The 72,089-nt window shown below is 41.1% G+C and overlaps 4 protein-coding genes and 3 long non-coding RNA genes across 7 annotated transcripts; 1 reads left to right on the plus strand and 6 right to left on the minus strand.

Annotated features, from left to right (window-relative positions):
• Positions 1-2,844: 2,844 nt before the first annotated feature.
• Positions 2,845-3,828, minus strand: LOC306838607 (trace amine-associated receptor 1-like; the record flags this gene model as incomplete). Its single annotated transcript, XM_079366903.1, has 1 exon — positions 2,845-3,828. One exon carries the CDS (start codon positions 3,826-3,828, stop codon positions 2,845-2,847), a length of 984 nt encoding a protein of 327 aa, XP_079223029.1.
• A 6,792-nt stretch (positions 3,829-10,620) lies between these two features.
• On the plus strand, positions 10,621-11,622 carry LOC306831628 (trace amine-associated receptor 1-like; the record flags this gene model as incomplete). The annotated part of the gene is made up of 1 exon (XM_079355820.1): positions 10,621-11,622. One exon carries the CDS (start codon positions 10,621-10,623, stop codon positions 11,620-11,622), a length of 1,002 nt encoding a protein of 333 aa, XP_079211946.1.
• A 3,938-nt stretch (positions 11,623-15,560) lies between these two features.
• On the minus strand, positions 15,561-22,335 carry LOC306821176 (adhesion G-protein coupled receptor F1-like). The gene is made up of 8 exons (XM_079339435.1): positions 22,282-22,335; positions 21,673-21,851; positions 20,639-20,803; positions 19,142-20,536; positions 18,984-19,025; positions 18,656-18,712; positions 15,802-15,862; positions 15,561-15,726 (listed from the first exon to the last, which is right to left on the minus strand). The coding sequence occupies exons 1-8, from the start codon at positions 22,298-22,300 to the stop codon at positions 15,656-15,658; spliced, it is 1,989 nt and encodes a 662-aa protein (XP_079195561.1). The 5' UTR covers positions 22,301-22,335; the 3' UTR covers positions 15,561-15,655.
• Positions 22,336-22,340: 5 nt separating this feature from the next.
• LOC306821428 lies at positions 22,341-23,421 on the minus strand. Its single transcript, XR_013778797.1, has 3 exons — positions 23,218-23,421; positions 22,511-22,720; positions 22,341-22,428 (listed from the first exon to the last, which is right to left on the minus strand). It is a non-coding gene; the product is annotated as an uncharacterized lncRNA (long non-coding RNA).
• A 120-nt stretch (positions 23,422-23,541) lies between these two features.
• Positions 23,542-24,064, minus strand: LOC306821427. Its single transcript, XR_013778796.1, has 3 exons — positions 23,896-24,064; positions 23,733-23,791; positions 23,542-23,651 (listed from the first exon to the last, which is right to left on the minus strand). It is a non-coding gene; the product is annotated as an uncharacterized lncRNA (long non-coding RNA).
• A 13,933-nt stretch (positions 24,065-37,997) lies between these two features.
• On the minus strand, positions 37,998-44,608 carry LOC306838612 (uncharacterized protein; the record flags this gene model as incomplete). Its single annotated transcript, XM_079366913.1, has 8 exons — positions 37,998-38,011; positions 38,457-38,522; positions 38,686-38,730; positions 38,831-39,001; positions 42,396-42,548; positions 42,923-42,955; positions 43,173-43,241; positions 44,287-44,608. The coding sequence occupies 8 exons, from the start codon at positions 44,606-44,608 to the stop codon at positions 37,998-38,000; spliced, it is 873 nt and encodes a 290-aa protein (XP_079223039.1).
• Positions 44,609-67,682: 23,074 nt separating this feature from the next.
• Positions 67,683-69,351, minus strand: LOC306821421. The gene is made up of 4 exons (XR_013778795.1): positions 69,253-69,351; positions 68,046-68,216; positions 67,901-67,945; positions 67,683-67,737 (listed from the first exon to the last, which is right to left on the minus strand). It is a non-coding gene; the product is annotated as an uncharacterized lncRNA (long non-coding RNA).
• Positions 69,352-72,089: the final 2,738 nt, after the last annotated feature.

A 72,089-nucleotide genomic window follows, 5' to 3' on the forward strand; every position in this document is an offset into this window, starting at 1 on the left:
TGCCATTTTCTATTTTCCACTCTAATATTCCTGTTGACGAATTTGTTGTAATGATTCTAAGGAATGTATTTATGTTCATATTTGTATAAGAGCCTTAATTTATTTACCTTTTTGTTATAGACTAAATGAATACAACACTGGATTTTCAGTTAATAAATACTGCTGGATCACAGGCAGTTTAAGACTAATCAGGTCTCCTCATCATTTTCCTCTGTATCCTGACCGATACACCATCCTGTTTCAAGTCAAACCTTTGAAGAATTAGCTGTGCCTTACTACCTCTCCAACAATTTGCCATTATATTTTAAGTACTCCCCTATGTATCACTGGGCTTGATTGGAAAACACTTTCCTCAACCCAGTTTTGGAGCAATGTCCTCTAAAGTTGGCAGAATGCTTTCACGCTTTTCTGCCAGCGTGGTTGAGGCATTTGAGATCGACACACGCCCGCACTTGGTCTCTGCTTCTCACCAATTGATGGGCTCAAGTGACCTCCTCTATTATGCCCAGGGAAAGCACATGCTTATAGGATCTGCCATGACTTTGGGCAGAAAAGGAAATGGAACTCTGCATGGCTTTGTCTGGTTCTGCAGGTCGAGGGTTCGATCCTGCGAGCAACATGTCCGATACTTAAACCCCAAATTGCTCCCCCTGCTGCGTCTGGGGCGTATGGATGTGCGTGAATGGAATTAATTACTGGATGGTCCACATAACCAGCCATCAGTGTGAATGGGTGTGAATGGGTAGGTGTGATCTGCGGTGTAAAAGCACTTTGAGTAGTCGGAAGACTAGAAAAGCGCTATACAAGCTCAAGTCCATTTACCATTCTGCATCAGCTTTCAGTTCAATATTCACTGGATTGCAGTTAAGCAGAACTACACACCTAAACACAGTCTCTAACATGACTGTGTTGATGCCATTCACTTTCTAACCAAACCCATCCTTTTGTCAATAGGCCTACTACCTCCAAGCAGGTTTTGAGCATTTTGACTTGTTGTGATAGTTATCCAAAACCTTTATGTATTTTCTGTGTACTGTGCCCAGTAACTGTGGCCTAAAGAGTGCATTTGCCACCAGGACTGGTAATGCATATTTTCATTATTGAGACCAGTTGAGGGCACTGTGGCAGTTTATTGAATGAAGTAATGTTCATCTGTTATTTTCTAGTATCACCAATCATCCTTTCACATAGGCTGTTAATTATGACTTTTGTATCTTCTGTTACTGCTCAGTTATGCAAACTGAATGCTTCTGGCATTTCTTTCAGTGTTTTTTTTGTGACAAACAGGAGGTGATAAGCCTTCAGCATACCTACAGTACAACGCCTTTAGGTCAAAATCTGGATGATGAAAAGTGTTTACCACGAATGGCATTTGAAATGAGAAAATGTATATGGAAAGTACAAGCCAAACATTTGTGGTTGAAATGAAATTATGGATAAAATAGGTTCTTACTTGTACAAAAATAAAGGCAATTTCCTGACAAATTGGTTGATGTGCTCCGACACCCTTGAATAAAAGTCTCTGGTCAGGATCATGATTGGCTGATGCCAATTTATAATAATTTACAAATGACAGCCAGTAACAGACATGCTTTTTGAATTTCGTCTCATTCATTGCCAATAATCTATTTGTCCTTAAGTAGAATTAAGTGAAAGAAATAGACATCGGTAGTAATGAAACTTGTCTTTAATTAAAAGAACTTTTATTGAACATCCACTTTAAATTTGGTGGCATTCTAACCTTTATTTCTAGACATACATAGGCAGAGTCTGTATAACTCTAACTAACTATACTGTAAGCTTACAGTAAAATATTACAACCACCAATTTAATAAATAATACAGGTTCAACACACGAGACAACATTTTTTCTTCTAGCTCTGGTAGAGGTATATTAAAACTCAAACTCTTCCATACATATGTGTAGTAACTAAAAATGATATCAGGGACATCAGGAAATACCTTGGTGAATGTCGATCCCACGTTTCAGGCCTTCTTGGCTGTAAAAGCTGGTTGTGGTGCGTTTGAGGGCACAGGATTATTTGGTTGAGTGTCTTGACATGCAGTAACATTTGCTATAAACTGGTTCTACACAAGACTGATAGGTTGCTTTACTGATGAATAAACTCACTTAAATGTATATTCCCTGAATTAAAACACCAAGGAGATTTTCTTTTTAAATGGGAGAGGGAAGGCTTTCCTTCCGAGCTTTTCATTTCCACCTATGTGCTTGACATTAACTAGAATTCATTCGGAAAAATTAAACCCAGGACACTGACACCTAACCAACCTTCATACTTAACAACTTATAGTACTATATTACAAAACAGCATTTGACGTTAGGCTGAAATTACTTCAGTTTTGTTAGCATCAATATCTTCAGCACAATACAGCCCTGGTTGTGAGCCTCAAGTGTCCTTGCAGTACAGGGCAGTTATGCTTTCAAGCTGTTCCTAAAAAAGATTGACTTTTTTAAAAATTAAGAAAGAAAAAATCTACATTTGACTTTGATATCAAAATGTATAAATGTTATTGTGTCAAGTATCAAAGTTTTGCATTTTTGTGTGGCTGAAAAACACAAATGACCTGGTAATGTAGCAACATTTCATGTTAGAAAAGGGTCATGTGACACATTTATCAGGTATACTCATGACTTAAATGTTGCTGTATGTAATATACTAAACTAAAGGTTTTTAGTGCAGGCCAGTTCCTAGTTAAGTGAGGATTGGTATTTATTAAAATAATTGTATTTAAACATTTAAATTGCAAACATTTCTTTTTTTATTTCTCAAACCATTGTTCACATTTAATCCTTATCAAACTTTAGGCCAACATGAAATAATTATTACAATTTTGAGTCAGCACAATCTCCTTGAAATATTTTTCCAGAAATTATTATTTTGAAAGCTGATCTGAACCAACTGTAAAAGAAAGCATATATAAACGGATTCAGCATTGAATTTGACAATGTCAGCCAATTAAGTGTTTCAATCACAAGGACTGGAGGAGGATTATGAGACAAAGGCTGAAATATGACACAGAGAAAGTAAGGAGTTAAACATAGGAGAAAAACTCCCATAACAATAGCCAGAGTTATAGTTGCCTTTCTCTCCATCTTACTGTCAGACCTTTTGCGTTGACAAGTCACGCTCTGGATGCTATTCACTTGTTTCTGAGCAACGATAAATATCTTCAGGTAGATACAGAGCATTATGAAGGCTGGAAGGTAAAATGATAAAACAGGCCCCATAGTGTTTGCTACTACAATTTTAATGGAGCACAATTCTGCACATGTTCCTTGGCTGAATCCTGCAATTATGATACCAATTCCAATCAGGACAGAAATACACCAGCTCATCGCAATCATGAGCAGAGTAACATGAGCACTTATTTTAGTTCTATATGTCAAAGGCTCACACACTGCATAATATCTGTCTATGGAAATACAACATAAATTCAGTATAGAAGATGTGCAAAGAGTTACATCTAAGCTGTCTCTAATTTTACAAAATAAATGTTCATGATGAAGACATGAGGTAACAGTAAATTTCATGCTCAAAGGAAAGACTAATACTCCCACAAGCAAATCAGCTACTGCCAGAGAAAAGATGAGATAGTTAGTAGGGCTGTGCAGCTGTCTGAAATACGTTACAGAGATTGTCACAAGAAGGTTTCCAGATATGGTGGTTATGGATAATAGACAGAGGAAAATGTATGCAAATATACATGTTATGCCAGGGTTACTTGTAAATATATAAGTCATGTTTTCCAAATCATTGCAGAGATTTATGTTATCAATGACAAATGTCTCATTCAACTTCAGTTCCATGCTTGTTGATTAAAAAAAAAAGTTATTTCATTGAAAGCACTTAAAAGAATATCATATTGTGTAGCAAGTAACATAAACTACAGCCTCTTTATCCCAGAAAGAAGACATTCATTCAGTGTTCTCTTACCCTGGATTACTCCACTGCTGTCAGTTTATGGTCAGTGTTACTTTGTCACTGTGCCACGACACGAAAACCTTTTCACTTTGCACAGTTTTGATCAGACCTCATCTCATTAACTGAATGAACAAACACATTAGAAATCCAATTGGATGTCTCCTAGTGACGTGTACCAGATTTTCTCTCAGGGATTAATAAAGTTTAGAACATTACAATATAGCAATATCAAGCCAAGAACAGAGATACAATATGCACTTTGTACACATAATGAACACTTTTTTTTTTTTTTTTTTTAAAGATTTGTTTTTGGCCTTTTTGCCTTTATTGATAGAGGACAGTGGATAGAGTCGGAAGGGGGGAGAGAGTGGGGAGAGACATGCGGGAAGGTGGCCACAGGCCGGACGCGAACCCGGGCCGCCCGCGCGAGGAGCGAGGCCTCGCAACATGGTACGCGCGCTGTCGCTGCCGCTGAGCTATCGGCGCCCCCCATAATGAACACTTTTAATGTGAACTAGACACTGATGGTTTTACTAATCCTTTATTGAATCCAATTTAACCTTTTGTTTTCGCCCATGGTATGCTAACTTTACAGTGTCATTAATACAGCTACTCTGCAGCTTTCTTTGACAAATTGTGAGGAAAACAAAGTTGATTTTGTCCGGCTCTGACCATCCTGTCTTGGAGGAATTTGTTCTGCTTCCCTTTGGTTGGAGGTTCAGGCTGCCCAGGGCTAAGGATAATATACACATTTTTACATTTTACAGGTTTCCTTAATTCTTGACCGCACTTTCAAGCAGAGCTATTGCACTTTATACTTATTTATACCATTTGAGTGGAACTTTTTTTTTTTTTAACAAACAGTAACATTTTAATTACATATTTTTTTTTTTTTACATTTCTTGGTTGTAGCCTATACATGAGGTTGTGTTTTACTGTCCTATGGTCTGTTTATCTGTTTTCTGTATCAACTGCTGTAAATCCAATTTTTTCAAAGAAAGGTCTGAATTTACCAAGGAAGTTCACTGTAGATGAGGAAGGGACTCTGTTTTCAACAGTTTCATTTATTGATGGACTGCTAATTGTATGGTGTTGAGTTGCGTTTTGATAATTAAAAAGAATATGCAACATTTTACACATACGTAGAGCAGAAACCAAGTATATCCTCTGGAAATGACTCCTTGAGTCATGACTGTCTACAATGAGTGAGATGAGCAAGTCCTGCCAGCTGTACTTGTTGTTGGCACTGGGTTTACATCATGTTTGCATAGACCTTACCTTACCTTGCGTATAAGCTATCTAAGTCAAGGACTAGAAAAACCGAAGCATAACGTAGCCTACACTACTTATTTGGATGTCAAGTAAATGTGTTTAGATCACGGTCATTCCATGTCAATGTATGTGCTCAGATTAGCATGCTAACACAAGCACCTAAGTAAAGGATAATTATGTCCCCACCAATCTCTGTGTTTCTATAATATTGATGTTATTCGACAACTTTCCAATCTTAAAAAATGTTCTGTACCTGTTCCTACTGCTCTTTACTGTAAATGAATAGCTCTACAGAGCTTCCTCTACAGGACTGGGGCAAATCTGTTGTTAAGGCTGAACTTGCAGCGTTGCTAACGGCCAACATATTTTTCAAAACGTTTGAGGATATGTAGAACCAAACATCAACACCTACCATAGCCTACCTAAACTTCAACATTATGTTTTTCTATCAACATTGCACACAAAGTCAGGACCTTTTTGTTTGGTAAAATTTTTTTTGAACGTGACAATATAGGAACAGCTTTTTCCCAGCAGCCAATTATAGAGCAGAACAAGTCATAAAGTGTGTGTACCATGTATTTCCCCTTTGCTGCTTGATGTAGTCATTGTAATTTCATGAAGGCCTTGCATGGAGAGACGGATATAGCAGCCTGAGAAGCTGTTGTCATGCTTCTTAGTGGTTCTTTATTCAGGTATTATTTATTGTGGTGTTCTTGGCTCTGTAGCTTTTACAGATCAACTTGTTTTATTAATTGTGATTGTTGGAACTTGCGCACTTTTACCTGTGTACTTTTGCACTTTGTGTGTTTATGTATTGTCTATGTCATATTAAGTGTCTCTCCCTGCAACCAAATCTAGCTGTGGGTACAAATAAAGTAACCTGAACCTTTTGGCAATTTTTTTGCAATAACTCTCATACCGTTGGAAAGCCAATTGAGCCACAGTTGTAAGAAACATGCATTTGTGGGATAAGCCGGAGAGCTGATTATATGGGTTGCGCCCTTGAAAAACATGCCAACTTTTCTCTGCCAATGCCAAACAGCTTATTCTGCTGCTGACTCTTATTTAGTGTCATTAAGTGTTGGATTGGTTTAAGTCCTTATAGTCATAGCTGCCCCTCTCCCTTTCCTGCTTGAGACTTACAAACAGTGTTTTTCTTGAGAGGCCTCCAGCATCATAAAGGACCCCACCATCCAGCTCACAAACTGATTTCCCTCCTACTGTCAGGCAAATTGATGCATTCCTGCTGAATCAAGCAGAATGCTAAAATACATTTTTTTCACAGGCTATTAAGATCATTACCAAATTCTGCAGTCCCCCCCCCCCCCCAATCAGGTCATCTTATTTGTATAAGTTGGTTTAGAAAAGAACAAAACAAGAACAGGTTTTTACATTATTTAACATCTGAGTGTGTGTGTGTGTGTGTGTGTGTGTGTGTGTGTGTGTGGGTGTGTGTGTGTGGGTTGCTTCCAGATAGTTTTTTTACTTGGTCATAAACAAAAACTTTCATAATGTTTGTCCCCTGCAAGATTGTTGAAGGTCTGATGCAATATGATGGAAAATGCTGCATCATCCTATTAAAGGTGTAAATGACTTGTGTCTCTGGTGGTGCACACGCAACACTCTGCTTGGTCCCATAGGTGCTTTCTATTTGGAAAATATGGAATTGTCAACAGGCAATTATGTAGTGATTAATTGTGAAAAAAACTTCCTAACAATTTACAAGCTGGAATAACAACAGCTGAGGAACAACAACACTTACAGAAAGAAATAATTCATATTCTTTTAATATATAACTATAGATTCAGGGTTAAGGCTAATTGTAAATGGTTTGGTTTGCCCAAAATTACTTTTCCATTCACATGCTATGGAAGCAGCAGGAGCATTTTGTGTTGCCTTACAGTGCTTCACTGTGGCTGAACTCCACACCCTTTTGTTTTTGAGATGAACTAACCGTCCATTGATCCACAGCCAAAAGGTCATGAATGCAGTAAGAGATCAAACAAATTGTCAGGTATAAATACCTGACAACCACACTAAACTGCATAGATCAGACTTTTGAATCATGACAAATGGACCATGAACCATAAAACCTAAAAGCTGGACATATCAATAATTCGATCAGGCCTTTTACCCAAGTCGCCTGCTACAAAACCATCTGTCTCAACCTTTTCACTACTCACAAATATTTGGTATCAAGAGAGGATTTCTTTTTTAAACTCTATTACTGTGTATAAGACAAAAGCACCTGAAGTGAATGAAAAAAAGGTCACACAAACGTGTACCCATCTTTAGATCCAGCTGTGTGCATTACGTAAAGACAGTACAGCAGTCTTCTCCTTGCTATGGAAATCCAAGAATTATAGAACAGTTATTTCTGAATGGGTAATAATTTCAGTTTGGAAAGGGAATGTGTTTGAATGCACTGGTCTTAAGGGGTCTGGTCTCATTTTATGTGCATGTGTCTGCATATGAAATGGTTTCTCTTTTTGATTTTTTGTTACTAACTTTAGAAGTGAAGGCCAAACTTAGTTTAACTGTTGAAGTGTATTGACTATTAATGAGGACTATGTGGGAGGGATTCAAATATGGGCAGTTTCAGAAAGTTATGTCAGCTTCAGGTATGAGCACTCCAACTTTGTATTTGTAAATATTTATTTCCAAAGAATCTAGTTGTATATGTAAAATACCACAGGTTGTGTCCAAAATCACTCCCTATTAACTTTATGGTGAACATGCCATTTTGTAGTGTCCAATTTCTGAGTGAGTCCCTACTTAGTCCATCGGTGTTGTAGTCAAGACCACACTAATCCAGACCAAGACATTTAGGGATCGAGACCAAGACAAGTCCACGACCAAAAATATCAATGACAAATCATCATGTTGTGAGCAGCAGACATGTACCAGCTCGCTGCCGTAACCAGGGGCTACAAATCAACGAATTTAAGTTATTTAGAAAAAGGCATTTCTTTCTCATAATCACAGTAATGACCTTGAAAAAAGATGATCCGTGGTGGTCTTGACTTAAAATCCGGAGCAAAAATGCCATCGATTCCAAAACAAGAGAAGACTGAAACCTTCAAAAAGACTGATTTCAAGTACTTCAACACTATAGAATTTTATAAGCAGCGAGTTTAAGAGTGGCGTTTGACTTGACTGCTCTCAGACTGATGAGAGGAACGACCAGCGTGAACATAGAAACACAGTAAAGTTCATATTTGGAGTGTTTTTACTGAAATCTACGATCTGCTAAAAAGTAAAAGATTGTGATGACAGATACAAGACTAGAGTCTGTGAACAAGAACAAATGGCTTTCGGCCGCTGAGGGAGCGAGTAGTATTCAAAATGTTTTTTGATTTTGCTGAGTGAGTGCACTCTATTGTCCACTACTTACAACTATATACAGTGCCTTGCGAAAGTATTCGGCCCCCTTGAACTTTTCGACATTTTGCCACATTTCAGGCTTCAAACATAAAGATTTAAAACTGTAATTTAAATCAACAACAAGTGGGACACAATCATGAAGTGAAACGAAACTTATTGGATATTTCAAACATTTTTAACAAATAAAAAACTGAAAAATTTGGCGTGCAAAATTATTCAGCCCCCTTAAGTTAATACTTTGTAGCGCCACCTTTTGCTGCGATTACTGCTGTAAGTCGCTTGGGGTATGTCTCTATCAGTTTTGCACATTGAGAGACTGGAATATTTGCCCATTCCTCCTTGCAAAACAGCTCGAGCTCAGTGATGTTGGATGGACAGCGTTTGTGAACAGCAGTTTTCAGTTGTTTCCACAGATTCTCGATAGGATTCAGGTCTGGACTTTGACTTGGCCATTCTAACACCTGGATATGTTTATTTGTGAACCACTCCATTGTAGATTTTGCTTTATGTTTTGGATCATTGTCTTGTTGGAAGACAAATCTCCGTCCCAGTCTCAGGTCTTTTGCAGACTCCATCAGGTTGTCTTCCAGAATGGTCCTGTATTTGGCTCCATCCATCTTCCCATCAATTTTAACCAGCTTCCCTGACCCTGCTGAAGAAAAGCAGGCCCAAACCATGATGCTGCCACCACCATGTTTGACAGTGGGGATGGTGTGTTCATGGTGATGAGCTGTGTTGTGTTTACGCCAAACATAACATTTTGCATTGTTGCCAAAAAGTTCATTTTTGGTTTCGTCTGACCAGAGTACCTTCTTCCACATGTTTGGTGTGTGTCCCAGGTGGCTTGTGGCAAACTTTAAACAACACTTTTTATGGATATCTTTAAGAAATGGTTTTCTTCTTGCCACTCTTCCGTAAAGGCCAGAGTTGTGCAGTATACGACTGATTGGTGTCCTGTGGACAGAGTCTCCCACCGCAGCTGTACATTTCTGCAGTTCATCCAGAGTGATCATGGGCCTCTTGGCAGCATCTCTGATCAGTTTTCTCCTTGTATGAGCTGAAAGTTTAGAGGGACGGCCGGGTCTTTGTAGATTTGCAGTGGTGTGATGCTCCTTCCATTTCAATATTATCACTTGCACAGTGCTCCTTGGGATGTTTAAAGCTTGGGAAATCTTTTTGTATCCAAATCCAGCTTTAAACTTCTCCACAACAGTATCTCAGACCTGCCTGGTGTGTTCCTTGTTCTTCATGATGCTCTCTGCGCTTTAAACTGACCTATGAGACTATCACAGAGCAGGTGCATTTATACGGAGACTTGATTACACACAGGTGGATTCTATTTATCATTATTAGTCATTTAGGTCAACATTGGATCATTCATTTCAGTTTGAAATATCCAATACATTTCGTTCCACTTCATGATTGTGTCCCACTTGTTGTTGATTCTTCACAAAAAATTACAGTTTTATATCTTTATGTTTGATGCCTGAAATGTGGCAAAAGGTCGAAAAGTTCAAGGGGGCCGAATACTTTCGCAAGGCACTGTAGTGAGTAGGGAGTTGGGTAAAAGTAGTGATTTGGGACACAGCCACAATGTAAAAGAATTAACATATTTTTCAGGAGAAATCTAGTATAAGTAAGTTTGGAGAGTGTAGTGCATCTTTTTACAGTACACAAGTTCTTGTTAAGTAACTATGGAAACATGGTACCACACTCAAAAGAACACACACACACACCCAGGTAACTATGGCCACAAGTTGGGAGTTGATTATTTAACTGTCAAGTCCCAAGGTTGTGATCAGTGGCTGGTTGAACACAGAAACAAATCGACACTGATCGGCTAACTTGAGTGGCTACAATGAAATGTTAAGTCTTTAGTTTTTCAGTGCTATGTCTTTGATTCTTTACAACTGCATGTCATCGTCTTAAAAAAAATGCTGCAGTAAATAATCCGGCTCTTAAGTTGTTGTATTTGTCAACTGATAACATTGGAAAGATTTTTTTTAGGTGAATCTAGAAGCATGGAGCCAGAAGAAGCTGTCAAAAGGACTTTCCCGGTTAATGACATACATCCCTGCTATGTATCCTATAATACAACTTATGCATTTTCAAACCACCCTTCAGTAGTATGCATTTTATTATATGTTTTCCTTGGTTCATTGTCTGTTGTCACAATATGTGGAAACCTTCTTGTAGTTATCTCCATTATTTACTTTAAACAGTTACACTCTCCAACAAACTATCTGATCCTCTCTCTGTCTGTGGCTGACCTGCTTGTTGGTGTTTTAGTCTTTCCTTTCAGCATGGCGTTTACAGTGACTTCCTGTTGGTATTATGAAAGTTTACTTTGTAAAATAAGAGGAAGTTTTGATGTAACACTGAGTACAGCTTCTATTTTGAACTTGTGCTGTATTTCTATTGACAGATATTACGCAGTGTGTCAGCCGCTGATTTATAAAAGTAAAATTAATAATCATGTTGTTGGGTTTATGATTCTGGTGAGCTGGGGAGTTGCTGGTCTAATTGGAATTGGCATAACAATAGCAGGTTTTAATCAGGGGAAATGTGAGGATAGCTGTTTAATTGATGCTCTAATATCAACCACCCTAGCATGTATTTTTTCCTTTTATATCCCAGTTATTATAATGCTCTGTATCTACCTTAAAATTTTCTTTGTTGCAAAAAGACAGGCAAACAACATTCAGAACAAAACCTGTCTTAACTCAAAGGTTGGAGCAACTGTCAGTAAGATGGAGAGAAAGGCCACCAAAACGCTGGCTATTGTTATGGGAGTTTTTCTCTTATGTTGGACTCCATACTTTCTTTGTATGATTTTTCAGCCTTTAATGTACAATGTCACACCAGTTGCTCTAATTGAAACACTTAACTGGCTTACATTGTCAAATTCAATGCTGAATCCATTTATTTATGCTTTGTTTTACAGTTGGTTTAGATCAGCTTTTAAGATGATAATTTCTGGGAAAATAGCCCAAAGAGATTTTACTAACTCAAAACTATTTTGATTTTGTTGTTTTGGATATAAAAAATTCAATTTAAGGAAAAAGAAAAAAAACAACATTATATACAGGATGATATGAGATGTCCTGTCTGTCAAAGGAATCTAACTTATTTCATTATATTTAAACTAAATTTGCAAATGTTTTTTTAAATCTATTTTCTAAATGCATTTTTTTTGCTGGATTTCTATAAATTAAATGATTTCATGTTGTTGTAAATGTACCATTAACTCGCTCGCCCTTGTACCAGGAAATGAGTTGCATTACAAACCCCGATTGTCCAGCATTTATTCTAAGACAAAAGTTACTCAGTAGCTAGAAGATTTGAAGAAAATTACAGAGGGGTGTTTGTAATTATTTATTTTATTACTTTGTTTAGTTAATGAGATTGTGAATGTTGTTATTTGTGATATCATACTGTCAATAGTTCTGTGATCTACATATCAACATGTGATACAAGTTATTATTTATAATATATATCATATACTGTATGTATAATCAATACCTAGTAAATTAAGTTCATTAGATAAGTAACTTCTTCCTACTCCTTTTTGGGCATGGAATATCAAATAACAGAGGTTGAAATGTCTTTTTATGTTGTGTATTTATTTTCAAATACAGCTTTTCTTTGTTTAATTTCTTGTGTCAAAATTAAATCACTCCGGTTTCTCAATAATACCAAAACCAGACATGTGAAGAAAATGTTTTTTGCTGTTGAATGTGACTCTGTTATGCTGAAGATGATACATGAATAAATTGGACTTCAATTTCAATGTGTTTCATAAATATTGACTTTATTTCTCTACTTCCACTAAATTTGGACACGTTCATCAAGAAATTAATGTTTTGCAGACACAATCTCCGACATTAAAGTCTCCTTACATCAATCAACCAAAAAGGCATAGGACATGAACCAATATTGATAATCAGAAGTGTTGTGACCCAGCATTGAGATGCAATCAGTAAACTATATTTATCCAATTGATAAACTGATGTATTGATAACAAATGTATTCAGACATACCACATGGAAACTGAACACTGTTTTTCAACCATTTGAACGACAAATGCTCACTCCCAGTTTTAATGCCATTCATATTATGAATCACAACTTTCCTTTCCTACTCTCTGCAGCCTTTAGCCCAGTCATTCACATTTAACACATGAACCAATATCGATTCACACTAAACACACTGCCTGTCATGCTCTTTACTTACAAATGCTATGGTTAGAATGTATCTCAAACATTGTCTGCAAAAAGATAAAAAGATAGCAACTTCCATTACAGTGAACTAAACATACTAATAAGTAGCTTTGACAGAAGAAGCTATTCAAAGTCACACTGTAACATAAAACTTCTGCATTTTAAAAATAAGATGTGTAGATAAAGTAATGTGTAGATATGTCAGATAAAAATCATACTTTATTGCTTCGCAGAGGGAAAATTGGTCTTTGCAGCACAAAGTAGTACCAAAAAAAATCGAAACAGAATCAATTAAATAAACCTTTGTTTGTCCCATGCAGCATTGGGATATTCACAGTGTTACAGCAGCAAAGAGCAAGGATAGCAAAAAAGAGCACAAAACACAATTGCATATTTGAGGAGCCAAAACAGAGCTGCCCGAAGGAGCTCTGAAAACAGTGTCAGCTGGACTTCTAACAGAGAAGAAACTTTAACAGTTGTAATAGAAGTGAAGGTTCTACTGAGGTCATCAGCAAACAAGTTGTTTTATTCAGTAGTGTTAGTAATGGTTACACGAGAACACACATCAAAATTCATGGGATGCAATGATTAATGTATGTGAAATGAAGGGCCATGTGTATTTTATTTATTTAAAAGGCCACTCTGATTTCTATGATCATATAATTAATATTTTATTTTCCATACAACTAGTTTTTTTTATGTAACCCTGTAACATTATACAACTGTCGATTTAAAAAAACAACTTTTTTTTTTTTTTACAGGTTAAACACAAAAAGAAACATTCAGTTAAAAAAAAGATGCATAAATAAGCAAAAACAAAACAACAAAAAACTAAAATACAACTGACAAGTGCTCCCCTCAGTGGTTGTCAGTGGTTTTACATCCCATTTTGAAACGCTTTATCCATTTTTATACAGGGTTTATTCGTTTTAGGTATGGTTTTCCTTTCAATATTTTCCCCATTTCTCCCACTTTTGTCGACCAACTGTTTCCTGTCCTCTTATTTTGAATGTTACTCTTTCCATTTATTTATTTTTCCTCCATTTATCAATAGTTGGGTTTATTTTTTGTTCATTCATATATTTCCCAGTATATTTTCAATAGTGGACGTGACCAGAAGATATGGGAGGAGTTTGCTATTTTTTCTCCACAGTCTCTCCAACATTCTGATGTTATGGATTTTTGATATTTAGGCTGTTGGATTGGTGTTATGAAGTATCTGACTTGGAATTTCCATGTAAATTCTCTCCATATTTGGGAGGCAGTTGTTCTATATATTGATTTATCAATATTTTCCCATTCTACTTGTGAAAGCTCAACTTCCATATCTTGTGGACTTTTTTTGTGTGTAACGTTTTTCTCTATGTAACTTCTGGTCTCTATATTTCGAAAGAGATGAGTATGTGGAAGCCTGAACTTTCTCTGCTTTGACTCGAAAGTCATCATGCCTCTTATTTAAGAATTGTGCAAATATTTTTAAGCCCCTTTGGTACGCATTTTAGTTCTCTCCAACTACAGGCTCATCTCCAATCTCCCGTTTCTTTCTAAGGCTCTGGAGAAAACTGTTGCAACACAACTTCAGGATCACCTCAGTCACAATAATCTGTTTGACAACTTTCACGCCCCAGACCACTTCACGCACCCTCCGTTCAACATCCACACACACCCTCATAACACCGAGGACCAAGTTCCGCACCATGGGCGATAGGGCTTTTTCTGTTGCTGCCCCAAGACTGTGGAACGCTCTCCCTGAGCACTTGAAGGCCCCGCAGTCTACAGCTGCTTTTAAAAAAAGCCTTAAGACTTATGTCTCGTAACTTCGTTTTTTTTAATGTTTTATGTGTTTTTTATAACTACTCTTTTATCCTTTTAAACTCTGTAGCACTTTAAGATTTTAAATATGTAAAGTGCTTTACAAATAATTCTTCTTCTTCTTCTTCTTCTTCTTCTTCTTCTTCTTCTTCTTCTTCTTATTATTATTATTATTATTATTATTAAATGTGGTATTTGATTTATTTGGGTGAAGGTCTGGATCTCCACTTTTTTTCTCAACAACGAGACGTCATTACACAATTTGCAACATCTAGCAATTTTTTCTAAACTTTTAGCATATTGGAGATACATGTATTGGTTTGTTTTGAGATTAAAGCTTTGTTTGCAAGAGTAAGTTGTTTCCAATTATCTTTAAAATTGCTTTCTTTCCATTTTGCTTGGTATACATTATTTTGCCATTGTTGTATTAGTAAAACTTGGGATGCATAATAATAACTTTGCATATTGGGCATAGCCAGTCCTCCTTTATGTTTAGCTAGTTTTAATGTTTTAAATGTTATTCTAGCCCTTTATCTACCCCCCCCCCCCAGAAAAAAAAGAAAAGAAAAAAAAAGAAATTAGTAGCATTCCATCCCATTTTTTAAATACTGATAGTTTGATATAAGCTGCCACTGCTTTAAAAAGACAAAGAAGTCAAAGACAGTCATTCTGATTGTATTACATTTACATCCTCCTTTATAGCAATTTCCAAATGATGATAATTTAGGGAGTATTAGCCTTAGTTTGGGGTTTCAAGAACTTTGATGTTTATGTTGTGTTCGGTGTCAGTGTTGTCTTGGTTTACACAGACCACAGCCCGCTTAATTTTCTTTGTTCGACATAGACTTTCTGTAAAAGGATTTATATGTTGCCATTCAACAAAAATTGACCCAGAAATATAACGTCTGAATTATACGAATGGAGGTTAAAGTAGATAAAATTGGTAGTATAAATAAGTCTCCTGACAAACATGTCTGTGAAACTGTTTTGGATAAAAATCCTCTCTGATCCTGTAGTTATGTTGTCACAATTTGATGAATGTCTCTGTTGCACCACTGTTGCTTGGATTTATTGCTTCTGATACCCTGTAAATGTCTAAAAGACAAACAAACAAACACTGATTACATAGTAGTTTAAAAAAAAAAAAGTAAAACTGCTTCTATAACTTACTTCTTCTTCCATGCAAGTGACGTATCCAGTTAAGTCCACTGAAATAAGAAACGCCTGAACTCTTTGGAAGAAACAAATTATACATATTAAATTAGGGAAAAACTGTAACATTTTCATTGAGGTTTACTACAAAAATTTGTATTACGTTATACAGCTCTGTTTTACTGCAGATGGGATGGGATATACGCTGCTTAATAAAACAAAGGAAAACTTAATCACTATATTATCATCTGAAACACTAAATCAGTTGAACTTCAGGGATTTTAATCCATCCATCTGAGAATCATAAGTGAAACAATTTAACCTGCTTGAGTGCTACTGTCATTGTCTACTATTTACAGGTTTGTAACAAAAACCCTGTTTCCACCAAGCAGTTCAGTTCGGTACAACACACAATTTGTGGCGTTTCCATAGACTAAAGCCAGGAAAGATCTTCAAATTACCAACCGTCCTACTTTTTGGGACCCTTCTGTTGGGGTGCCAAGTATATCGACCTGATCCTAAAAGGTAGAACTAAACACTGCAGTCAACAAAGCTTATAAGAGCCACATGCCAATGCACAGTTTCTTACTCAGAGGTGTTTTAATTCCCCTGATATCAAGCGTCGGTATAGTGCAAAAAAAGTTATTACTTGTCTCCTTTCGTTTCCCCGTTCCTCTCTCTTAAATCAAAAAAAGTCAGCAGCGGTGGTCACATTTGAGCCCTGAGTGCAATTAATGTAATGTTAGTTACTAAAGAGATAAGCTGGAGCTCTGTCCTTTCTTTTTCTCTTCTCCTTCACCTTTCATTTACTTTCCTTTATCCTCTCATTAAAAACAAACAAACAACAAAAAAATCAGCAGCGGCGGTCATATTTTGGGGCGGCTGTGGCTCAGTTGGTAGAGTTGTCGCCCCTCAATCGGAAGGTTGAGGGTTCGATCCCCAGCTCCTGCGAGCAACATGTCCGATGTGTCCTTGGGCAAGACACTTAACCCCCCTTGCTCCCCCTGCTGTGTCTGCGTGAATGGATAAATACTGGATGGGCAACATATCCAGCCCATCAGTGTGAATGGGTGTGATTGGTAGGTGTAAAAGCGCTTTGAGTAGTCGGAAGACTAGAAAGGTGCTATACAAGCTCAAGTCAAGTCCAAGTCCATTTTAGGATTGGCAAAAAGCAGATGAATTGCTGGATGTTGGTGTTTGTCTACTGCAGGGGTGCTCAATACGTCGATCGCGATCTACCAGTCGATCGCGAAGGCAGTGTGGGTAGATCGCAAAGCATTATAAAGTAGACTTCAGCCTTTCGTCCGTCCTCACTATGAAAAAAAAAACGGCTCAGCGCTCCATATTTTCCTCTTAAGTTTCGTTGAATTAAAACCGAAAGTAAAGACGGTCGCGATGCGACTGTATTTGCTGAATGAATATTAAAATATGTAACGTAGTGTTAAAAGGCTGCATCAATTGGTGGCGCCGATAGCGCAGCGGCAGCGCGCGCGCACCATGTTGCGAGGCTTTGCTTCTCCCGCGGGCGGCCTGTGGCCACCTTCCCGCATGTCTCTCCCCACTCTCTCCCTGTTTCCGACTCTATCCACTGTCCTATCAATAAAGGCCAAAAAAAAAGGCTGCATCAATCAAGTTATCATTTGTTGCAGCAAGAAAGGCAGAGGATCATCAGGTAAAGAGGAGGAAAGGTGAGAAGTGTAATAAGCTCAGAGAATGAGAAACAGTGAAGGAGCCGACAGATGAAACAGATAAAAAATAGAGATGTAAATGTAGCCTAGGCTGGAAAACTAAAGGATATGCAATGAATCAGAATATTTCAAGGCCATGTTCAGTCACAGTATGCATCCATCAATAATAACATTTTTTGCTTATTTCTGCATTATTATTATCCATCAATAATATTATTTGGGTGGATTAAGTAATAATGTAACTAAACATGGCATTACAGTTAAAGTAGACAGTAATCATGACTCAGCAGTATACTTGGACTTTTGATTTTGAAAAATTCAACAGAGGATGAGACAGACCAGGACCCGGTTACATACAAAGACCAGAGTCATTCTTTCTCTCTCTCTCTCTCTCTCTCTCTCTCTCTCTCTCTCCACAACCTATACCAAACACTTAATATACAGGTATAGAGCTAAATTCTAAATAAATATATGTTTTGCACGTTTATATTAGGTAGATCATTTTGACTTGGTCATTTTATAAGTAGCTCCCATGCCGAAAAAGTGTGAGCACCCCTGGTCTACTGTGTCACGTTTTTCTTCTTTGTAGAATTTATTAGTGGGGTACACTGTGTCGCGCTGCTATGTCACACTATGATGTAGCTGACATGCCTGTCAGCATCCAGCTTAGACGCTGCCTACCAAATAGGGCACGGTTGGCTGTGGAAATGCAAACAGGATCAGGCTTTACTGAACCAAACTGTACCAAACTGTACTGATCCATATTAGAGCGCTTAGTGGAAACGAGGCTAAAGAGGTACTATTTTATTTAAACAGTAAGGAGAGACTACAGAAGCAGAAAGTGCAGGGGCAGTGTTTGTGGCCATTGGGTGTGTAGCTTTTAGTCTTATTGTAAATTAAATATTTATGTTAGATCACATTGTCTTGTAAATTGTAAAATATTATAACAACTATACATGTTGTTGTTGTTTTGCTTATTAATCTAAATGCAAACACCAAGAAAGTATTTTGTTCCAATTAGTCAGAGGCTATTCATAGAGATCTGATACATTCATATTAATACGCTGCTTAACATTTTAAGCAGCGTATTAATGACCAAAGAAATTACAATGAATGAAACAAACTTTGGAAATTGTTAACATATTTGAGTAATTAACAAAAAACAAACAAACAAAAAAACTTACTCTTGTCTCATTAGATCCTGTGGTTGATGTTAATTTTCTGGAGAGGATAGAACGGATCTACAGGAAAACAGAAATTTGTGCAAATGTCAATTAGAAATTGATTACGACTCATTTAATCTTTTTCTCAGATCTTCTTGCTGGATAAAGCAAAAGCAGACATGGAAATTATAGACTTGGCTTTACCTACATATAAACAAAAGAACTGAACACTTCCTTCAACACTGCCAAAAACAGAATCAACCTTGTCTTTTTGTCATCTGCCTTTTCAAGCAGTGTAGCATTAAAATACATTCCCAAACTATAGAACGAGTCCTCAAAGTAAGCATACCTTTGAATCAAATAGTGTCCCAAACACCAAAATGAAGAAACCCTGAGGAAAGAATTAAATGCCTTTATTATTTGACAACCATAATGATGTGTTTTGTTACAGAAAACTACTGCATGTAAGAACCAAATTACAACTTGCATTTAAACAGATGCACATACCTGTAATGAATTGAAGAATGCAAAGGAAATGTGAATTCCTTTATTTGTTGAGGATACCACTGTTCCAACTCCCAAAGACCAAGTGAGTCCAAACAATGGAGTCAAAATGACTATGCACCTTGCAATAACCATCAGTGCATGCCTTTCTTCTGTTTGTGCTGTGTCTCCCACGCCTCGTCTCAGCATTTTGACCAAGACCATAATAACAATTAAAATGTTGATGAAAACTATCGTCAAGGCAGGTACCACCAAAGCCAGAAGGGCCTTTGTCTCCATCCAGTTGAGCCAACACGCATTGTGTCTTCTGATGTATCCATGTCCTGGTCCTGTGACAGCAACTGTAGTAACAGCAATAATTAGAGGGCATCCATAGCCTAAACTGAAGCTTATGGCCAACATGGATGACTTGGATATGTAGGAGAATATCATGAATATTCTGTAAAAGAGCAGAAGGCCTGACACAAGCATCCAAAAGAACAAAGCTAAGTAAAAAAGGTGTGTAAAAAACGTTACTGTGCTGCATGGTACAAATGGAACGTCATTGTCCTTCCCTGAATTTTCCAGGGGCGTCTTAGCAATAGAGGCACCAATAATGAAACAGATGTCAGCAATCATCACAGATAGGGCAGTATTAATAATGGAAACATGACGCATAAAAGAGGTGTTATTTCTGCTCATGGCTTTCCAAACATATCCTTCAATAATGAGACATATTCCCAAGCTTGCAAGAGAAATCCCAACTCCAACGTAAGTGATTATATCCAAGGCTTCTATAAGTTCTGGAGGGATATCTGTTGCCATCAGAATAGAGAAGGAAGTGAGATGGTTGCAGCTGCAGGTAACCGTGTTGTTTATGTCAGAAACAAATTTGCACCCATCAACATCCCAAGCACCGAGATTATGAAAGAGTGTGAAGTTCCAGAAGACACACTGTGAGTTCAGAGAGTTGTTTAGCTTTTCAAAGCTCAGACTGATATTCTGAATGGTCTCATTTATTTGAACTAGTACTACTGCAGCATTGATAGCATAAGCAACAACAGAGCCATTGTTGCTGGTATTGAAGGGGAAGGCCTCAAAGCTGGACTTCCGTGCTGGAATAACATTATTGAGGGTGCCGAAGGTGATTGTGGTGATTAAGACATTGCTAATGCCGGTGTTTGGAATTTCTAGGAAAATCCCTGGATTAAGATTTGCCCTAAACGAGTTGTTAAATGTGGTTCTGTTGAGTAGAATCTGTTCAGTCTTAATGGCAAACTCCCCTGTCAGTCCATTTGAGAGCGTCTCCAGAGAACCCAATAACTCTGAGCTCGCATTACGAGTTCTATTTGCATTCAAAAATGCCCAGGATTCTCTTGTATCATCACCAATGACGACATCAACTGTTTCGAGTATTTTCTGAAGATAGAAGACATTTTATTGTGAGGTTAAAACTTTATGAGAATTTGATGTAACACATTTTCTTTAAAAATATGTGAAGAATGGGAAGTTTAAACCTACCTTCATCCCAGATTCACTGACAGCAATGGCAACATTTGCAATGTTGCTTATGATTTTAATGACAGCTGATATGGTTGCAGAGGAATTAGCAGTTTCTGTTTTGGCTCCCTGGACAGCATCACTTAGATTTGCCACCAATTGGGGCACTTCCTCCAAAACCAAAGTCTTGAAAAAATTATAATAAAAATCACATATTATGACTAATTTATCAGTATGGTATAACTTCTCTCTACTAGATACTGTTACAGACAACAATAGCGCATGTTCTTTGCCACAAAAGTACAGGCATGTTAAAAGAACTTTACATTCTCGACGTCTTTACATGTGCACTGCTGAAACTATTTAGATAATTACAGGAGGACTACTCTAGATATTCTCATGACCTGGCTGTACACATATGCACCTCACAGCGGGAGATGATCCCAGTGAGACAGGAGGGGTGGGAGGTCTCCTCTACTACTACCATTCATCTTTCTACTGCACTACAGCCTAGAAGGACATTACAATCACAATGCCTCTATGGCCCAATACATTTATTGTAGTTTATTATATACAAAATCCACAAAAGACCTCATCTTAATGGTTGCTGCTAAATATTGAACATTTGTTCTACTTTATGATTGGTCTTTTTGCTTTTCTCCATCACTTGGGTTCAACCAGTGAATATTTAGGTCTTTCGTTAAATCTGTCAGAGCTTTTGCTGTCTACGTAACAAAGCTTTCAGGTAGTGCACTATGTGCTGTCAAAGAAGAAACACTCTCACTGTACAACCCATCTAAAGCTGCTAGCTGTGTCCAATCCAAGCACCTCCCCTGTGAGTTTGGTCAGCAGGCTGTAGTACGACTTTTCATTCCTCCTTTGAGTAACTTCATACCCGCATCAGAGGCCAGCTACGCATGACTATCAAATTGAATGTGCATCCCGCTCTTAGTGCTGAGAACTATAATGTTCATCTCACCCATGCATAGCTTCAGCCTCTGAAAGTTCAACTCTCTGCTCGTTTCAGAGAGTTGTTATCGCAGTAGATCACCCACCTGTGAATAATTTAACAACTCCTTGATGGGTGTAATTATGCACGAGTCCTCGTTTAGTCGCCACTCTCCTGTTTCTTGACAGACAGCAGACCTTCTTCCTTCTTGTCCTTGACCACATCCTATTGATGATATGTCTCCTTCTCGGCCAGTCCCATACTCAGCATTGTCACATTTGACATCTGAAAGAGTTATATTTAAATATGTTTAAACCAACAGATAGTAAAAACATTAAAACATAAACACAAGTCTTAAAGGTGCACTATGTAGATTTAGCAGTGAAATTTAAAAGTGGGAGAAGTGAAACAATTTTATTTTTTATTTTTTTAACTTTATTAGACTTAAACTTTATTCCAGGGTAAAATAGACAATGTTTAGTGCTAAAAAAAAAGCTACCAGCAGAGTTATGGTTTCCCTGCTGCAGACCACCATAACTTCTTGCTTTGTATTTTATCTTCAAAACAGCTTTCAAGGGAACACATTTTCCTCTGAGGACAGTTTGTGTAGAGAGTTGTGAAACTAAACAATACAATCTGTAAATTTCTCACAACTTTCTTTTTTTTTTAAAACCAAAACTACATAGTGCACCTTTAATAATACTCTCACCCTTACCATCTTTGAATATGTTCATCGTAGTTGTCAGTTGATAACCCTTTGGTTTATCTACCTTACACACAAATTCTTTTTGCAGTGTGTCACTGCAGCGTTCTAGATGGTAATGATGCACAATGCAGTAGCTCTCCTCATTGACGGTGGAATCTATGTGACAAAAAAAAAAGAGAAATACTAATAGTAGCTGCATTGTCAGAATGAAGACTTTTCATCATCACGTCACACTCACCTGAAGGTAAAACTGTTGTGGAATTAAACCACTTGATTGTAAAGGAGGACTGCACACAACACCTAAGATGTTGGATTAGTCCGTCTTTGCATTTAATATTTAATTTACTCTGTAGTCTCACAACAGGAGCTGGTTTGATTTTATCTCCTGTTACAAGTCCTTTCTGGAGGAAATCCATTTCTTTACCTCTCAGAGTACATTCATAGAGTCCTGTGATTGAGGAAGAAAAAATGAAGTTGCAGATAACAGAGAAAAGTGGGTAGCTGCAACATTTGGTATTGTAAGAAAGCTGGCCAACATCATTTGGATCAAGAGCTGACTGTCAGTCTTTGTTGTTTGTGTGATCTGATCTGAAAGTATATATCATTTCTACACAATGGGAGCCAAGTCCACAGACTGACCAACACTGTCATTAAAGAGCCCTTTTGTATGCACCTCACAATCTAAACTGTTGGTATTTCAGTCTAATCAAACTTAACGGTACACAATGAACTCATTTTTTGAGTAATGCAACTTGGTGTGCAAATCTTTTAGCAATTAAAAATTCCTAGATGGCCACTAATTGATCTCCTCACACAAATGTGCTGTATCCAATTTCCTCCACCTCTGGTAAAAAAAATGAAACTTAAAATTCACAGTGACAGGTATTTTCTTGGTACCTGTTTTCTTACAAGCTAGCAGATTTACAGCAGCAAGCGTTGCCTTACCAAGATCAGGAAGGATGACACTGTGCACCGTAAGCAAAGACATCGTGCTTAAAGTAGTTATTTTAATCCTTCCACTGTTTTCAATTTCCCTTCCATTAAATGTCCACTTGGCAACAGAAAAGTGTCCCACATTTATGTTTTTAGGAGGGGGGCCACAAGTAAGAGTCATGGGGTTTCCAGTATAAGTGAGCTCTGGAGAGCGAATAGGAGTTGGACCTGTCGGGAAATAAGTAAGAGACAACAAAAAGTAAGGGACTTCAACCTGTTAAAACCTTAAATAATTGTTTTACTTACTGTTGTAAAATGCAGCAACTGAGCCAATGGTTGGGGCTATAATCTGCAATTCTTCTAGGAGTTTGTCATTTGCCTCAGCAATTTCATTCGGAATAACTTGTTTTGTTTTCACAACAAAACGGGTAATTATGCTTCCTTCACTGTAAGAACAAAGACCAACGTTGTGATGTGAAATATCAAAGATGTGACTGTTACTATTGCTAATGTCAGAATGACCATACCTGAAACCCCTCACAGAAACACTGACGAACCCTGTGATTCCTTTATACTGCTTTACTAACTGAGAGAGGGCAATGTGAAATACATGCATATCAACAGGAGAACACAAAGTAGTGAAAGCAAGTTAAATCCAAGAAATGGAGGTTATGTTAACAAAGCAGTTACCACTAAATGAATTCTTGATTCAAGATCCTTGTATGCAAAACTTGTTGCATCATTCAGTTCTGCTGTAAATGTCTTGTTTAATCTGAATGACATTTCCACATCGAATCCTGTTAATAGAAAAGAGAAAAAAAAAACCAATTTGATTTATATCAAATGGCAGTAACTCAGTCCGTAGAGACTTGGGTTGGGAACCAGAGGGTTGCCAGTTCAAGTCCTGATGCGGATCATATCCGGACATTGGTTTGGGAGCTGGAGAAGTGCAAGACCACCTTTAGAGCACTGCCAAGGTGCTCTTGACCAAACCCCCACCAACTCAGAGGGCTTTTCCAGTGGGGGTGAGCCGCCGCATGTCCACAGGTGCTGCTTGTGCCTGTGTGTGATTCAGGCCTGTGTGTGTGAGAAGCATGTCTCTAAAATAACAGAGTGAGAGGCAGAATTTCCCTCTCTGTGATTAATAAATATAGATAAATAAAATCAGAAATGTGTCTCTGTTTAAATGTATGTCGCCAGAAGAATAGGCAGGCATGACAAGGAAGAAAAACATTAACTTATTTACAGCAAAGCACATGCCCTTTACTCTTTCTTGCACAAAATAAATATCTTTATAGAGATATAAACTTAACTAACCATTAAGGTTTACTAAGAGTGAAAGGCTTGAAGAGGTCATAAAGCGCTAGTCATATTGTAGTATGAAGGTCAACTTTGTTAACAAATGAGACCGACCTGTTTCGGCTTGTGGCCTTCATTTATCAAAAAAAAAGATTAGATGGTGTTTTTTGTTTTTTTTTTTGTTTTTTTCAGGTTAAAATTTGCAATAGGAATACTATCCATGAAGACACATTAAAATATCAATAACAAAAATTGATTTATTAAATAAGTTTCTGATTATTTTTATTAATTCTAGACATAAATGTAAAGGTATAACTTACCTGTTTCAGTTGTTGGTGTAGAGGCTGCAACAACTGCAGTTACATGTGAAAGAGAGAAATGTGTTGTTTTAATTTTCACACTGACACTGACTTAGTGGTTACATCTGATATTACAAAAAGATGATAACATGAAAACACATTCACACACCAAATACATACACAATATAATGGATCTAATATTGATGAAGACTTTCATATACATTTCAACCAGAGTGTTGTAATGTGGCTCCTGATTTCTAAAACAACATACTGTTTCTAGTAGTTGAGGACACTGTCGGTGTTGTGGTGGTCAGATGTGTTGAGGCTGCAGGCGACGAACCTGCAAGGAACAATTACACCAACATAGATGTTAATGCTAACAATAGAAAGTGGAATGATTAATGTTAAGATATCTAAAAGTTTAAGGAAATATCACAGCATGAGTTTGTCCCATGATTTAATAAAAGCATATCTTGTTATTCAAAGGAGAGCCAAAAGACTTTCATCTTGCAATGGTCATTTTATAACCTTGTCAGTTATCCCTGGCAGAAAATGTAGAGTATTTCCTTCATTTTGGATATTACAGAATATTAATTAATGTTTTTACACTCGTCACCTGGCTGTTTTAAATGTCATCTACGTCATATTGAGACTGAGAGCTGTTTAATTATATCAAAGTATAGAAACTAATGGAGGTCGGTTTATACAATGAAAGAATTTACATGTATAAATGACTCTTTTCAGGGCCTTATAATTTACATGTGTTATCAGAGTTTTTCTACAGATGAGTTCATATCTGTCATGATGAGTGATGATGAGTCTGGAATAAACAGACGACATGAATAAAAATCCTGGTACCATTAACTGTTGGTGACATCGTCTGCACTGTTGTGTTCAGATGTGTTGAAGCACTTGGTGTTGAATCTACAAAGAACATTTTTACCAACATACAGTATGTTAAAATAGTAATAAATTCTATATAATAATACATTTCGAATATATAATATAATATACGAGAAGTTTCAGATAGTATCACTGTAAGAGTAAGTCATATGACCTAAACAAAAGAAACATATTGTTGACCATTTCATAATTACACATTCTTGGTGCGTTTAGTTTCTTAAAACCACAATTAAAATATCACATAATTGTTATGGCTTTAAAAATAACGTTTGTGTTTGAATGTTTTTATCCTTTCAGGACATAAATGTAAAGGTCTGACTTACATGTTTTGGACGTTGGTACAAAGGTTGTGTGCACAACTGTTGTAACAAAAACAGATGATGAAATGTAAACACACAAACACATCGTCCCTTATTTCAAATATAACATACTGTTACTAGTAGTTGTTGATGACACTGTCGGTGTTGTGGTGGCCAGATCTGTTGTTGCCGTAGGCGACAAATCTGCAAAGAACATTTGGAGAAACATAGATGTTAATGCTAACAATAGAAAGTGGAAAGAATAATACTACAATGACAAGTTTTAGGAATTGTCACTGCAGGAGTTTATCCCCATTTAATAAAAACATGTCTGGTTATATACTTTCATTAAAATATTACAGAAAACACATGACAATCATGCATTAAAAGTTCATTTGAAAAGGTAAGTCTATGTCAGTGATTTGAATGTGGTGATAGAATATTAGGCCTCTTTCTGCTTATACTCAATGTGTTTACTGCAATAAAGTTTCATCACCCAGTCCAAAGGAAAGGTTTGATATTTACAGTATGAATGATTTCTGCTTCCATTTACACAATACCAGTTATTATATCATGCAGTGACAAGAGATCTGTGGTGCTACAGGCTGGCCTGCGTTATCTTCCTCGTCAACACTGGTCCAGAGGAAGACACAGCCGTGGATAAAGACACCTGGACAACCCCCCCAAATCCACAGAGAAGGGTAATACTCAACAAGAAGTCAGAAGATAGAAAGCTACAAGGAAAGCTACTGACTGATGCTAAGACTCTGGTTGTTGTGATTCTGCTATCAAAGATGTGGGAAGCATGTACAGCAGGAAAACAGAGGTGTTATGCTTTCCTGATACACCCTGTAATATGACCGACAGAATCCCAGCAGAAAGTCCCAATCTGAAAAACCTTGTACTGCACATAGGGGCAAATGATATTGGGAAACGACAATCTGAAGTGCTCAAACAAGATTTAGGTAATCTGCTAAATGCACAGCTCTCTGAAGGTACAAGTCTTTTTCAGTAGGTCTTTACTACCAGTCAGAGGAGGAGAGAGATTCAGCAGACTCTTTCCAATCAACAGATGGCTTTCAACTGAATGTGAGGTCCACTCATTCCATATTATTGACAATTTTAACTTTTTCTGGGACCGAAGACATTTTTTTTCAAAGGACATGGCCTTTCCCTAAACAAGTCAGGAGTGAGGCTTTTCACCTCCAATCTCTCTTTCTTCCTGCGTAATACTGTTCCCACTGCCAAGGACAAGAGACAAGATGAACCCAAACAAAAGGAGCAAAGACCAAAACATGAAGGAGAACCAACTCTCCCCCCGCCTATGTGTTCTGGCCATGAGGGGTGCCAGATTGAAAAAGAGGAGGCCTCATCTCCTCCACCAGGAGCCACTGCTCAAGAGGATTCCCCAACTCCACATGCTCTAAAGGACTTACCAACTCCACCTGCTCGAGAAGATTCACCAACTCCATCTGCTCGAGAGGATTCACCAACTCAACCTGCTCGAGAGGATTCACCAACTCAACCTGCTCGAGAGGACTCACCAACTCAACCTGCTTGAGAGGACTCACCAACTCAACCTGCTTGAGAGGACTCACCAACTCAACCTGCTTGAGAGGACTCACCAACTCAACCTGCTCGAGAGGACTCAGCAACTCAACCTGCTCGAGAGGACTCACCAACTCAACCTGCTCGAGAGGAGTCACCAACTCAACCTGCTCGAGAGGGCTCACCAACTCAACCTGCTCGAGAGGACTCACCAACTCAACCTGCTCGAGAGGGCTCACCAACTCCACCTGCCCAAATTCCACCCAGTTCATCATCTCCACTGGCTATCCTGTCACCCTCCTCCCCCATGTTGGAGATTACTGAACAAATGAACAACCTTGCCAGCACTGGCAGTCAGTTGTTCAAACAATTAAACAACTGACTGCCCAAGTAGAGACTTTGACAAATATGATGGCCAGTTTAATGGAACTCAAAGCTACAAATCCCTCCCACTTCTCCCCAACTCAACCAGTCCAAGTTCCTTCTCATACCCGCCCACGTCCTCCTCCTCCATGGCCAGCTTCCAGTAACATCCCCCAACCTTCAGCCAACCGACCTACAACCCCCTTCAAGAGAACAGCCCTTTGCCCAAAGTGCACTGAACAGAACTCACAGGACTGTAGTCATTGTTTTGTGTGTGGTGAGGCAGGACACAGAGCAGCTGGAGGCTTAAAGCGGACTAAGTTCCAGGGAAACTGGGATCGGTCTCTGTCGAGGGACAGCCAGAGACCAGGACAGAGCCCCAGTCCCAGCCGGTAAAGCCCGCCTCTGCCAACCCTGTCAAACCACCCACCATACAGCGCAGTAAACAGACTAGGAAACAAGCCAAACGCAACAGGAATAAATCGCATGCATCCTCCTGTCAAAGCACCGTGAGCCGCAAAGTTCCCCTAGTCCAGTGCTTCTCAATTATTTTCTGTTACGCCCCCCCTAGCAAGAAGAAAACTATTCGCGCCCCCCACTCCCCACCGTGACTATCCATCTCTGCATAACATTTTATCCTTATTAACATTAAAGAAAAGAAAAAAAGAAAGACATATGGTCAAACTTACAAAGAATAACTTTATTAAATCGTGTTTTAAGTCTGTTTTAAGACGTGTTTTAAACATGTGTAAACTGTAAACATGTTTGACCAACTAATTGCACCATTGCAAAATTAAATCAAATCAATAAATAATATTTAATAATTATAATAACTAATAAACTACAAAAACAAAAAACAAAAAAACTAATTTATATTCAGTTCAGCAACATTAACTCAGGAGCACAATATATAAAACACTTGAACCTACAAAACAAAAATGAATTAAACAATTTGTGCTCATTTTTTCTTTCTTTTTTTGATCAAAATGAGGAGGAAGTCAGGTTTAATGGCTACAATGAGCACGTTTTGCAGTGCACAGCTTTTCGAAGCGAGGTTCGAAGCATGATAGTGCAACTCTCAGCTCCTGCTCAATGTTTAGCTGGGACCTGTACTTGGTCTTCAGTGCAGCAACAGCAGAGGAGCCAATCTCACAAAGGTAAGATGTTGCAAAAGGAAGCAGAATGCTTATAGCTTTCTCCCCTAAGAGTGGATACTGCCTCTCTACACTCAGCCAGAATGCACTGAGTGTCTGTGATGTGAACCTCAGTCTCAGTGTGGAGTCAGACGTCATGTCAATGAACTGCTCCTCTTCTGCAGAGCTGAAACCAGTTGGAGCTGGTGCACTGAAAGGGTCTCTCACCCAGTCATACTGGGAACTGTTTTCAGGGAAGTACTTTTTAAAGAATCCAATCAGTGAAGAAATATGCTGCTTAATGTGTGGAATCACTGAGATAGCATCATAGTCATTAGTGTCCACAAATTCATGCAGGTTCTCAAATGAATCGGTGTTTCCTTCATCAAGTTGCCTGCCCCACATTGCAAGCTTTCGGGTGAAAGAGCTAATCTTGTCTGTGACCTGAGGGAGGTGTTTATCTTTCCCTTGAAGCTGTAGATTCAGTTCATTTAGCTTTCCAAATATGTCACTCAGGTAGGCCAGTTTTCCCAGGAAGTTCTCATCACAAAATCTTTCTGCCACTTCATACTTGTGCTCCTGCTCCAAAAACACTCTTATTTGCTCTCTGAGCTCAAAAACTCGGGACAAGACTTTTCCTCGTGACAACCACCTTGCTTCACTGTGATAGAGCACAGCTTGATGTTCAGCTCCCATCTCCTCACAGATGGCAGAGAAGACTCTTGTTTTTAGTGGTCTGGTCTTTATAAAATTGACTACATCTATGATGTCAGTCATAACCTCACTTAATTCAGGGGAAAGTTGCCTGGATGCAAGTGCTTCTCTGTGTATAATACAGTGTGTCCACTCAGCATGAGGTGAGGCTGTCTTGATGAGTGCCCTGAGTCCTTTTCTCTTCCCTGCCATGGTTTGTGCACCATCACTGCAAACACCAATGCAGTTCTCCCACTTTAGCCCATTCTCAGTCAGAAAGGAGTCCAGAATTTTGAATAGCTCTTCCGCTGTGGCTCTGTCTCTGACATATTTACAAAAAAGTAGATCCTCACACAGGGAGTTTGACAAGTCAAAACGTACATAAGCAATAAACAGACAGTCTTTGTTGCTGTCAGTTGCTTCATCAAATTGTAAGGCAAAACGTTTGTCTTTGAGTTTATCTACCAGCTGTTCTTGAAGATCGTTAGCGATGTCATCTATACGTCTGGCGACAGTGTCATTGGACAGAGGGATAGTTTTTAGTTTTGCTGCACTGGCGTCGTCCAGCATGACAGAGACCATGTCTAATGCTGCAGGCAGTATCAGCTCCTCTGCTATGGTGTGGGGCTTTTTGCACTGCGCAATTTGGTACGCCACCTTATATGATGCTAACAGCGCTCGATGGTTTACTGAAGTAGCCTTCACAAAGCGGGATGACTGTTGGCAATATTCAGCACGTTTTCGCTGAAAAAACTCTAGCGGCTTATCGGCGTGATTGGAGTGTAACGTATTTAAGTGACGCGCTAATTTATTTGGCTTCATGCTGTCCGCTGCGAGCATTTTTAGACACAGCAAACACACCGGTCTTTCCTCTTCTCCAACTGTAGTGACAGTGAAGCCAAGCGCTAAATACGCTTCGTCGTATTTCCTCGTCTTAGCTTTCGGGTGACTTTCTTTTGTCTCATTATCTTTGTCTCTCTCCGCTTTTCTTTTCATCCCTGTTAAAAACTTTTTCATGTTGGCGGTTGTTATGTTGAATAACGGAGGCTTTAGACAGAACGCAGTCGGAGCTTTCTGTTGACTCAACACTGGTAACCAAGGTAACCAGGTAACCAAGGCAAACCTGTTGTCTTGTAAGTCGTAAAATGTTGCACTGTCGCAAACGTGACAGAAGTAACAATGACAGCGCCACTGCGGCCTACTGTAGTGGATGCGCAATTACACTTTATACTAGTACGGCCCAAAAAAAAAGCCTGTTCCCCAGGGTCACACGCGCCCCCCCAGGTATCGCACCGTGCCCCCCAAAGGGGGCGCGCCCCACTATTTGAGAACCACTGCCCTAGTCGGTAAGAAAAGTCTCCTGAAATGTTTGATTAATGGTTATCCCGTGACAGTATTATTTGACTCTGGTTCACAAGTGAGCATAGTAGACAGACAGTGGGCCAAGACACACATTCCCAGCTACCCAGTGAGACCACTGCAGGAGCTTTTGAATGATGGACTAGAGGTTTATGCAGTCAATGGCCAAGCCGTTCCCTATGATGGGTGGGTTGAACTCACAGTCACTCTCACCGGTCATGAAGATCCAAATCTTACTGTACAGGCCCCCTTCCTTGTAAGTAAGCTGTCACTATTCAAAACCAAGAATCAGATGAAGCTGCTAATGCCACATTGTTTAGCCTCCTACGCAGAGCTTTTGGTATGGATGAGGAGCAAGTCGTAGCCATGGTTAACTTTATCCAAGTGCCACGAAGCTATGACTGTGACCCAGCCACAGTAAGAGTTGGCAAGGACAATGTAAATATTCCAGCCGGTAAAGCAGTACAAGTTTGGTGCAGGGTACCCCAGAACTTTGATATTGCTGATCCGCTTGTACTTTATGAACCTGCAGAAGACAATGTTGCTTTAAGACACCTGAGTGTTGGAGAAGGACTCTTAGAGATCAATAATACTCAGAGACCTTTTGTGAAGATCCCCATTTCCAACCACTCAAAACATGAAGTAATCCTGCCAAAAAGAACAACCCTAGGTACCATCCAGCATGTTGCTAAAGTGATAGAGCCAGACACAGCAGAGCTGCCCAAAACTCAAACCATGCCAGTCACAGTAACAGCCATGGAGGTGAACAAAACCACCTCTCCTAAAGTCCCCTCTACTGAGCCCTGGTTACCACCAGTCGATCTGAGTCACCTGAGTCCAGACCAGCAACAGGCAGTAGAAAAAGTACTGAAGGAAGAGTGTCAGGCGTTCTCCTGTGACAGTAGTGACATAGGATGTATTCCTTCGCTACAGATGGAAATCAGACTCAAAGATGACACACCAGTCCAAAGGGCCTATGCCTCCATCCCAAAGCCTCTTTACCGGGAAGTGAAAGAGTATGTCCAAGAACTATTAGTCAAAGGATGGATTATAAAATCGCAGTCTCCCTATACAGCCCCTGTCATCTGTGTGAGAAAAAAGGATGGAACCCTACGTTTGTGCATCGATTATCGCCTTCTAAACAACAAAACTGTGCCAGATCGTCACCCGCTTCCCCGAATCCAAGACCTCACAGACTCGCTTGGGGGCTACAGCTGGTTTTCGATCCTGGATCAGGGGAAGGCATATCACCAGGGTTTCATCGCAGAAGGATCAAGGTACCTGACCGCATTCACCACGCCGTGGGGTCTCTACGAGTGGGTAAGAATACCCTTCGGGCTGTCAAATGCGCCAGCAGCCTTTCAACGGAGCATGGAGGAGATGCTCGACACACTGCGCGACGAGTGCTGCATCCCCTACCTTGATGACGTGCTATGCTTCTCCAAGTCGTTTGAGGAACATGTCCAAGTGCTGCGCAAAGTGCTACAAGCTTTACAGCAACATGGCGTGAAACTGAAACCTGAGAAGTGCGAGTTGTTCCGCAAGGAGGTTCGATATGTGGGGCGCCTGGTGTCCGCAGATGGTGTGAAAGTGGATCCCAAAGACATTGAGGCAGTACAGGTGCTCAAACACAAAAGACCACAAACAGTTGGAGAGGTCCGACAGCTGTTGGGATTCCTGAGCTACTATCGAACCTATGTGCAGGACTTCTCAAGTATTGCCAAACCCCTGTACAACCTACTGCAAGTCAAATCTGACACACCGCCATCTAAACCAACCAGAGGCAGAGTAAAGTACCCCCAACAATCTTCTCGAGCTCCAGTGCAATGGAACAAGGAACACCAACAGATACTTGAACAATTGACTGACATGTTGACACAACCACCAGTGTTAGCGTACCCAGACTTCACCCGCCCATTCATACTCCACACAGACGCGTCCCAGAAAGGCCTCGGAGCAGTCCTTTATCAAAAGCAGGATGACAAAATGCGAGTTATCGGGTACGGGTCCCGCACGCTAACTCCAGCCAAACAAAACTACCACTTGCACAGCGGCAAACTTGAGTTTCTAGCCCTCAAGTGGGCAGTTTGCAACAAGTTTAAGGACTACCTCTACTATGCCCCACATTTCACCATTTTTACAGACAATAACCCCCTAACGTATGTCCTGAGCACAGCGAAACTAAACACAGTCGGACATCGTTGGGTGGGGCAACTAGCAGATTTCCACTTTGACATAAAGTACCGTCCAGGAAAAGTCAACATTGATGCGGATGTACTGTCTCGTTGTCCCCTTGACATCAATGCCTTCATGAAGGAGTGCTCTGAGGAACTCTCAGAGGAAGCGGTTGGTACAGTCTGGGAAGGGAGCAGGAGAGCCAAGCAGGGAGATGTGCCTTGGGTAGCGGCCCTCAACTTAGCCTCACCTAATCAGCCTCCCAGAGAACCCCTCCACACGATCAGCCACGATGAACTGATTCGAGAACAGCGAGCTGATCCTGCCATTGGAAAAGTCTTGGAGATGAAAGAGAACAACATTACACCAAATGAAGACAACAGAGGTAAACTTGACACAAACACAGAGACTTTTAAGAGAGTGGAGTAGATTGCACATAAACAAGGACCTTCTGTACAGAAAGACTACAGAACGCAAACAACTTGTCCTACCAGCTACCTATCGGCAGACAGCACTGACACACCTACATAACGACATGGGTCATGTTGGGGTGGAGAAAGTCCTTAGTCTAGCCCGAGAGCGGTTCTATCGGCCTTTCATGAAAAGAGAGATAGAAGAGTATGTCACCAGAAAGTGCCCATGCATTAAACAGAAAAAGCCAGCAACACACGAGAGAGCACCAATGGGCAGTATAACATCCAGTTCACCCCTTGAGCTCGTGTGCATAGACTTTTTGCATTTAGAGACATCCAAAGGTGGGTTTGAGTACATATTAGTTGTGGTGGACCACTTCACCAGGTTCGCGCAAGCCTACCCTACCAGGAACAAAGCCGCCAAAACGGCAGCAGACCGGCTTTTCAACGACTTCATTCCCAAGTTTGGATACCCCGCCAAACTCCACCACGATCAAGGCCGGGAATTTGAGAATGAACTTTTCAAATCCCTCAGACAGCTTGCAGGTGTGGGTCACTCTAGAACGTCTCCCTACCACCCACAAGGCAACCCCGCTGAAAGACTGAACCGCACATTACTACAAATGCTTCGTACACTTGAAGAGAAAGAAAAGCAACTGGAAAGACCATTTGCCCCAAGTCATCCATGCTTATAATGTTACAAAGCATGAGGCCACAGGCTTTTCCCCATACTACCTGTTGTATGGCAGACACCCTCGTCTCCCAGTAGATCTTCTCTTTGGCCTTATGACAGAAGATGGAGCTGAAACGCCACAAGGATACGCCAAAAAGTGGGCAGGAAAAATGACAGAGGCTTATAAGATAGCAAACGCAAACAGCCAACAGTCAAGTTCCAAAGGCAAAGCAAACTATGACAAGAAGTGCAAAGGAGTAACCCTACAGCCTGGGGACAGGGTACTCATACGTAATCTCAGCGAAAGAGGTGGACCTGGCAAATTGAGGTCCTACTGGGAACCGACAGTCTACATGGTGAGAGAACAGGTTGGAGACAATCCAGTCTACAAAGTAAGTCCAGAGACCGGAGGTCGTCCCGTCCGCACTTTGCACAGGAACCTGCTATTACAAGTGAATGACCTACCAATAGAAATGGTCCAAAATCCTGCCACAAAGACACAAAAGAGAAACAAAAAGTCCACGGAAAGACCAAAGACTCCTGAACAGACACTAAGCCCCGAGGCAAGTGACTCTGAAGATGATGTTCGTCTCTACTGGTTTCGTGTGCCCAGACATCCACAGGCTGAGAGCCAGCACCCAGATCAACAAGTTCACAGTGAGTCACAAAGTAGACCTGGACCAAGTCAGACGCGTCAATCAGAGAGACATTACATTCACCCTGAACAAGTAAGAGACACTGTTATAGAAGGGGAACATGTACACTCAGACAGAGAACCGGATATGGACCAACCTGAACCAGACAACAACCAGGAAGAACCCCAGCCTCTTCATCAGGAAGAGGATGTTCTACAGCCTACTCTTGGACCAGCATCAGGGCCCGATCCTGAACCAGAACCTGCGTCGCCACCCCGACCAAGACAGTCCACCAGACAGAGGCGTCCGAACATGGTCTTCACCTACCCATCCCTGGGTCAGCCCACATACCAACCTCGTCCTACGGTGAACGCAGTTGGCGTTCAGCCTACACAATACCCCTTTCTATATCACCCTTCCCCTTACTCCCAACTCTTTTATCCCTCACCTCTAACACCAAACCCTTACTTACCTGTCCCATACCCCATCCCCTGCTTTTGGACTGTGAACTGAAGAGACACTTAAAGACATTCCAGAGACATCCCGTTTGATAAGAGACTCTAAGAGGTTCTAAGAGTTTTTGAGTTATTTAAGTCAAGTGTCAGGAGCCACTTTTGTGTTGGTGAGCGTGTGGTACACTCAAAAGATGTAACCACATTTGATATTATTTCATAAGTAATTGTTTTGATGCCACTTAATATTATTGTAATAATTATTGTGTACTTAGCAAAAGTAGTCCTGTGTAAATAATATGGTAGAGGAGCGGAACCTTCGGCGCTACGTGATTGCAGCTCCCCGGTTGCATAGTGGGGACCAACTTCCTGTTTCCTTTCATATGCGATCTGGAGAAAGACGAGAGTGCTGTGTTGTTTCCTACTCTTACACTCTACATGTATTTTACAGGTTAGTACTCGGTTTAAAACAACTGTGAAAGAGAGCCCTAAGCTTTGTATTACTTCTAAGTTACTCAGTTACTATGTTTTGATGAGTTGGGTAACTTTTGTTGGAGATTGTTGAGCCACGGCTAGTAACGGCGGTAAAAGCCGAGCCGCATCGCCACGGTAGTCTCGCGATATTTAGCGCAATTCTCGCGATAGTTAACTCGCGCCTGAAGTGTGTGTATTAGAGCAGTGATTAATGCACTAGGCAGGTATTTCATATGTAAATGGCTTCCTATTGATTTTGTATGACTCCTGATGTGACTTGATGAATGTTTGATAATCACTGAATGCTGCATTAGTTCAGAATATTTAGATTGTTAAGTTTGTACCAGATTGTCAATGGTATTTGTTGTACTTGAGAAATATGACAATGCCATATGAGTTCATAGTAATTAATATTTCTAAGTGCTAAGTCCAATTCTAATTAAGCTAGATATACTCAGCTAGACGTACAGAAGAGTAACTGAGTTTTGCACTATTTACATAGAAGCCTAAAGCACATTAAAGCTACAGTATGTGTCATTTTCTGGTATTACAAAGAGTCATCTGAAAGTGTAATAAGCAGTAATTACATATGGTTTTGGGTAACAAAAGATGAATGAATACAGAATTGCACTTTATTTTGACTTAATCAGTCATTGCTTGTACTGGACATTGAAAGCATTGAAATGTATTGTAAATGAGTTTCAAAGAGAATATATATGCGATCTGGAGAAAGACGAGAGTGCTGTGTTGTTTCCTACTCTTACACTCTACATGTATTTTACAGTTTGCAGACATTCTCTTTGTTAACGCGGTCACCGTGCCAGCCGGGGCCCGTAATATCAGCACTGGCACCAGACTCACTCCCTTCCGAACTGGGATCCTTTTCTCCCTTGTTCCCCTAAACCCCCCCCCCCCCCCCCCCGCCCACCTCCGCGCAGACGAGCACCACCTGTACCTCTTCCAAAATTACATCTGAACCTACACCAGTCTCCAAATAAGAGCATACAAAGAAAAGAGTGTGTGTACTGATGTGTTCTGGGTCCAGGTTTTACTGGAAATGTTACGCCTGACTTCTCCAAGGAAAAGCCAGGGCCCTTTGTGCCGGAAGTTTTTAACATACCAGTTATCTCAAATAGCCGGTGGCATGGCGCAAAGTACATCAGTAGGTTGAAATGCACGGTCACTCTAACTTGATACCAGTTGTGCGTCAGCCACAGCGTGAATCTAGCAAAGTTCACAGCATGTTACAATTTGCCTTACTAAATGTTACGTCTCTTAATTAATGATCTTATTATTGAAGAGAGTTTAGATTTTATGTTTTCTACTGAAACTTGGTTAAATGAGAGCAACACTTATTGAATCAGCTCTTCCACACTTTAATTTGATCAGTGAAGTTAGAGAGTCGAAGAAAGGAGGTGGAGTAGCTGCTCTGTACGATAACAAGTCCCAATGCAAACAGTTGTCATATGGGAAATTTTGCTCTTTTGAACACATTGCACTCCAGCTGAGCTCGCCTTGTTGTGCAATATTAGTCCATATGTACAGGCCAGTATTAATGAGAGGAGAAATATTTAGATATAGAAATATTTATTGTATGAAATAAAATAAGAAGTTGTAGTTTAGACCAATGATTGTATTTGCAAAGTGTTTGAATGTTTTCGTCCTTCAAAGAAAAATCTTTTCAGGTATAACTTACCTGTTTCAGTCGTTGATGTAGAGGCTGCAACAACTGCAGTTACATCTGAAAGAGAGAAATGTGTTGTTTTAATTTTCACACTGACACTGACTTAGTGGTTACATCTGATATTACAAAAAGATGATGACATGAAAACACATTCACACACCAAATACATACACAATATAATGGATATAATATTGATGAAGACTTTCATATACATTTCAACCAGAGTGTTGTAATGTGGCTCCTGATTTCTAAAACAACATACTGTTTCTAGTAGTTGAGGACACTGTCGGTGTTGTGGTGGTCAGATGTGTTGAGGCTGCAGGCGACGAACCTGCAAGGAACAATTACACCAACATAGATGTTAATGCTAACAATAGAAAGTGGAATGATTCATGTTAAGATATCTAAAAGTTTAAGGAAATATCACAGCATGAGTTTGTCCCATGATTTAATAAAAGCATATCTTGTTATTCAAAGGAGAGCCAAAAGACTTTCATCTTGCAATGGTCATTTTATAACCTTGTCAGTTATCCCTGGCAGAAAATGTAGAGTATTTCCTTCATTTTGGATATTACAGACTATTAAATAATGTTTTTACACTCGTCACCTGGCTGTTTTAAATGTCATCTACGTCATACTGAGACTGAGAGCTGTTTAATTATATCAAAGTATAGAAACTAATGGAGGTCGGTTTATACAATGAAAGACTTTACATGTATAAATGACTCTTTTCAGGGCCTTATAATTTACATGTGTTATCAGAGTTTTTCTACAGATGAGTTCATATCTGTCATGATGAGTGATGATGAGTCTGGAATAAACAAACGACATGAAGAAAAATCCTGGTACCATTAACTGTTGGTGACATCGTCTGCACTGTTGTGTTCGGATGTGTTGAAGCACTCGGCGTTGAATCTACAAAGAACATTTTTACCAACATGTTAAAATTGAATGATTGAAGAAATACTATGATAATAATTCATTCCAGTATGCAACTACAAAGAGGCTTATTCTCAGTACAGTGTGCCATAAAGTCAGTAGTGTGTGATTTCAGACACAGACTTAGTGTCAGTCCTACTTGGAGGTGATGGATGGGATGTTGCATTCGGACACCATGTGAAGCCTGTCAGGGGAAAAAGAAGGTAAAGTACATAAACTGCTCTAAGACAACAGATTTAAAAGAAAAACATCTCTGTCTGATGATTCTTGTTCAAACAGCTTACTGTGTAGATCAACAGACTGACAATATCGTCCATCAGGGGGAATGGCATTGATGCATCCACATGTGTCATCAGTGATGTTGTCACAGGATCCATACAGCACACACTGATCACATGACCAACGATGCCGATCCTCACACATGCACTGAACACCAGTACTGCTTGCAGAGCAAACTGGAGACCAACACATGGTCAAAGTGTCATTCTTCATGGTCATAAAGTAGTTGAAACATGTCCTTCTCATGTGTCTAAAGCTAAAGCCCCGTTTCCACACAGCAGTTTGGTACTGATCAGTAGGGTTTGGTTCAGATTAGCATGATCCCATTTTCTGTTTCCACAGCCACGCGTGCCCTATATAGGCGGCGTATAAGCCAGATGCCGATTGCCACATCAGCTACGTAATAGTGTGACATCATAGCAGCTAACTGCTAAAAGCTAATCGCTAACCACTAAGGAACAAAACGTGGCACAAACAAATCCAACAATGAAGACATCCAGCAGTTCATCTCCTCTGTCACTGACATGTGACTCTTTGTTACAAAACTCAATCAAGCTTTTTTCAGAGAAGGCTGTGTGCCGCAAGGAGAAACACAGACGTACCATTGTCACACTGGAAGTGACGATACTTTTTACCAATCAACGGACTGCAGTGTTTAGCTCCACCGTTTAGGGTCGACTCGATTTTCTTGGCAACCCAACGGAAGGGTCCCAAAAAGTAGGACGGTACGGGTCGGTTATTTAGACTTTTAGACTTTTTATTTTATTGTCCCCGAGGGGAAATTCTTTTTCACCGGTGTGCAGTTTTAAGGGCAGCGCGCCGACAGAGGGTGAACACAGGGAGATACATGTGGGACAACAGGACATACATGTGGGGCAACAAGACATACAGTGCATATGGTTATGGGGGGACCGGGGATTGGGACTGAGGTGGATTTTTATTGAGGGCTGAGATGACTGCAGGCACCAGGCTTCTACGGTATCGCGCCCTCCTGCACAACAGGGACCTGTACCTGCGTCCGGAGGGCATGATGGTGAGGTGGCAGTTGAGAGGGTGGGTGATGTCCATTGCTATTGTGTGTGCGATGCGTGTGATGGCCTTTGAATTGAGTTCTGACAGGGTGGGAGTGGGGAGACCGATTAATTTGGCTGCAATGTTTGTGACACGGATGAGTTTGGTTCGGTTTTTGACAGTGAGTAGGTTAAAGAAGCAGGAGGATCAGTAGAGCAGGATGGGCTGGACGATGCTTTGATACAACAGGAGGAGGAGATGGGGGGCAACATATCGTCCTTTGAGTTTCCGGATGGCATGCAGTCTTTGGTGGCTCCTTTTTTGAATGTCCGTTGTGTGCTGGTCGAAGGTGAGATTGTTGTCTAGTGTGAGTCCGAGGTATCTGAAGCTGTCAACAGTTCCAACTGTGTCGTTGTTGATGAGGGTGGGGGGCTGGATAGATGGGGTGCCTATTATTATTTCTTTTGTTTTGTTTACGTTGAGATGGAGGAAGTTATGCTTACACCAGTGTGAGAAGTGAGTGACAGTGTTGTGGTAATCTGTGGTGGAGTTATTGTCTGATAGGAGGGCGAGGATGGCAGTGTCGTCAGAGTATTTTAGGTAGGTGGTGGTGGGAGAGGGGCTGGTGCAGTCGTTGGTGTACAGGGTATAGAGGAAGGGGCTTAGCACACAGCCCTGGGGGGCTCCGGTGTTGGTGATGAGTGGGGGTGATGTGGATGTGCCTACCCGAACTGCTTGCCGTCTGTCGCTGAGGAAGTTGTACAGGAGGTGGATCAGAATGGGTGGAGTGTTGAGTTTATGAAGCTTCTGGATGAGCAGGTGCCTTTGAATGGTATTGAATGCGGAACTGAAGTCCACGAAGAGGATCCTTGCGAAGGTGCCTCGGGAATCTAGGTGCTGGAGGACAAGTTGTAGCAGGCAAGCAACAGCGTCCTCTGTGCCCTTTTTTTCCCTGTAGGCAAATTGGAGAGGGTCCAGATGAGGTTTCACCAAAGGGAGGATGACCTTCAGCAGCAGTTTTTCCAGGCATTTCATTAGAATGGGAGTGAGGGCAATGGGGCGGTAGTGATTGAGGTCGGAGGGTCGTGGTTTCTTGGGTACCGGGATTATTGTTGCGCTTTTCCAGAGAAGGGGTATAGTAGCAGTCAGATATGACTCACAGAAGAGGGAGTGGGCAATAGGAGCCAGTTCTGTGGCACAGGTCTTCAGCACCCTTGCTGGGATGCCGTCGGGTCCTGGGGCCTTGGATGGGTTACACCGGCTTAGCTGGTGGCGCACTTCCGCGACTGTGAAGGGAGCAGGCTCATTGGGATCTACTGGGGGGAGAGCCTTGAGAGCTTCCCTGCACTCTTTGGAAAAGTCCTGTGTGTCGAAGCGGTTGAAAAAGCAGTTCAGTTCAGTGGGGGGGTGGGTGGCGTGAGATTTTGTTTTGTTGTGGGTGGGTTCGCATCCGGTGAGGGATTTTACCATTTGGAAGGCTTCTCTTGTGTTCATGTTGCTGAACTTATGCTCAAGTTTGTTTTTGAATTGGATTTTAGCCATGAAGATTTTATTTTTGATGTCTCTGTTTGCTGATCTGAGACCAGTAGTGTCTTTGAGCCTGAAGGCTCTGTGCTTTTCTCTGAGGCTATTCTTGATGTCGGGGGTGATCCAGGGTTTTGAGTTGGGGTACTTTTTTATGATTTTTACTGGTATGGTGGTATGAATGCAGAAGTTGATGTAGTCAGATATTGCAGTGACTTTGCTGTTCAGATCTCCATTGAAGATATCCCAGTCGGTGCATGCCAGGGACCCTTGGAGTTGTGCGATGGAGTACTCCGACCATTGGGGGGCGCAGTGGGACTGTGGGAGGAGACGTTTGAGTACTTGTTTGTACAGTGGAAGTAAACAGATGACGTTGTGGTCTGCGAGTCCGAGCGGTGGATACGAGCTGGTCCTGAAGGCGTGATGTTTCCATAACAAAGGTCTAAAGTGTTGTTTCTTCGGGTGGGAATGTCAACATACTGCTGGAATGTCGGGAGCGCGGAGTCGAGTCTGCAGGCATTGAAGTCTCCCAGGATGAGTATCGGAGCTCCGTCTCCTCAGTCTGCTTCGGACGCCTCCGCGTTTCCCTCTTTTTCTTGGCTGTAGCTCGGGAGGAATAGCTGCCGCCGGCTTGATGTTACATAGCGTTGAGCTACGGTGGAGCAGGAGTTCGTCGCGGCCATAGGTGAGTAACCCATTGATGGTTCCGTCACAGAAACGATGAGTGGTTCACTGAGGGTATTGTTTCTGATCATGATAGTTACCAGATCCAGATAACAGACATATACTGGTGGACATTAACACTGCTGAACGTACAACAAGACGAGGACAGGTGTGACGCGCAGCCGAGCACAGGTACATTTGTGTTGTCGCAGAAGAGCATGCGCCAAGCATGTTAGGATTGACTTTGGGAATCTTTCCTGGAATTAGTCTATGGAAATGCCACAAAATATGTGTCATACCGAGACGAACCAAACCGGACGGCTCAGTGGAAACGGGGCTTTAGAATCAAATAACAGAAGCTATTAGGTCTACCTGTAGACATGTTGACATCAGAGATTTGTATTTGGTCATTGATGCTGAGAGGGTAGCTGATGTTTTTCAGAATAGTCCTCAGCTGATTTATCACTGCGACATCTGACATGTTCAACTCAACAGAAATCAGGTATTCATTCACAACAGGAAGAGCTGCAGAGATGAGTCAAGGACAAAAGAAATGAGATGCAATAAATGCTAAGCTATCAACCCAATGTGGATATTGCTGTCAGCCCCAAAAATACAGGGCGTATCTGTCAGGCCTATCATTAAGAACATTAAGTCATTATGAGTGCTTTAAAAAAGTAACAGATCTAAAGTGACTGTCTACTGAAAGAAGCCACACTCTAATGCTGTTAAAAACACTTCAGCCAAGTGCAGTATTAATGAGAGGAGAAATATTTAGATATAGAAATATTTATTGTATGAAATAAAATAAGAAGTTGTAGTTTAGACCAATGTTTGTATTTTCTAAATGTTTGAATGTTTCAATCCTTCAAAGAAAAATCTTTTCAGGTATAACTTACCTGTTTCAGTCGTTGATGTAGAGGCTGCAACAACTGCAGTTACATATGAAAGAGAGAAATGTGTTGTTTTAATTTTCACACTGACACTGACTTAGTAGTTACATCTGATATTACAAAAAGATGATGACATGAAAACACATTCACACACCAAATACATACACAATATAATGGATATAATATTGATGAAGACTTTCATATACATTTCAACCAGAGTGTTGTAATGTGGCTCCTGATTTCTAAAACAACATACTGTTACTAGTAGTTGAGGACACTGTCGGTGTTGTGGTGGTCAGATGTGTTGAGGCTGCAGGCGACGAACCTGCAAGGAACAATTACACCAACATAGATGTTAATGCTAACAATAGAAAGTGGAATGATTAATGTTAAGATATCTAAAAGTTTAAGGAAATATCACAGCATGAGTTCGTCCCATGATTTAATAAAAGCATATCTTGTCATTCAAAGGAGAGCCAAAAGACTTTCATCTTGCAATGGTCATTTTATAACCTTGTCAGTTATCCCTGGCAGAAAATGTAGATTATTTCCTTCATTTTGGATATTACAGACTATTAAATAATGTTTTTACACTCGTCACCTGGCTGTTTTAAATGTCATCTACGTCATATTGAGACTGAGAGCTGTTTAATTATATCAAAGTATAGAAACTAATGGAGGTCGGTTTATACAATGAAAGAATTTACATGTATAAATGACTCTTTTCAGGGCCTTATAATTTACATGTGTTATCAGAGTTGTTCTACAGACGAGTTCATATCTGTCATCATGAGTGATGATGAGTCTGGAATAAACAAACTACATCAAGATGGCCACCGTGGAGCAGTCACACAGTTTGGCAGGTCCTGTGTGTTTGCCACAAAAATGATTTAAAAACCTTTAAGGACTATGGCTTTTGCCATTACCCTATCTGCTACTTGTTTTTGTAGTTTTTTATTTGCTGCTGTGCCGAACCTTTCCACAAAAAAAAATATAAAAACAGCAATCAAGTCCTAAAGGTGAGCCGGCAACATCTCCTCTTCACAAGAATACTGGATGAGGGCCATGCTAGGCCACCCACTGGTCAACATGAACAGCCACAGTTTTCCTAACCTCTCTTGGGAGCTGTACACCTTCTGATGATCCTGCTTCTTGCTGGTGATGTTGAAATAAACCCAAGACCATTGCAACAGAACATAAACTGCCTGGATGCTAGGCTACCTGTGCTACATCCATTGCTAATGGAGCTACCTCTACTGCAACCTGGGCTAGTTTTACTGTTACCTGGGCTACATCCATTTATACTATGGCCCATTCCTGGGTTACCTCCACTGTTACATGGGCTGCTTCCACTGCTACCTGGGCCTCACCCACGGCTAACCAGGACCCAACCCTCGCTAGCCAGGCTCCGACCACAAGTAGCTGAGCCCCAACCACCACTAGCCAGGCCCCAACCACCACAAGCCAGGCTCCATCCACAGCTACCTGAGCCTCACCTACCGCTAACTGGGCCTCACCCACAGCCAGCTGGGCTCCAACCACAGCTAGCTGGGCCTCAACCACCATTAGATGGGCTGCAACCACCGCTACCTGGGCCTCAACCACCACTACCTGGGCCTCAGCCTCCATTAGCTGGGCTTCAATCACCACTAGCTGGGCCCCAACCACTGCTAGCTGGGCCTCAACCACCATTAGCTGGGCTTCAATCACCACTAGCTGGGTCCCAACCACCGCTACCTAGCCTCCAACCACCACTAGCTGGGTCTCAACCACCATTAGCTGGGCTTCAATCACTGCTATCTGGGCCCAAACCACTGCTAGCTGGGCTCAAAACACAGCCAGCTGGGTACCAACTACCAAATACAGAAACAAAAATGAGAAATCCTAGTATGAAGAAGCACCGTTCAACAAAAATCTTTCAGACGCTTAATCAAGCAAGGACTATTTACCTACACCTAAAACCCAAAGGTTTACTTGGAGGTCATTTGAAAATACGGAGCATGATTCCAAAGCGAGAACAACTTGAACACTTACTAATTTCGTCCAACATAGATTTTTTTGGGTTGACTGAAACATGGGTGACAAGTTCTTCACCTATGGCTGCTATACATATTCCAGGTTATAATGTATTTAGGGAGGACAGAGGTCAAGGCAAAGGAGGGGGGGGTTCTAGTTTATGTATGAGATACTCTTCAATGTTCACAAATTGTATGGCCTGAGGACATTACACTTGAATGTGTTGGAGAAAATATTGTCCTTTCTAAGGAAATGAATTTTATTGTTATTTGTATTTATAGGAAACCATCAGCCAAAATTGATTTTTATGACCAGCTAAATGTGCTTTTAAAATTTTGCAGTTCCAGTAAGGAGGTGATCTTAATTGGGGATTTTAATATTAATTGGGATAATAAGAAAGAAAGGAGTAAATTAAAACAAATAACAAATCTTTGTAATATGGTCCAATTAATTGAAAATCCTACTCATATAACTAACCAGACTAAGACAAGAATAGATTTATTATTTGCAAATAAGCATGAAAGAATCTTGAAAACTTACAATTTCTTAACTGGTCTCTCTGACCATAATGCAATCTTTTTCACAAGGAAATTGGTCAAAACGAGAACCCAAATGTCTTGTACAAGTTCCAAGGGTACCTTCTGTTATGAAGTAGTCCCGAAAAATCAACATCACAATCTGGCTAGAGCTGTACATGAGATTGACTGGAATGAAATTGTTTCATGTGATGATATTTCAACAAACAGTATTAACTTCTACTCCAAAATAAAAAAAATGTGATACCTTGATTTACAAAAAGAAAAACCAAGACAGTAAAGGTGATTTACCATGGCTCAATGAACAATGCAGGACTTTAATGAAAACTAGGGACCAATTATTGAAAAAATCTCTTAAAACTGGTCTTGTCTCTGACAGACAACTCTTTACGTCATTGCGAAATAGAGTAATTCAAACATTGCGTAAAACCAAGGCAAACTTTTACCTATCAATTATTGAGTCAACCAAAGGTTTGGCAGACAATTGATAAAATAACTGGTAAGATAGATAAAGGCAGGGACATAGATGTTATGATTTGGGGTGTTTAGTGTTGTCCACGTGTGTTGTTAGTTTTCCCTGTCTGTCATCTCCTCCTGTGTGCTCCCTTCCCCCCTTGATTGTGAATGGTTTTAGGTCCAACTGAAAGCAGTGTATGTATCCTGATTGTAGACTTCTCATCAATATTTAAGTGTTGTCTAAATATCAATTAATATTTTTTATAACTTTTATAGCTGCCTCAAACAATTAAAGATGCCCTGGCTGCCGTTCGCCAGTGAAATCGGTTCATGTGTGGTGTGTTGATGTTGCCGTGTGGCCGCACACCACACACTGTACGACCAAAACTGTAAAACATCCGATTATTTATCACCGTGTGTGTGGTCTCTGAAGTTTGGCAAATCGGCTGACAATTTTAAAATCCTGCCGTGTGAACCAGCCTTTACCTATTTCAGTCGTTGGTGTAGAGGCTGCAACAATTGCAGTTACATCTGAAAGAGAGAAATGTGTTGTTTTAATTTTCACACTGACACTGACTTAGTGGTTACATCTGATATTACAGATATTATTATTGGTGAATGATCAATGAAATACTAAAATAATAATTTATTCCAGTATGCAACTACAAAGAGGCTTATTCTCAGTACAGTGTGCCATAAAGTCAGTAGTGTGTGATTTCAGACACAGACTTAGTGTCAGTCCTACTTGGAGGTGATGGATGGGATGTTGCATTCGGACACCATGTGAAGCCTGTCAGGGGAAAAAGAAGGTAAAGTACATAAACTGCTCTAAGACAACAGATTTAAAAGAAAAACATCTCTGTCTGATGATTCTTGTTCAAACAGCTTACTGTGTAGATCAACAGACTGACAATATCGTCCATCAGGGGGAATGGCATTGATGCATCCACATGTGTCATCAGTGATGTTGTCACAGGATCCATACAGCACACACTGATCACATGACCAACGATGCCGATCCTCACACATGCACTGAACACCAGTACTGCTTGCAGAGCAAACTGGAGACCAACACATGGTCAAAGTGTCATTCTTCACGGTCATAAAGTAGTTGAAACATGTCCTTCTCATGTGTCTAAAGCTAAAGCCCCGTCTCCACACAGCAGTTTGGTACTGATCAGTAGGGTTTGGTTCAGATTAGCCTGATCCCATTTTCTGTTTCCACAGCCACGCGTGCCCTATATAGGCGGCGTATAAGCCAGATGCCGATTGCCACATCAGCTACGTAATAGTGTGACATCATAGCAGCTAACTGCTAAAAGCTAATCGCTAACCACTAAGGAACAAAACGTGGCACAAACAAATCCAACAATTAAGACATCCAGCAGTTCATCTCCTCTGTCACTGACATGTGACTCTTTGTTACAAAACTCAATCAAGCTTTGTTTCAGAGAAGGCTGTGTGCCGTGAGGAGAAACACAGACGTAAACAATCAACTGTGTATTGAAACATGATGTTTTTATTTTACCATTGTCACACTGGAAGTGACGATACTTTTTACCAATCAACGGACTGCAGTGTTTAGCTCCACTGTTTAAGGTCGACTCGATTTTCTTGCCAACCCAACGGAAGGGTCCCAAAAAGTAGGACGGTACGGGTCGGTTATTTGGGAATCTTTCCTGGAATTAGTCAATGGAAATGCCACAAAATATGTGCCGTACCGAGACGAACCAAACCGGACTGCTCAGTGGAAATGGGGCTTTAGAATCAAATAACAGAAGCTATTAGGTCTACCTGTAGACATGTTGACATCAGAGATTTGTATTTGGTCATTGATGCTGAGAGGGTAGCTGATGTTTTTCAGAATAGTCCTCAGCTGTTTTATCACTGTGACATCTGACATGTTCAACTCAATAGAAATCAGGTATTCATTCACAACAGGAAGAGCTGCAGAGATGAGTCAAGGACAAAAGAAATGAGATCCAATAAATGCTAAGCTATCGATAAAATGTGGATATCGCTATCAGGCCCAAAAAGTCCTGTATCTGTCAGGCCTATCATTAAAAACATTAAGTCATTATGAGTGCTTTAAAAAAGTAACAGATCTAAAGTGACTGTCTACTGAAAGAAGCCACACTCTAATGCTGTTAAAAACACTTCAGCCAAGTGCAGTATTAATGAGAGGAGAAATATTTAGATATAGAAATATTTATTGTATGAAATAAAATAAGAAGTTGTAGTTTAGACCAATGTTTGTATTTTCTAAATGTTTGAATGTTTCAATCCTTCAAAGAAAAATCTTTTCAGGTATAACTTACCTGTTTCAGTCGTTGATGTAGAGGCTGCAACAACTGCAGTTACATATGAAAGAGAGAAATGTGTTGTTTTAATTTTCACACTGACACTGACTTAGTAGTTACATCTGATATTACAAAAAGATGATGTCATGAAAACACATTCACACACCAAATACATACACAATATAATGGATATAATATTGATGAAGACTTTCATATACATTTCAACCAGAGTGTTGTAATGTGGCTCCTGATTTCTAAAACAACATACTGTTACTAGTAGTTGAGGACACTGTCGGTGTTGTGGTGGTCAGATGTGTTGAGGCTGCAGGCGACGAACCTGCAAGGAACAATTACACCAACATAGATGTTAATGCTAACAATAGAAAGTGGAATGATTAATGTTAAGATATCTAAAAGTTTAAGGAAATATCACAGCATGAGTTCGTCCCATGATTTAATAAAAGCATATCTTGTTATTCAAAGGAGAGCCAAAAGACTTTCATCTTGCAATGGTCATTTTATAACCTTGTCAGTTATCCCTGGCAGAAAATGTAGATTATTTCCTTCATTTTGGATATTACAGACTATTAAATAATGTTTTTACACTCGTCACCTGGCTGTTTTAAATGTCATCTACGTCATATTGAGACTGAGAGCTGTTTAATTATATCAAAGTATAGAAACTAATGGAGGTCGGTTTATACAATGAAAGAATTTACATGTATAAATGACTCTTTTCAGGGCCTTATAATTTACATGTGTTATCAGAGTTGTTCTACAGACGAGTTCATATCTGTCATCATGAGTGATGATGAGTCTGGAATAAACAAACTACATCAAGATGGCCACCGTGGAGCAGTCACACAGTTTGGCAGGTCCTGTGTGTTTGCCACAAAAATGATTTAAAAACCTTTAAGGACTATGGCTTTTGCCATTACCCTATCTGCTACTTGTTTTTGTAGTTTTTTATTTGCTGCTGTGCCGAACCTTTCCACAAAAAAAATTATAAAAACAGCAATCAAGTCCTAAAGGTGAGCCGGCAACATCTCCTCTTCACAAGAATACTGGATGAGGGCCATGCTAGGCCACCCACTGGTCAACATGAACAGCCACAGTTTTCCTAACCTCTCTTGGGAGCTGTACACCTTCTGATGATCCTGCTTCTTGCTGGTGATGTTGAAATAAACCCAAGACCATTGCAACAGAACATAAACTGCCTGGATGCTAGGCTACCTGTGCTACATCCATTGCTAATGGAGCTACCTCTACTGCAACCTGGGCTAGTTTTACTGTTACCTGGGCTACATCCATTTATACTATGGCCCATTCCTGGGTTACCTCCACTGTTACATGGGCTGCTTCCACTGCTACCTGGGCCTCACCCACGGCTAACCAGGACCCAACCCTCGCTAGCCAGGCTCCGACCACAAGTAGCTGAGCCCCAACCACCACTAGCCAGGCCCCAACCACCACAAGCCAGGCTCCATCCACAGCTACCTGAGCCTCACCTACCGCTAACTGGGCCTCACCCACAGCCAGCTGGGCTCCAACCACAGCTAGCTGGGCCTCAACCACCATTAGATGGGCTGCAACCACCGCTACCTGGGCCTCAACCACCACTACCTGGGCCTCAGCCTCCATTAGCTGGGCTTCAATCACCACTAGCTGGGCCCCAACCACTGCTAGCTGGGCCTCAACCACCATTAGCTGGGCTTCAATCACCACTAGCTGGGTCCCAACCACCGCTACCTAGCCTCCAACCACCACTAGCTGGGTCTCAACCACCATTAGCTGGGCTTCAATCACTGCTATCTGGGCCCAAACCACTGCTAGCTGGGCTCAAAACACAGCCAGCTGGGTACCAACTACCAAATACAGAAACAAAAATGAGAAATCCTAGTATGAAGAAGCACCGTTCAACAAAAATCTTTCAGACGCTTAATCAAGCAAGGACTATTTACCTACACCTAAAACCCAAAGGTTTACTTGGAGGTCATTTGAAAATACGGAGCATGATTCCAAAGCGAGAACAACTTGAACACTTACTAATTTCGTCCAACATAGATTTTTTTGGGTTGACTGAAACATGGGTGACAAGTTCTTCACCTATGGCTGCTATACATATTCCAGGTTATAATGTATTTAGGGAGGACAGAGGTCAAGGCAAAGGAGGGGGGGGTTCTAGTTTATGTATGAGATACTCTTCAATGTTCACAAATTGTATGGCCTGAGGACATTACACTTGAATGTGTTGGAGAAAATATTGTCCTTTCTAAGGAAATGAATTTTATTGTTATTTGTATTTATAGGAAACCATCAGCCAAAATTGATTTTTATGACCAGCTAAATGTGCTTTTAAAATTTTGCAGTTCCAGTAAGGAGGTGATCTTAATTGGGGATTTTAATATTAATTGGGATAATAAGAAAGAAAGGAGTAAATTAAAACAAATAACAAATCTTTGTAATATGGTCCAATTAATTGAAAATCCTACTCATATAACTAACCAGACTAAGACAAGAATAGATTTATTATTTGCAAATAAGCATGAAAGAATCTTGAAAACTTACAATTTCTTAACTGGTCTCTCTGACCATAATGCAATCTTTTTCACAAGGAAATTGGTCAAAACGAGAACCCAAATGTCTTGTACAAGTTCCAAGGGTACCTTCTGTTATGAAGTAGTCCCGAAAAATCAACATCACAATCTGGCTAGAGCTGTACATGAGATTGACTGGAATGAAATTGTTTCATGTGATGATATTTCAACAAACAGTATTAACTTCTACTCCAAAATAAAAAAAATGTGATACCTTGATTTACAAAAAGAAAAACCAAGACAGTAAAGGTGATTTACCATGGCTCAATGAACAATGCAGGACTTTAATGAAAACTAGGGACCAATTATTGAAAAAATCTCTTAAAACTGGTCTTGTCTCTGACAGACAACTCTTTACGTCATTGCGAAATAGAGTAATTCAAACATTGCGTAAAACCAAGGCAAACTTTTACCTATCAATTATTGAGTCAACCAAAGGTTTGGCAGACAATTGATAAAATAACTGGTAAGATAGATAAAGGCAGGGACATAGATGTTATGATTTGGGGTGTTTAGTGTTGTCCACGTGTGTTGTTAGTTTTCCCTGTCTGTCATCTCCTCCTGTGTGCTCCCTTCCCCCCTTGATTGTGAATGGTTTTAGGTCCAACTGAAAGCAGTGTATGTATCCTGATTGTAGACTTCTCATCAATATTTAAGTGTTGTCTAAATATCAATTAATATTTTTTATAACTTTTATAGCTGCCTCAAACAATTAAAGATGCCCTGGCTGCCGTTCGCCAGTGAAATCGGTTCATGTGTGGTGTGTTGATGTTGCCGTGTGGCCGCACACCACACACTGTACGACCAAAACTGTAAAACATCCGATTATTTATCACCGTGTGTGTGGTCTCTGAAGTTTGGCAAATCGGCTGACAATTTTAAAATCCTGCCGTGTGAACCAGCCTTTACCTATTTCAGTCGTTGGTGTAGAGGCTGCAACAATTGCAGTTACATCTGAAAGAGAGAAATGTGTTGTTTTAATTTTCACACTGACACTGACTTAGTGGTTACATCTGATATTACAGATATTATTATTGGTGAATGATCAATGAAATACTAAAATAATAATTTATTCCAGTATGCAACTACAAAGAGGCTTATTCTCAGTACAGTGTGCCATAAAGTCAGTAGTGTGTGATTTCAGACACAGACTTAGTGTCAGTCCTACTTGGAGGTGATGGATGGGATGTTGCATTCGGACACCATGTGAAGCCTGTCAGGGGAAAAAGAAGGTAAAGTACATAAACTGCTCTAAGACAACAGATTTAAAAGAAAAACATCTCTGTCTGATGATTCTTGTTCAAACAGCTTACTGTGTAGATCAACAGACTGACAATATCGTCCATCAGGGGGAATGGCATTGATGCATCCACATGTGTCATCAGTGATGTTGTCACAGGATCCATACAGCACACACTGATCACATGACCAACGATGCCGATCCTCACACATGCACTGAACACCAGTACTGCTTGCAGAGCAAACTGGAGACCAACACATGGTCAAAGTGTCATTCTTCACGGTCATAAAGTAGTTGAAACATGTCCTTCTCATGTGTCTAAAGCTAAAGCCCCGTCTCCACACAGCAGTTTGGTACTGATCAGTAGGGTTTGGTTCAGATTAGCCTGATCCCATTTTCTGTTTCCACAGCCACGCGTGCCCTATATAGGCGGCGTATAAGCCAGATGCCGATTGCCACATCAGCTACGTAATAGTGTGACATCATAGCAGCTAACTGCTAAAAGCTAATCGCTAACCACTAAGGAACAAAACGTGGCACAAACAAATCCAACAATTAAGACATCCAGCAGTTCATCTCCTCTGTCACTGACATGTGACTCTTTGTTACAAAACTCAATCAAGCTTTGTTTCAGAGAAGGCTGTGTGCCGTGAGGAGAAACACAGACGTAAACAATCAACTGTGTATTGAAACATGATGTTTTTATTTTACCATTGTCACACTGGAAGTGACGATACTTTTTACCAATCAACGGACTGCAGTGTTTAGCTCCACTGTTTAAGGTCGACTCGATTTTCTTGCCAACCCAACGGAAGGGTCCCAAAAAGTAGGACGGTACGGGTCGGTTATTTGGGAATCTTTCCTGGAATTAGTCAATGGAAATGCCACAAAATATGTGCCGTACCGAGACGAACCAAACCGGACTGCTCAGTGGAAATGGGGCTTTAGAATCAAATAACAGAAGCTATTAGGTCTACCTGTAGACATGTTGACATCAGAGATTTGTATTTGGTCATTGATGCTGAGAGGGTAGCTGATGTTTTTCAGAATAGTCCTCAGCTGATTTATCACTGTGACATCTGACATGTTCAACTCAATAGAAATCAGGTATTCATTCACAACAGGAAGAGCTGCAGAGATGAGTCAAGGACAAAAGAAATGAGATCCAATAAATGCTAAGCTATCGATAAAATGTGGATATCGCTATCAGGCCCAAAAAGTCCTGTATCTGTCAGGCCTATCATTAAAAACATTAAGTCATTATGAGTGCTTTAAAAAAGTAACAGATCTAAAGTGACTGTCTACTGAAAGAAGCCACACTCTAATGCTGTTAAAAACACTTCAGCCAAGTGCAGTATTAATGAGAGGAGAAATATTTAGATATAGAAATATTTATTGTATGAAATAAAATAAGAAGTTGTAGTTTAGACCAATGTTTGTATTTTCTAAATGTTTGAATGTTTCAATCCTTCAAAGAAAAATCTTTTCAGGTATAACTTACCTGTTTCAGTCGTTGATGTAGAGGCTGCAACAACTGCAGTTACATATGAAAGAGAGAAATGTGTTGTTTTAATTTTCACACTGACACTGACTTAGTAGTTACATCTGATATTACAAAAAGATGATGACATGAAAACACATTCACACACCAAATACATACACAATATAATGGATATAATATTGATGAAGACTTTCATATACATTTCAACCAGAGTGTTGTAATGTGGCTCCTGATTTCTAAAACAACATACTGTTACTAGTAGTTGAGGACACTGTCGGTGTTGTGGTGGTCAGATGTGTTGAGGCTGCAGGCGACGAACCTGCAAGGAACAATTACACCAACATAGATGTTAATGCTAACAATAGAAAGTGGAATGATTAATGTTAAGATATCTAAAAGTTTAAGGAAATATCACAGCATGAGTTCGTCCCATGATTTAATAAAAGCATATCTTGTTATTCAAAGGAGAGCCAAAAGACTTTCATCTTGCAATGGTCATTTTATAACCTTGTCAGTTATCCCTGGCAGAAAATGTAGATTATTTCCTTCATTTTGGATATTACAGACTATTAAATAATGTTTTTACACTCGTCACCTGGCTGTTTTAAATGTCATCTACGTCATATTGAGACTGAGAGCTGTTTAATTATATCAAAGTATAGAAACTAATGGAGGTCGGTTTATACAATGAAAGAATTTACATGTATAAATGACTCTTTTCAGGGCCTTATAATTTACATGTGTTATCAGAGTTGTTCTACAGACGAGTTCATATCTGTCATCATGAGTCTGGAATAAACAAACTACATCAAGATGGCCACCGTGGAGCAGTCACACAGTTTGGCAGGTCCTGTGTGTTTGCCACAAAAATGATTTAAAAACCTTTAAGGACTATGGCTTTTGCCATTACCCTATCTGCTACTTGTTTTTGTAGTTTTTTATTTGCTGCTGTGCCGAACCTTTCCACAAAAAAAAATATGAAAACAGCAATCAAGTCCTAAAGGTGAGCCGGCAACATCTCCTCTTCACAAGAATACTGGATGAGGGCCATGCTAGGCCACCCACTGGTCAACATGAACAGCCACAGTTTTCCTAACCTCTCTTGGGAGCTGTACACCTTCTGATGATCCTGCTTCTTGCTGGTGATGTTGAAATAAACCCAAGACCATTGCAACAGAACATAAACTGCCTGGATGCTAGGCTACCTGTGCTACATCCATTGCTAATGGAGCTACCTCTACTGCAACCTGGGCTAGTTTTACTGTTACCTGGGCTACATCCATTTATACTATGGCCCATTCCTGGGTTACCTCCACTGTTACATGGGCTGCTTCCACTGCTACCTGGGCCTCACCCACGGCTAACCAGGACCCAACCCTCGCTAGCCAGGCTCCGACCACAAGTAGCTGAGCCCCAACCACCACTAGCCAGGCCCCAACCACCACAAGCCAGGCTCCATCCACAGCTACCTGAGCCTCACCTACCGCTAACTGGGCCTCACCCACAGCCAGCTGGGCTCCAACCACAGCTAGCTGGGCCTCAACCACCATTAGATGGGCTGCAACCACCACTACCTGGGCCTCAACCACCACTACCTGGGCCTCAGCCTCCATTAGCTGGGCTTCAATCACCACTAGCTGGGCCCCAACCACTGCTAGCTGGGCCTCAACCACCATTAGCTGGGCTTCAATCACCACTAGCTGGGTCCCAACCACCGCTACCTAGCCTCCAACCACCACTAGCTGGGTCTCAACCACCATTAGCTGGGCTTCAATCACTGCTATCTGGGCCCAAACCACTGCTAGCTGGGCTCAAAACACAGCCAGCTGGGTACCAACTACCAAATACAGAAACAAAAATGAGAAATCCTAGTATGAAGAAGCACCGTTCAACAAAAATCTTTCAGACGCTTAATCAAGCAAGGACTATTTACCTACACCTAAAACCCAAAGGTTTACTTGGAGGTCATTTGAAAATACGGAGCATGATTCCAAAGCGAGAACAACTTGAACACTTACTAATTTCGTCCAACATAGATTTTTTTGGGTTGACTGAAACATGGGTGACAAGTTCTTCACCTATGGCTGCTATACATATTCCAGGTTATAATGTATTTAGGGAGGACAGAGGTCAAGGCAAAGGAGGGGGGGGTTCTAGTTTATGTATGAGATACTCTTCAATGTTCACAAATTGTATGGCCTGAGGACATTACACTTGAATGTGTTGGAGAAAATATTGTCCTTTCTAAGGAAATGAATTTTATTGTTATTTGTATTTATAGGAAACCATCAGCCAAAATTGATTTTTATGACCAGCTAAATGTGCTTTTAAAATTTTGCAGTTCCAGTAAGGAGGTGATCTTAATTGGGGATTTTAATATTAATTGGGATAATAAGAAAGAAAGGAGTAAATTAAAACAAATAACAAATCTTTGTAATATGGTCCAATTAATTGAAAATCCTACTCATATAACTAACCAGACTAAGACAAGAATAGATTTATTATTTGCAAATAAGCATGAAAGAATCTTGAAAACTTACAATTTCTTAACTGGTCTCTCTGACCATAATGCAATCTTTTTCACAAGGAAATTGGTCAAAACGAGAACCCAAATGTCTTGTACAAGTTCCAAGGGTACCTTCTGTTATGAAGTAGTCCCGAAAAATCAACATCACAATCTGGCTAGAGCTGTACATGAGATTGACTGGAATGAAATTGTTTCATGTGATGATATTTCAACAAACAGTATTAACTTCTACTCCAAAATAAAAAAAATGTGATACCTTGATTTACAAAAAGAAAAACCAAGACAGTAAAGGTGATTTACCATGGCTCAATGAACAATGCAGGACTTTAATGAAAACTAGGGACCAATTATTGAAAAAATCTCTTAAAACTGGTCTTGTCTCTGACAGACAACTCTTTACGTCATTGCGAAATAGAGTAATTCAAACATTGCGTAAAACCAAGGCAAACTTTTACCTATCAATTATTGAGTCAACCAAAGGTTTGGCAGACAATTGATAAAATAACTGGTAAGATAGATAAAGGCAGGGACATAGATGTTATGATTTGGGGTGTTTAGTGTTGTCCACGTGTGTTGTTAGTTTTCCCTGTCTGTCATCTCCTCCTGTGTGCTCCCTTCCCCCCTTGATTGTGAATGGTTTTTAGGTCCAACTGAAAGCAGTGTATGTATCCTGATTGTAGACTTCTCATCAATATTTAAGTGTTGTCTAAATATCAATTAATATTTTTTATAACTTTTATAGCTGCCTCAAACAATTAAAGATGCCCTGGCTGCCGTTCGCCAGTGAAATCGGTTCATGTGTGGTGTGTTGATGTTGCCGTGTGGCCGCACACCACACACTGTACGACCAAAACTGTAAAACATCCGATTATTTATCACCGTGTGTGTGGTCTCTGAAGTTTGGCAAATCGGCTGACAATTTTAAAATCCTGCCGTGTGAACCAGCCTTTACCTATTTCAGTCGTTGGTGTAGAGGCTGCAACAATTGCAGTTACATCTGAAAGAGAGAAATGTGTTGTTTTAATTTTCACACTGACACTGACTTAGTGGTTACATCTGATATTACAGATATTATTATTGGTGAATGATCAATGAAATACTAAAATAATAATTTATTCCAGTATGCAACTACAAAGAGGCTTATTCTCAGTACAGTGTGCCATAAAGTCAGTAGTGTGTGATTTCAGACACAGACTTAGTGTCAGTCCTACTTGGAGGTGATGGATGGGATGTTGCATTCGGACACCATGTGAAGCCTGTCAGGGGAAAAAGAAGGTAAAGTACATAAACTGCTCTAAGACAACAGATTTAAAAGAAAAACATCTCTGTCTGATGATTCTTGTTCAAACAGCTTACTGTGTAGATCAACAGACTGACAATATCGTCCATCAGGGGGAATGGCATTGATGCATCCACATGTGTCATCAGTGATGTTGTCACAGGATCCATACAGCACACACTGATCACATGACCAACGATGCCGATCCTCACACATGCACTGAACACCAGTACTGCTTGCAGAGCAAACTGGAGACCAACACATGGTCAAAGTGTCATTCTTCACGGTCATAAAGTAGTTGAAACATGTCCTTCTCATGTGTCTAAAGCTAAAGCCCCGTTTCCACACAGCAGTTTGGTACTGATCAGTAGGGTTTGGTTCAGATTAGCCTGATCCCATTTTCTGTTTCCACAGCCACGCGTGCCCTATATAGGCGGCGTATAAGCCAGATGCCGATTGCCACATCAGCTACGTAATAGTGTGACATCATAGCAGCTAACTGCTAAAAGCTAATCGCTAACCACTAAGGAACAAAACGTGGCACAAACAAATCCAACAATTAAGACATCCAGCAGTTCATCTCCTCTGTCACTGACATGTGACTCTTTGTTACAAAACTCAATCAAGCTTTGTTTCAGAGAAGGCTGTGTGCCGTGAGGAGAAACACAGACGTAAACAATCAACTGTGTATTGAAACATGATGTTTTTATTTTACCATTGTCACACTGGAAGTGACGATACTTTTTACCAATCAACGGACTGCAGTGTTTAGCTCCACTGTTTAAGGTCGACTCGATTTTCTTGCCAACCCAACGGAAGGGTCCCAAAAAGTAGGACGGTACGGGTCGGTTATTTAGACTTTTAGACTTTTTATTTTATTGTCCCCGAGGGGAAATTCTTTTTCACCGGTGTGCAGTTTTAAGGGCAGCGCGCAGACAGAGGGTGAACACAGGGAGATACATGTGGGACAACAGGACATACATGTGGGGCAACAGGACATACAGTGCATATGGTTATGGGGGGACCGGGGATTGGGACTGAGGTGGATTTTTATTGAGGGCTGAGATGACTGCAGGCACCAGGGTTCTGCGGTATCGCGCCCTCCTGCACAACAGGGACCTGTACCTGCGTCCGGAGGGCATGATGGTGAGATGGCAGTTGAGAGGGTGGGTGATGTCCATTGCTATTGTGTGTGCGATGCGTGTGATGGCCTTTGAATTGAGTTCTGACAGGGTGGGAGTGGGGAGACCGATTAATTTGGCTGCAATGTTTGTGACACGGATGAGTTTGGTTCGGTTTTTGACAGTGAGTAGGTTAAAGAAGCAGGAGGATCAGTAGAGCAGGATGGGCTGGACGATGCTTTGATACAACAGGAGGAGGAGATGGGGGGCAACATATAGTCCTTTGAGTTTCCGGATGGCGTGCAGTCTTTGGTGGCTCCTTTTTTGAATGTCCGTTGTGTGCTGGTCGAAGGTGAGATTGTTGTCTAGTGTGAGTCCGAGGTATCTGAAGCTGTCAACAGTTTCAACTGTGTCGTTGTTAATGAGGGTGGGGGGCTGGGGAGATGGGGTGCCTATTATTATTTCTTTTGTTTTGTTTACGTTGAGATGGAGGAAGTTATGCTTACACCAGTGTGAGAAGTGAGTGACAGTGTTGTGATAATCTGTGGTGGAGTTATTGTCTGATAGGAGGGCGAGGATGGCAGTGTCGTCAGAGTATTTTAGGTAGGTGGTGGTGGGAGAGGGGCTGGTGCAGTCGTTGGTGTACAGGGTATAGAGGAAGGGGCTTAGCACACAGCCCTGGGGGGCTCCGGTGTTGGTGATGAGTGGGGGTGATGTGGATGTGCCTACCCGAACTGCTTGCCGTCTGTCGCTGAGGAAGTTGTACAGGAGGTGGATCAGAATGGGTGGAGTGTTGAGTTTATGAAGCTTCTGGATGAGCAGGTGCCTTTGAATGGTATTGAATGCGGAACTGAAGTCCACGAAGAGGATCCTTGCGAAGGTGCCTCGGGAATCTAGGTGCTGGAGGACAAGTTGTAGCAGGCAAGCAACAGCGTCCTCTGTGCCCTTTTTTTCCCTGTAGGCAAATTGGAGAGGGTCCAGATGAGGTTTCACCAAAGGGAGGATGACCTTCAGCAGCAGTTTTTCCAGGCATTTCATTAGAATGGGAGTGAGGGCAATGGGGCGGTAGTGATTGAGGTCGGAGGGTCGTGGTTTCTTGGGTACCGGGATTATTGTTGCGCTTTTCCAGAGAAGGGGTATAGTAGCAGTCAGATATGACTCACAGAAGAGGGAGTGGGCAATAGGAGCCAGTTCTGTGGCACAGGTCTTCAGCACCCTTGCTGGGATGCCGTCGGGTCCTGGAGCCTTGGATGGGTTACACCGGCTTAGCTGGTGGCGCACTTCCGCGACTGTGAAGGGAGCAGGCTCATTGGGATCTACTGGGGGGAGAGCCTTGAGAGCTTCCCTGCACTCTTTGGAAAAGTCCTGTGTGTCGAAGCGGTTGAAAAAGGAGTTCAGTTCAGTGGGGGGGTGGGTGGCGTGAGATTTTGTTTTGTTGTGGGTGGGTTCATATCCGGTGAGGGATTTTACCATTTGGAAGGCTTCTCTTGTGTTCATGTTGCTGAACTTATGCTCAAGTTTGTTTTTGAATTGGATTTTAGCCATGAAGATTTTATTTTTGATGTCTCTGTTTGCTGATCTGAGACCAGTAGTGTCTTTGAGCCTGAAGGCTCTGTGCTTTTCTCTGAGGCTATTCTTGATGTCAGGGGTGATCCAGGGTTTTGAGTTGGGGTACTTTTTTATGATTTTTACTGGTATGGTGGTATGAATGCAGAAGTTGATGTAGTCAGATATTGCAGTGACTTTGCTGTTCAGATCTCCGTTGAAGATATCCCAGTCGGTGCATGCCAGGGACCCTTGGAGTTGTGCGATGGAGTACTCCGACCATTGGGGGGCGCAGTGGGACTGTGGGAGGAGACGTTTGAGTACTTGTTTGTACAGCGGAAGTAAACAGATGACGTTGTGGTCTGCGAGTCCGAGCGGTGGATACGAGCTGGTCCTGAAGGCGTCGTGGATGTTTCCATAGCAAAGGTCTAAAGTGTTGTTTCTTCTGGTGGGAATGTCGACATACTGCTGGAATGTCGGGAGCGCGGAGTCGAGTCTGCAGGCATTGAAGTCTCCCAGGATGAGTATCGGAGCTCCGGGGTACCTAGCTGCCATGGCGTTAGCATCCTCGGCTACCAGTTCTGATGCTACTTTGATGTTGGCGCTGAGAGCGATGTACACACAGCTGACCACCACAGTTGGAAATTCCCGAGGAAGGTAGTAGGGGCGAAGAGACACGGTGAGCAACTCCACGTCGGGCAGGCAGACCCTCCGGTGGGTTTTGATGTTGCTACACCATCTGTCGTTGATGTATAGACAGACCCCACCGCCCCTCGTTTTCCCCGAGTTCCTGGTTCTGTCTGACCTGATGATGGTGAAGTTGTCGAGGCTAACCTCGTCGTCGGATACCGACTCGTCCAGCCAGGTCTCAGTCAGGGCGATGATGCAGGTGTCCCTGAAGGCCCTTTCCATTCTGCACCAGGCATGGAGCAGGTCCATTTTGTTCCGGAGGGAGCGGACATTTGAGAGGATAGTGGAGGGGAGAGGGGGCTTGAAGGGCCGTCTCCTCATACTGGAGAGTTGTGCGATGGAGTACTCCGACCATTGGGGGGCGCAGTGGGACTGTGGGAGGAGACGTTTGAGTACTTGTTTGTACAGTGGAAGTAAACAGATGACGTTGTGGTCTGCGAGTCCGAGCGGTGGATACGAGCTGGTCCTGAAGGCGTCGGGGATGTTTCCATAACAAAGGTCTAAAGTGTTGTTTCTTCTGGTGGGAATGTCAACATACTGCTGGAATGTCGGGAGCGCGGAGTCGAGTCTGCAGGCATTGAAGTCTCCCAGGATGAGTATCGGAGCTCCGTCTCCTCAGTCTGCTTCGGACACCTCCGCGTTTCCCTCTTTTTCTTGGCCATAGCTCGGGAGGAATAGCTGCCGCCGGCTTGATGTTACATAGCGTTGAGCTACGGTGGAGCAGGAGTTCGTCACGGCCATAGGTGAGTAACCCATTGATGGTTCCGTCACAGAAACGATGAGTGGTTCACTGAGGGTATTGTTTCTGATCATGATAGTTACCAGATCCAGATAACAGACATATACTGGTGGACATTAACACTGCTGAACGTACAACAAGACGAGGACAGGTGTGACGCGCAGCCGAGCACAGGTACATTTGTGTTGTCGCAGAAGAGCATGCACCAAGCATGTTAGGATTGACTTTGGGAATCTTTCCTGGAATTAGTCTATGGAAATGCCACAAAATATGTGTCATACCGAGACGAACCAAACCGGACGGCTCAGTGGAAACGGGGCTTTAGAATCAAATAACAGAAGCTATTAGGTCTACCTGTAGACATGTTGACATCAGAGATTTGTATTTGGTCATTGATGCTGAGAGGGTAGCTGATGTTTTTCAGAATAGTCCTCAGCTGATTTATCACTGCGACATCTGACATGTTCAACTCAACAGAAATCAGGTATTCATTCACAACAGGAAGAGCTGCAGAGATGAGTCAAGGACAAAAGAAATGAGATGCAATAAATGCTAAGCTATCAACCCAATGTGGATATTGCTGTCAGCCCCAAAAATACAGGGCGTATCTGTCAGGCCTATCATTAAGAACATTAAGTCATTATGAGTGCTTTAAAAAAGTAACAAATCTAAAGTGACTGTCTACTGAAAGAAGCCACACTCTAATGCTGTTAAAAACACGTCAGCCAAGTGCAGTATTAATGAGAGGAGAAATATTTAGATATAGAAATATTTATTGTATGAAATAAAATAAGAAGTTGTAGTTTAGACCAATGATTGTATTTTCTAAGTCGTTGATGTAGAGGCTGCAACAACTGCAGTTACATATGAAAGAGAGAAATGTGTTGTTTTAATTTTCACACTGACTTCGTGGTTACATCTGATATTACAAAAAGATGATGACATGAAAACACATTCACACATCAAATACATACACAATATAATGGATCTAATATTGATGGAGACTTTCATATACATTTCAACCAGAGTGTTGTAATGTGGCTCCTGATTTCTAAAACAACATACTGTTACTAGTAGTTGAGGACACTGTCGGTGTTGTGGTGGTCAGATGTGTTGAGGCTGCAGGCGACGAACCTGCAAGGAACAATTACACCAACATAGATGTTAATGCTAACAATAGAAAGTGGAATGATTAATGTTAAGATATCTAAAAGTTTAAGGAAATATCACAGCATGAGTTTGTCCCATGATTTAATAAAAGCATATCTTGTTATTCAAAGGAGAGCTAAAAGACTTTCATCTTGCAATGGTCATTTTATAACCTTGTCAGTTATCCCTGGCAGAAAATGTAGAGTATTTCCTTCATTTTGGATATTACAGACTATTAAATAATGTTTTTACACTCGTCACCTGGCTGTTTTAAATGTCATCTACGTCATACTGAGACTGAGAGCTGTTTAATTATATCAAAGTATAGAAACTAATGGAGGTCGGTTTATACAATGAAAGAATTTACATGAATTTACATTTACATGTTTATTACTGGAATCCCAAAAACAACAGCTTCAAACTTTGGGATTACTTCGCAAGCCAGTTTACCCCCTGGAGACGTAAACACAAATGGTGCGAGCGAAAACAAAAGAGAGGTAAACGTGGAGACATAAAAGCGAGGCCCGCTAAAATGCCCTACAGGACTGCTCTTCCGACTCTTTTACTGGCAAATGTACGATCTTTGGACAATAAAATGGACCATATAGAGCTGATGAGAGCTGTGCATCGCAACGTTAGGGACGGCTGTGCGCACATATTCACAGAGACATGGCTGAACGAACGCATCCCGGACTCCGCCGTTCAGCTTGAACAATTCACATGCTGCCGTTCGGACAGAATCCTTATTAAAGGAGGAAAGAAGAAAGGCGGTGGAGTCTGTGTCTACATCAGGGATGCTTGGTGTCGGGGTGCAGCTGTGGTATGTAAACACTGTTCACCGCTGGCGGAGTTTATGATCGTAAAGTGCCGTCCTTTCTATCAACCGAGGGAGATTACAGCGACCCTGCTCGTCGCTGTGTATATCCCCCCCACTAACAACAACGCGGATAGAGTCGATGCATTTTGGGAACTTTACAACGCCATCAGTGAGCAGCAGACAGCCCACCCAGATGGATTTTTCATCATCGCGGGGGATTTTAACCATGCAAATCTCAAGACTGTTTTACCCCACTTCCACCAACACGTGAACTTCCCCACAAGAGAAGGTAACACCTTAGACATGATTTACACATCTGTTAAAGGTGCTTACAAGGCGACACCACTCCCCCAGATTGGCCACTCTGACCACATCAGTGTAATGCTAATGCCAGCTTACAGACCCAGGGTTTAAGTCACCAAACCAGTTCTGAAGCAGGTATGTGTGTGGCCAGAGGGGGCTTCTGCTGCACTTCAGGACTGCTTTGAAACCACAGACTGGGAGATGTTTAAGCAGGCAGCCACCTACAACAACCGCACAGACATTGAGGAGTACTCTGACACTGTTACCTCCTACATCGGCAAATGCATTGATGATGTCACCACCATCAGAACCATCACCACCCGGGCTAACCAGAAGCCATGGCTGACAGGAGAGGTACGCGGGCTACTGAGGGCCAGGAGCATCGCCTTCAGAGCTGGGGATGCAGTCGGCCTGAGAACAGCGAGGGCCAACCTGTCCCGTGGCATCAGGAAAGCTAAACACAGCTACTCAAGTAACCAGACACTTCAAGGACAGCAGAGCCTGTGGCGTGGTATCCAGACCATCACGGACTACAAACCCAAGCCACAGACCTGTGACAACGCCCCTCTGCTGAACGACCTAAACAGCTTCTTTGCCAGGTTTGAAGCAAACAATAGCATGCCCGCAGAGAAGACCACCCCTCCTCCCCACGACCAGACCCTGTGCCTGACTGCAGCCAGCGTGAAGAGAACCTTCTCCAACATCAACACCCGCAAGGCTGCAGGTCCAGACAACATCCCTGGCCGTGTGCTGAAGGACTGTGCAGAGGAGCTCAAAGATGTCTTCACAGACATTTTCAACACTTCTCTGAGGCAGACTGTTGTTCCAGCATGCTTCAAAACGACCACCATCATACCCATTCCAAAGAAGCCATCACCATCCATTTTAAATGACTATAGACCCGTTGCACTGACCCCCATCATCATGAAGTGCTTTGAAAGATTAGTCATGGCCAATGTTCCCTCTAAGCTGCGCGCTTGTGCAATCGCGCACTGCTCGCACATTCTCAGCGCACAAGAAAATCTATGCAGCGCATAAAATAAAATTCAACATAAACGTATTAATTAATATCTAATATTAGTCCTAATCTTATCTAATCAATTAAACCAATAATAATAACAATAATATTTTTGTTTTCTGTACCATTTTGCAACGTAACTCAGTGAGTGACAGGTGTCCAGCCAATGATATGATATGCGCAGCCAATCATTGACAGTGCTTGCATATTAACCCTGCCCATTCGCGCCACGCAGGTTAGCTAGCTAACAACAGTGCGGTGGAGTTACGATAAGCAAATGTTAACCCCTTATCATGGCGAAACGAACGGGCAGCGACACATCCACTCACCAAGCCATTGTGAAAAAGAAATGCGGTTCTTTTAAGATGGAATGGCTGTCAGAATATGTTCAAATAGAAGAACAAGCGGTGAAACTGGGTGACAGAAATCGTCTTGAAGTGGCACATTTGGACCAGCTGATGCGCATAAAGTCAAAGCAAGAAGCAGACGAAGCCATCAACCTGGACAAAGTGTACAACCATTGGAGAAGTGCGAAGGACAGACGTGAAAAATAAGGTAAAATTTAAGTCAGATTTGTGCATATTCTAGTGACATTTACAAAGATTTTTTACTTATGGATATTAATCATTAAATGATGTTACTACTAGACAATGTATGGGTAGTAGAAATGATAATAAAAAACTGAGTAATTACATATTTTACAGACAGAGTTACAGGAATTTACACTGTATCACAAGCTACAGCACACGTCATTGTGCAAAATGTGAATGTTTTAATGTGAACAAAATGTTATGTCTGAAAGGTGTATATGTATCACTTCTTCCAGAACAGGACCCTCACCCAGGCCACAACTGGACCTCACCCAGGCCAAAGCAAGACTCTTCCCATGGCCAAGCAAGACTCTTCCCATGGCCAAGCAAGACTCTTCCCATGGCCAAGCAAGACTCTTCACATGGCCAAGCAAGACTCTTCCCATGGCCAAGCAAGACTCTTCCCATGGCCAAGCAAGACTCTTCCCATGGCCAAAGCAAGACTCTTCCCATGGCCAAGCAAGACTCTTCACATGGCCAAGCAAGACTCTTCACATGGCCAAGCAAGACTCTTCACATAAAACATACTACACATCTCATGAACAACAAGATTTTTGTCTTTTTCCTTTAAAGTTTGTCAAATCACTTTAAAAAGTAAACTAGTGAAAATTGCTGCTGTAATTCGATTCTTTTAATAAGCCATGTAACTTGCTTTGATCCAAGGTTTTGTACAGGTATGATACTGGTGTGTGGCCACAGCGTACACATCTGATGTTGCTCACAGTGGTCCTTAGTGTGCTCAGGGAGCTTGTGTGTATGCCCAGACACATGAAAAATTAGAGGGAACATTGGTCATGGCCCCCATCAAATCCTCCCTTCCCTCCACCCTGGACCCCTACCAGTTTGCATACCGGGGCAACAGATCAACCGAGAATGCAATCTGCTCTGCTCTTCACCCAGCCCTCACCCACCTGGACTCCAAAAACTCATACGTCAGAATGCTGTTCATAGACTTCAATTCAGCATTCAACACCATCATCCCTCAGCAGCTGATCGGCAAACTGGACCAGCTGGGGCTCAGCACTTCCCTGTGCAACTGGCTGCTGGACTTCCTCAGCGAGAGGCCTCAGACTGTGCGGGTTGGCGGCAATGCATCAAAAACCACCATCCTGAGCACCGGGGCCCCCCAAGGCTGTGTGCTCGGCCCCCTGCTCTTCACGCTGCTGACCCACGACTGCACTCCATCCTTCAGCAGCAACCACATTGTGAAGTTTGCGGACGACACAACAGTGGTCGGTCTCATCTCCAACAACGATGAGATGCACTACAGGATGGAGGTGGGCCAACTGGCCACGTGGTGCAAAGACAACAACCTCTTCCTGAATATCGACAAGACCAAGGAAGTTGTTGTCGACTTCCGGAGGGCCCCCCTCCCAAACCCCCCCTGACCATCGACGGTGCTGCTGTGGAGAGAGTGAGCAGCACCAAGTTCCTGGGGGTCCACATCAGTGAGGATCTCTCCTGGACAGCCAACACCACATCACTGGCCAAGAAGTCCCAGCAGCGCCTCTACTTCCTCCGTAAGCTTCTACAGAGGCACCATCGAGAGCATCCTGACCAGCTGTATCACTGTGTGGCTTGGGAGCTGCACTGCTGCCAACCACAAGACCCTGCAGCACACAGTGAAGGCGGCTGAACGGATCATCGGTGTCCCGCTCCCCTCTCTTCTGGACCTCTACGGCACCCGCCTCACCCGCAAAGCAACCCGCATTGTGAGTGACCCCACCCACCCCTCACACAGCCTCTTCAGCCTCCTGCCATCGGGGAGACGGTACCGCAGCCTGCGGGCCGGCTCTACCAGACTGAGAAACAGCTTCTTCCACCAAGCTGTCAGGAAGCTGAACTCTCTTCCCTCCCTTCCTTCCCCTCTGCCCCCATGAACACTGAACATTGGAACCTCCTCCTGTTTGAATATTGAAACAGACCCTGGTCACTTATTGCACATTGCACGCATGCACAAGTTTCACTTTTCTTATAATCTGGTTCTATACTCCATTTTATTTAACTTAGTACTTTTTGCACATTTAGGTTTATTAATGTAAATATTATTTATCTTTTTTATCTTGTTTTATTTTATTTACCGTACCCTTTTTTATCTACATTGCACCGTGGGGAGGGGGGAAACGTAATTTCGATTTCACTGTATGTCTGACATATTTTGGAATTGACAAATAAAGAACCTTGAACCTTGAACCTTGTATAAATGACTCTTTTCAGGGCCTTATAATTTACATGTGCTATCAGAGTTGTTCTATAGATGAGTTCATATCTGTCATGATGAGTGATGATGAGTCTGGAATAAACAGACAACATGAAGAAAAATCCTGGTACCATTAACTGTTGGTGACATCGTCTGCACTGTTGTGTTCAGATGTGTTGAAGCACTCGGCGTTGAATCTACAAAGAACATTTTTACCAACATGTTAAAATTGAATGATTGAAGAAATACTAAAATAATAATTCATTCCAGTATGCAACTACAAAGAGGCTTATTCTCAGTACAGTGTGCCATAAAGTCAGTAGTGTGTGATTTCAGACACAGACTTAGTGTCAGTCCTACTTGGAGGTGATGGATGGGATGTTGCATTCGGACACCATGTGAAGCCTGTCAGGGGAAAAAGAAGGTAAAGTACATAAACTGCTCTAAGACAACAGATTTAAAAGAAAAACATCTCTGTCTGATGATTCTTGTTCAAACAGCTTACTGTGTAGATCAACAGACTGACAATATCGTCCATCAGGGGGAATGGCATTGATGCATCCACATGTGTCATCAGTGATGTTGTCACAGGATCCATACAGCACACACTGGTCACATGACCAACGATGCCGATCCTCACACATGCACTGAACACCAGTACTGCTTGCAGAGCAAACTGGAGACCAACACATGGTCAAAGTGTCATTCTTCACGGTCATAAAGTAGTTGAAACATGTCCTTCTCATGTGTCTAAAGTTAAAGCCCCGTTTCCACACAGCAGTTTGGTACGGATCAGTAGGGTTTGGTTCAGATTAGCATGATCCCATTTTCTGTTTCCACAGCCCTATATAGGCGGCGTATAAGCCAGATGCCGATAGCCGCGTCAGCTACGTAATAGTGTGACATCATAGCAGCTAACCGCTAACAGCTAACCGCTATGGAAAAAAATGTGGCACAAACAAATCCAACGATGAAGACATCCAGCAGTTCATCTCCTCTGTCACTGACATGTGACTCTTTGTTACAAAACTCAATCAAGCTTTGTATCAGAGAAGGCTGTGTGCCGTGAGGAGAAATACAGACGTAAACAATCGACTGTGTATTGAAACATGGCAGGGCTTTGTTTAACCTGTAATTATATTTACTCATAGTCACATAGGGGCTGCTAAATCTTGTTTGGGGGATTATTGTATACAGAGGGGGGGGACAGCGGGTGTGTATTGTAACTAATGTCTTGTGTCCTGCCTGTCTGTATACTGCTACTGGATGCCTTGAATTTCCCTCGGGATCAATAAAGTATCTGTCTGTCTGTCTGTCTGTCTGTCTGTCTGTCTGTCTGTCTGTCTGTCTGTCTGTCTGTCTGTCTGTCTGTCTGTCTGTCTGTCTGTCTGTCTGTCTGTCTGTCTGTCTGTCTGTCTGTCTGTCTGTCTTTCTTTCTTTCTTTCCCATTGTCATAGTGGAAGTGACGATACTTTTTACCAATCAACAGACTGCAGTGTTTAGCTCCACCTTTTTGGGTCGACTCGATTTTCTTGTTAACCCAACGGAAGGGTACCAAAAAGTAGGACGGTACGGGTCGGTTATTTGGGAATCTTTCCTAGAATTAGTCTATGGAAATGCCACAAAATATGTGCCGTACCGAGACGAACCAAACCGGACTGCTCAGTGGAAACGGGGCTTTAGAATCAAATAACAGAAGCTATTCGGTCTACCTGTAGACATGTTGACATCAGAGATTTGTATTTGGTCATTGATGCTGAGAGGGTAGCTGATGTTTTTCAGAATAGTCCTCAGCTGATTTATCACTGTGACATCTGACATGTTCAACTCAACAGAAATCAGGTATTCATTCACAACAGGAAGAGCTGCAGAGATGAGTCAACGACAAAAGATATTAAGTATTTGTAGGGTTGTATATTGAGCACAAACAGGTACAAATGTGCAGCATGTGCAATATGAAGCTCTGACTGTCAAAAAATCTAGTTCACATAATAAAACAATTTAATTTCAAAACGGGTGTTGGTGAGAAGAATCAAAAAATCTAATACATGCAATGTCTTTTTTTATCAATGTAAAAAAAGGGAAAAAAACAAGAAGTTTTAAAGTCCATCTTTTATAAGCTTTCAATAACTCACCCTTTTTCAAATGGCAGAATTGTCCATTGGATGGGATACTGTTGATACACTTACAAGTGTTGTCAGTCATATCGTCACACACTGTGTATGAGATGCAGTTTTCATATGACCAGATATACTGATCCTCACATTTGCACTGGAAGCTGCTACCATTTGGGTGGCACACTAAAAAACAACGGTTTTGATATATTTAAACTATTATGTTGGACACATCAGACATAATAATAATCCTAATCAGAATAATTTTAATTGATATTGGGACCGTGATTATTAACCATGATTATTCATTGATTTTACCCCACCGTTCATCACCACTCTTTTATGACTGTGAGAGAACATGGACTGACTTATATGCTCACAAGCTAGGACCTTGTGACAAGGTTGGAACCCTTTTAATACCCACTTGAGACCTAAGTGCAAAAACACACCGAGCCTGAAAACAGTACAAATTTGAAAGTCTTTGACCCTCTCTGCTCTCCCATTCAGAAGCATATTAACAAGAGTGGACGTCAATTGTAAGACACTTGTGTTAAGCCTAGCTCCAGTAATTGGCTCCTTCAAATGATGCCATCTTATATTTGGTTTGAAATGAATACAAAAACTAAAACCCATTTCTAATAAAATAAGGTTTTCATAAAAGAGACAGTTATAAAACCCAACACAAAACAAATAGTTGGGCGTTGCTATAATGAAACCTTTGTCAGTTGTTTGAGAAAAGGTCATCCAACACTAAGCTACACCATGCTCCTCATTTCAGAAGATGATCACCCTTAATGTTAAAATCAGAAAAGGCTCCATTCTTACCTGTGGTGATGTCGATGTGTGTGACATTCACAAGGGAATCCAAGACCAAGGAAAGGCTTATATTGTTCAAGAGGTCCCGAAGGTCATCCACTGCCCCGACATCAATGACACTGAGCTCCACATCTACAGTGTACTCAATGTGAGCTGACGGTGCTGTAGGAAACAACAAAACGCTTTTGGATCATTTCAGTTTTAAGACATACGACTGCAGAGGGCTTCCCAAATCCTCCCCACAATGTGCTGAACTTCAAAATGTTTTTGTTTTGATGGCTGATTGTCCTTAAAAAACACTAAAACAAATTTGACATGGACATGAAATGACATCTCCAAAGTGTTTTTGTTTTTTTTGAAGCACAAAGATGAACAGAGATATGTATACTATACACCCCCCCAAAAAAAAACTAAAATGAAAAGTAAATCAAACAAAAGCAAATATATAAGTCACAATTAACATTGAAGTTAACATGTGTCTCTATTCCAATAAAACACTGGTGAATTAAGCAGAGGCACAGCTTTTCAACAGGCAACTTCTTGGGGCCCAAGGCCAGTAAGGGGCCCCCCAACAGCTGACAAACTTTAAACCACTAGCATTGCTTCAAGTGTAAACATTTTTGCAATGACAGTAGGAAACCTCCCTAATGGGACCCCATCTGACAACATTCATTTTCATTGCCCTGCTACTAGGTGTTGCATGCATTATTGCTGTGAAGACAATAATGGACACTGGTTGGAGGGGCCCCCAATGAATGTTTGCCTAGGACCCCAACAGACCCTTGAATTAAGCTAATCTCTATCTCTTCATAGTGCAGTAGCTGTCTGTTCTGTTTTCAAAAAATATTCAGCCAATTATGTTGTTATATAAGGTACGAAAAGACCAAAATAAAATGAAGTGTCATTGTTTGTTCAAATTCATTTGATGGACATTAACCAGAGGACAGACATAGACTTTCTGACAAAACACAGCTTATCTTTATGTTTTTAAATAACTTAAGGAAACACACAGATGAAATATTTATGGATCTTTATTAAATATTTAGAAATTAATTCAAAGCCTCAACTGACTTGAACATTTAACATTTTAGCTTGTAATTAAAAATCAACTCAAACCTTGCATTTCCTTCTTCCAAACAAAAGCAACTTTCAACATGTGAAGATGCCATTTGCTCCCTAATGCTTCCTTTTCTTTCAACTATAGGAAAAAGCGAGCAATAAGGGTTCTTGCACTCTTCTATTGCCTGCATGATCCGTGAGAATTATATAAGGCCAGGGGGTGGAACCGGTACCTTTCTGAACCTCAGACCATGTGAGATGTCAAAACTGATGATTTTGGATGCTAAAAAATGCAGAAGTTGTGGGATAATTTTCAGCTTGAATAGGCACAGCAAAGTGTATTATCCTTAGACAATTTACATTTTATTAAATTGTAGAATTGACGACTTTGACTGGTGGGTTGGCTGTTTCGTCAGCCATGTTACCATAATGACTCTCAGTTATCTTGTCAAGTTTATTTCTTTCTTTCATGACAGCAAACAATAAATAAATACATGTTTTTTTTTCAGCCCAATAGTGTACCAAGTCTTATAACTTAGTTTAAAGTCCATTAAAAACTT

The sequence above is a fragment of the Symphodus melops genome (genome assembly GCF_947650265.1).
Source record: "Symphodus melops genome assembly, chromosome: 1".
In the NCBI taxonomy this organism is placed as follows: domain Eukaryota; kingdom Metazoa; phylum Chordata; class Actinopteri; order Labriformes; family Labridae; genus Symphodus; species Symphodus melops.

Excerpts from the sequence above, each read along its gene's own strand:
- LOC306821176 (XM_079339435.1), bottom strand. Across the intron at positions 15,863-18,655 it reads CAGGATCTAATGAGACAAGA|AGTTCAGGCGTTTCTTATTT; the intron begins GTAAGTTTTTTT and ends TTTCTTCCAAAG. Across the intron at positions 15,727-15,801 it reads TCACTTGCATGGAAGAAGAA|ACATTTACAGGGTATCAGAA; the intron begins GTAAGTTATAGA and ends TTTGTCTTTTAG.